A 72089-nucleotide genomic window follows, 5' to 3' on the forward strand; every position below is an offset into this window, starting at 1 on the left:
ACCAAGGGTTACCTTGAACACAGTAAAATAATTAACACTTACCTGTCCAGGGTTTTCTTCAGAAATTTGGGGTAGTTTGAAATTAGGACAACTTATCAATATAATTTATATGACTTTGACAGACTTAAAAGCAACCTCATAAGACCATTTTAGTAGATACCAGAGAAATTTAGAAAATGTATCATTTACTCATCCTAAGTAAGAGCTAAAAGAGGAGCTACTAAAAGCCTAGAGCAAATATAATTCTTAAAAGTGAAATTTTAGAAGCTTCCCTTTAGAGTCAGGGACATGGAAAGTTGCCTACTATCAGCCCACTGCACTGTCCAACAGAAAGCAGTAAAACAAGAAAAAAAAAGTGATCTGATGGTCAGAAAAGAAGAAAGATGTACAGTGACTTACACATATGGTTGTTTATATTTAAAATCCTGAAAAAAAATCTACACATAAATTATTAGACTCCATAGAAGTTCAACATTTGTGTTGATAGAAGATAACCATAATAGAACACATTTAAGAAGTTTCCCACAGCGGAGATCAATTGGAAAATATGGCATATAAAAGATCCCAGTCACAATAGCAATAAAACCCATATAACATTTGGAAGTAAAGCTAATGGAAATGTGAAACACTTTTATATTTAAAAAATTTAAGTATTATTAAAGGATATAAAAATGAATAAATTGGTAGCTACATTATACCCATCAATTGACCCAATATTGTAATGGTGCTATGCTCAGTCCCTTAGTCCCTCAGTCCCTCAGTCATGTCTGAGTCTTTGCAACCCCACTGTAGCCCACCAGTCTCTTCTGTCCATGGAATTCTCCAGGCAAGAATACTGGAGTGGGGTCTATTTCCTAACCCAGAAGATCTTCCTGACCCAGGGATTGAATGCAAGTCTCCCGTGTCTCCTGCACTGCAGGCAGATTCTTTAGCACTAGCACCACCTGGAAAACCCAAGATGGTACTGCTGCTGCTGCTGCTAAGTCGCTTCAGTCGTGTCCGACTCTGTGCGACCCCATAGACGGCAGCTCCCCAAATTACTGTATACGTTTCATTAAATGTGTTCAAACCCTATGAACAAAATAATTCTTCTAGGAATATAACCTATAGAAAGTTCCTTCTTATAACTTTTTGAATGAATTAGGAAACACTTTTTATTTCACTTTAATTTTGGAAGATATTTATATCATAAAAAGGAACATTTTTAACACACAGTTTAAATTTTTTCAGGTTTCCACTTCACATTGTTAGCTAACTGGCAACCAGAAAGCAGATTAAAGTAGGAAGAGACATGTGCAAGGAAATTTTTGCAGTGTAGTTTGTAATTGGGAAAAAAAAATAGAAGGAATCCAAACGTCCACCGGTTGGGAAATGCATACCTATATGAAGAAACAGTACGCTTCCGTTAAAAAGAATGAATTAGATATGTATGCACTCTGCTCTGCAACAAATACAAGTGTCTGGATGCAAATTAGACCATATTTGATTGGTAACTAAAAGAACAGTGTTAGAATAATATAAATCTAAATCCACTCATACACCACCTTCCTTAACAGGCTAATGTAGTGAAACAATAAAGATCACACTTTCTCATAAATAAAGAAAATCCTTAATAACATACAGAGATCTTAATGAAAAGGCTGAAAGTTCTGCCTAAATGCCATTAGTGCGTGTAGTATTTTTAGTGGCTTCAAAAACTGCTAAACATTTCATAGCATCCAACTATATTGTGGTGCTTATGAAGAAGCTGTCAAGATATAGCTCTTGTTTCCTTTGAAAAACATTTTCTGATAGTTAAAGCTACACTAGGGATCAGATTATAAGTTTTTATGAAACCAACATCTATTGGAGGTGATCATCCTCAAAGACATATATCTCAGAGGCAGTCATGAGTCTTGGGCTGTAGGTTCCTAAAGTGTGACTAATTTGTGAGACTGGTGAGGGTGTCTGAAAAGTCTTCACCATGCTAATAATTTGATTGGAATTGTTACTGTTCGTATTAGTGCTCTGATAGTGCGTAGGTTCTGAGTGGTCTGCTCCTAATTATCTATGGGTCTAATTATCCCACAAGACCTGCTATTTTTAGTGCACAATTAAGCAGAACATGAAGATTTTCAGAAATGCACATATCACATTATAGCAAAAAAAAAAAATGCTTGCATTTCAAAAGGGCTAAATCTTAAAGCTGAATAAAAAGGCAGCTTATAAGAGCTATTTAAATGTTATCTCTTACTCAACTTTTAGAATTCAAAATAATATTATAAATGTACATAAGTATGTACGTATCTATTGTGTTTATATTTTTAAATAAATAACTCCCTAAAAACCCACAACTCCAGTCTAATAAGAAAAGAAACATCAGATAACCTCAAACTGAGGGACTTTCTACAAAATTCCTGACCAGTACTCCTCAAAACTGTCAAGGTGGTGAAACATAAGGGAAGACCCAGAAATTGTTACAGACCAGTGAGATTCAGGAGACGTGATGACTAAAGGTAATGTGGTTTCCTTGATGGAATCCTTGAACAGAAAAAGGAAATTAGTATAGAAACCAGGGAAATCTGAATGAAAACTGAAGTTCAGAGGAGCCTGGTGAGCTGCAGTCCATGGGGTCGCAAAGAGTTGGACACGACTGAGCAACTGAGCACACACACACCCAAGTCTCAACACACAAACACACACACACAGACATGGAGGAGAGAAAAAGCACTGACATAGATATGTTTAGTTCCTTATCCCAAAGTCATAATAGGACAAGTCATTCCTTCCAGGGTAGATGACCTATATACTACTGGCAAACCAGTGACCTGGAACAAAAAACCCTGGTTTGCAGTGTTTGCTGGTTTCCATGCTTTAAATACTCCCACTGGGGCTGATTTCAAACTGCCAATATGATGTCACTGAATGCAGACTTGAGAAGAAGAGTAGAGCCTGTATTAGCTAGCTGCAGGACATGACTGACTTCTCCCCTGGAGATGCGATGAGAATAAGGAAGGTAAGGCCAGGGACAATTCTCTAATGCTACTTCCACCTCTATTTTTTGTTCTTTTAATCTATATGGCTCAACTAAAACACCTGTGACCAACTAGAGCTGTAACTATCCCCAATGCTCCTTTATAAATTCTCCTATGACTGCTGGCAATCAATGTATATTTTGCTCCAGAATAATAGATTAATTAAATTACTATGAGGCCATGCTACAATCAAGTCTAAAATTAACTGCATACTGTTTCCAATTCAAATTATTTATAGTCATCTCAAAGTTCTGCAATGACTTTCTTCACTCTGTATGAAAATCTCTAGGTCCATTCTAGGAAGGAAACCCAAAAAGGAGAGGATATATGCATACACCTGATGTGAAGAACCGACTCATTAGAAAATACTCTGATGCTAGGAAAGATTGAAGGCAGGAGGAGAAGGGGATGACAGAGGATAAGATGGTTGGATTGCATCACTGACTCAATGGAGATGAGTTTGAGCAAGCTCCGGGAGACGGTGTAGGATAGGGAAGTCTGGCATGCTGCAGTCCATGGGGTCGCAAAGAGTTAGACACAACTGAGCGACTGAACAACAAAAATAGCTGATTCACTTTGCTATACAGCAGAAACTAAACTAACACAACATTGTAAAGTAACTATATTTCAATTTTTAAAAGTTCTGCTATGAAATTCAATGACAATATTAAGGTATTTAAGTAATAAATGCCCACAACACATAATGTGTTCGTGCCAAGTCACTTCAGTCCTGTGATCAGTCTTTGCAACCCTGTGGACCATAGGCTGCCAGGTTCATCTGTCCATGGGATTCTCCAGGCAAGAATACTGCCCCAAATCTAAATTCAAAATCTCTTCATTATTAAATTTCCAGGGAGAGGTTAAAATCCCAAAATTAAATTTCCCCATAAGTAAAGTCTAAAGTCAAATTGCCTCACCCTTTTGAGTTAAAAATCCAAAGAAATTAGACTCTAAATTTATTCTGCCCAACTTCTCATTCTGGTTTGTCTCAGCCAGAGTCACACTGCACAGTCAGGGCAGAGTCACACTTCCTCAGTATCTGCAGCCTGGGCTGCTTTCACCAAGAGACTGTGGCTCCTACAAGCCCTGCAAAGTGAAATGAGCTCATCCTCTAAGGAGTTCAAAGGGTTTATCAGGGCACACAAGATGACCACAGCTTTGAATCCCACCTGCAAAATGTAGAAAACAAGCTCCTACCACAGATCCTAAATCAGATATCCAAGACAAAGTTATTTTCTCCAAACTCAGGACTCAGTGTTACCAAAGGCAATGATAAAAACTCTGTAATGGTTGAAAGAATAAAAATAGTTGGAAAAAATTTTGATTGGGGCTTCACAAAACACCAGTGAAGTGATGTCAATTGTCCTGAGTCCATAACCTGTAAGCTCATCTGGGAGCAATTCCTTGAGAGATTAATGTGAAGCCCATGGATTCACCCCTGCTGGGAGAGAATTCCACCTCTGCTCACCCTGAGAGTGGCAGTGAGTATTGGCACCCTCGTGAATAGTTTAGTAATATGGGATGTTGGCAAAGCCCATCACCATGTCTTATTTGATACATCTTCCTTTTCCCTTCTGCATAATCAGATTCTCTTGATCCCCTCCATCCCTTTGCGCCTTCTATTTTTGACATCTCCTGTTTCTGAATCCCCTGGGGGCTCCTATGTAGTGACCTAGCCTCTGAAATACATTCAGGGCGGGAATGTTTGATTCTTGGCCCCAGAGGTGGCTGCCACCGCCTCTTCCTGAAGAATTGTTCAGGCTGATAAAGGCCACTTGGGGAAGGTCTCTCTCCTGGCCTCGCATTTATTGGTAATCACCCTGAGCAGATCTCCAAACTGAAGTGGCTGTTGATGCTTCTGAATCTCAGCCCATGGGGCCAAATACACTACTTAAGAAATAACTTCATCAGCTTTCAATGCTCTGGGCCATCTCTGAACAGCATTCTTTCTGCCACATCATTTTCTTAGGTAATTAGCAAAGCCAGAGCCAACTTGGGAAGGGGTGATGTGACTTAAGTGAAAAAGAAATGATAAAATATACTTGTTAGTCAAATGTAGGACCCCTTTTCAACCAGACTTCCACTACTAAGTCCCCTTGAATACAGAAATTCCAGCACCATCACCACTGGTCATTAGTACACTTCAGCTACAGCTCTCATTTTGTGACAAGAACTATTAATAATGCAGGTGTAATTGACGTGTAAGGGGATGATATCAATGTAATATAGATGTTGCATCATTGTTTTTTCCCAGTCAGTTACTATTTTCCACCACCAAGTAACAGCAACTATCACAAGAACACCAAAACAAGGGAATACAGGTAACTGAAAGGATGCAGAACCAGATATTCTTCCTCAATCCATCTGGCCATGTGCTCTGTCTTAGAAGTACTTACCGTGCTATCTTTTCTCATCTTGGTGCATTTTGCCTTTATCTCCACTACTCAACATTTACTTATACACCTTTCCATCAAGTTAGATTTATCTTCTTTTAAGGTTAAGTCCAATATTTGGTTATTGTAACTTAAGATATGCGTGATAGTAGTTTTACTGGAATAGTCATTGTTTTTGACATTGAGCCAATTACATCATTGCATAAGTCAACATTCAAAAAAAACTAGGATCGTGGCATCCATTCCCATCACTTCATGGCAAATCAAAGGAGAAAAAAAGAAGCAGTGACAGATGGGCTTCCCTGATACCTCAGTTAGTAAAGAATCCACCTGCAATGCAGGAGAGTCCGGTTTGATTCCTGGGTTAGGATGATCTTCTGGAGAAGACATAGGCTATCCACTCCAATATTCTTGGGCTTCCCTTGTGGCTCAGCTGGTAAAGAATCCACCTGCAATGCAGGAGACCTGGGTTGGATCCCTGGGTTGGGAAGATCCCCTGGAGAACAGAAAGGCTACCCACTTCAGCACTCTGGCCTGGAGAGTTCCATGGACTGTATAGTCCATGGGGTTGCAAAGAGTCAGACATGACTGAATGACTTTCACTTTCAGTGACAGATTTTATTTTCTTGAACTCCAAAATCACTGCAGATGGTGACTGCAGCCATAAAATCAAAAGATGCTTACTCGTTGGAAGGAGAGTTATGACAAACTTAGTACATTAAAGAGCAAAGACTTTACCTACAAAGGTCTGTATAATCACATCTGTGGTCTTTCCAGTAGTCATGTATGGATGTGAGAGTTGGACCATAAAGAAAGCTAAGCACTGAAGAATTGATGCTTTTGCACTGTGGTGTTGGAGAAGACTCTTGAGAGTCCCTTGGACTGCAAGGAGATCAAACCAGTCCATCCTAAAGGAAATCAGTCCTGAATATTCATTGGAAGGACTGATTCTGAAGCTGAAGCTCCAGTACTTTGACCACCTGATGCAAAGAACTGACTCACTAGAAAAGACCCTGATGCTGGGAAAGATTGAAGGCAGGAGGAGAAGGGGACAACAGAGGATGAGATGCTTGGATGGCATCACTGACTCAATGGACATGAGTTTGAGCAAGCTCTGGGAGTTGGTGATGGACAAGGAAGCCTGGCGTGCTGCAGTCCATGGAGTCACAAAGAGTTGGACATGACTGAGTGACTGAACTGAACTGAGGCAGCCTACAAATTAACAAACCCCTTAGGTGATGATACATTGAAGAGGGAGGGAAAGCAGTCACAACAGAGCTGAGGCAAGATTCCAATACATGCAACAAACAAATACTGAAGAGCCTGACACACAGGGAGAGACAGGTTTAATCTCCGAGGTTTGCCCTTCAGGACCTGCACACTAAGAGGAGCACAATGGACCTCGGAGCCATACCTGGGGCTTGGTGAAGATTTCACGTGCACCTCCAATTTCCCTGGTGGTTCAGATGGTAAAGAATCGACCTGCAAAGCAGGAGACCCAGGTTCGATCCCCAGGTTGGGAAGATTCCCTGGAGAAGGGAATGGCTCCCCACTCCAGTATTCTTGCCTGGAGAATTCTATGGACAGAGGAGCCTGGCTGGGCTACAGTCCATGGGGTCGAAAAGAGTAATGACTGAGTAACAACTGAGTAACTAACACTTTTCATGCTCGCGTGCACCTCAGATATTGGTGTCCTCCAAGGTCAAAAGGTTAGGACCAAAAGTCCCACCATGACAAACCCATAACCCCAACTGGTGACAACACAGTCCCACAAGTTCACATCTCCAATGTCCCCCACCAAAGACTGATTCTTATCAAAGTTATCACCAAACGACTCCTGCTCCTGCCCAAGACAATGCTGGCTTCTGTCCTCATAGAGAATCCCTTCTTCCTCCAGACTCCTCCTCGCTGGGGGGTTCCCATCCACCCATAGCACTGCAGTGCCTAGGGCAGACTCGTGGCCCACACAGAGGTGCTTTGGACCAGGAGAGCTCTATAGAATCTTGAAAAACATATCAGAACCACCCACAAGCCCACTACACATTTCAATCTTTCCTTTAAAGAGAAGGACCTCATTTTCTTGCTCCAGGATGTTATATGCCTTAGACTATATCATGGGTGAGGCTAGTACAGACTCTGACACACACCATGCACCAGGCCATGAGTGGCTCCTCTAAATCCACCGCCAGTGCAGCAAAGGAATCATGTGACTCAACGGGGAACACAAAGGCTTCCCTTCCCATGTCTATGAGGGAGAAAAGGAGATAGAGGAAAGAAGTCAGACAATGTGGAACACAAAGATCTCTTCTCTCACTTCTCCATAAAATTAGGTGACCACATACCCTGCTCTCTCCCCTGTCCCTCCCCCATGCTAAGAGTTCCCTGGACCTGCTTTGAGCAACCTCAGGTCCCTCAGTCCAGACCACGGGCACAGTCTTGGCCAAATTCTAGCTCTTTTGGCAAAGAAACCTGAAGGTTAATGAGCAACATGGTAATAGCTTCACCATGTCTGCTTACCGTGCCACATGCAATCGGGTCTTGAGGGTAAGTCCGTGAAGAGGATGTGGGAAACTGATGTCCAGGGCCTCGGTAATTCAAATGCCACTCTCTCAAGACCTACTCCGTTCTGAGTTTATACCCACAGCACAGGGGCTTCCCAGGTGGCGATGGTGGTAAAGAACCCTCTACCAATGCAGGAGATGTAAAAGACACAGGTTCAATCCCTGGGTCAGGAAGATCTCCTGGAGGAAATCATGGCAACCCACTTCAGTATTCTTGCTAATCCCATGAACAGAGAAGCCTGGATGGCTACAGTCCAGAGGGTTGACAAGAGTCGGACACAATTGAAACGATTTAGCACACTCTCAGGCACATCTCCAACATAGAGGTGTCAGTTCTGGTGTATGAATGATTTCCCAGACTCACTCCTTTGGGGCCAGGAGTCAAGGTTCCAGGGCTGAAGGTAGCAGAATCATTCTAGAAAATGGACATTGATTGGGGCTGCATTGCTGGAATCCCAGCTCTGGGAGAAAATGATAGAAAACCTGGATAAGCAGGGGAAGCCAGTTGTGTCTCCCCCAGAGAAGGCAATGGCACCCCACTCCAGTGTTCTTGCCTGGAGAATCCCAGGGACGGGGGAGCCTGGTGGGCTGCCGTCTGTGCGGTCACACAGAGTCGGATACGACTGAAGCGACTTAGCAGCAGCAGCAGCAGTTGTGTCTTCCCAGGCTCTGCTACACGCTGCCCACATGGCCCCTCTTGGAGGTCTAGGGAGGTAAAAGCTGAGCCAAAAGCAATAAAGCCTTCACTTGCATTTTATGGAATAGGCATGCCTCCCTTCACCAAGGGTTGTGGCTGGGGTCCCTGGATACACACCCTGCATAGGCATGGAAGGAAACGATCACTGTGCAAAGAAAGTTTTAAAATGGCACACAGATTCAAAGCTTTATCAGAAAAAGGAAGGAAATCAACAGGAAGTCTGTGTGGGTTATGTATTAGAGATTCCTGTGACTACAGAGTTCCTGTTCCAGGAGGTACAGATTCAAAGTCAAGGGAGATAAAATGTATTGGGACAAGACCAAAGGATGTCTATGTCTCCATACTATGGTCTGAATTCCCATCCTGCTCCCCATTTCTCCACTCCTGGGTCTCCAGGGAACAACCTGAGCAGAGAGCTCATGCCTCAGGGGAAAACACAATTGAACATCAGAGACAGAAAAGACGTTAGAGGTTATCTAGCCTCGACACCTCGGAGATGTCAGATGACTTGTCTGAAACCACACAGCCTGGTGTTCCTCACTGTCCCAGTGCTACTGCTCTTCCTTATCCTACTGGGAGGACCTGGAAGGGCAGGGCATGTACCCTATCCACATTCAGGCGATGACAGGGCTTCCTTCGGAATTGTTCACTGATGAATAGCAGCCTTAAAAGTACCCTTATTGGGCAACCACCTTGCCCAATGCTCTTTTATAATTGAGGACCCTAAGGCCCCAACAGTTCTTACATCCTAATCACAGACCCTATGGATTCAACCTGTTTCATCTGTTCTTTGTTGTCTTAAATCAGAAATAAAACTCAGAAGAGAGTCAGGGTTGTCTTAAAGCAAAAGACAAGGTTTATTGTTTGTGAGGTTGTGCAAGGTTTGCAAACTGGAGATACATACTGAAAATACATCCCTGGAGGGTGAAGGGGATGAGGAATTTTTTAGAAGCAAAAGCTGCAGAAGTCACAGTTGGGGGAACTGCAAAGAGGATTGTGTGGCTCTTGCAGCCTGACCATAAGTCTTAACAGTCTAACCGCAAGTTTTCAATGATTGGCTATCACTGGAGCTTCTCATTGGAGGCTTTTTCAGGTACAAGCCTTAGGAGAAGCAGAAGTCCTTTATAGTTGTTTGTGGTTTTTCTAAGAACACAGAATACATGACTGAACCCCAGATCTGTCATGACTGTCTGATTCCATTTTATTTTGGGTCCCTGATAGCCATACAACGTCCATTTCCTTTGTTTTCCACAGGAGGTTCCTCTTCTTTCCACTTTTCCTTAGGGGATTATTTTATTTCATTTTTACATCTTCAAAGACCTACTTGGTCTCTTGGGCTTCTCACTTGATTTGTCGCAGAGTCAATGTCCCTCAGCAGTTCCATCCCATTTATTTGCTTTTCCGCCTCCAGGTATTACAGACGTTGGCTCTAGGTTTTGCTTTTGTTTGCTACAATAAACAGTAATGAAACAGACATAAGGAAAGAAAAAATAACCAACATGAGATGTTGCATGAAATCTGATACAGTACTCATAGAAAAAGTTGTCTAGATTCTTTCCAGGTTATTCTTTCACAAACATCATTCTTTAGAGTTTTATGAGTTAATCTGGCCCTCACCAAGAGAGTCACTTCATCTCCGGCTACAGGACTCAAGGATCATCTTACCTCCCTTCATAGGGATAGGACAACATCTCTATGGGTCAGCTACTCCAGTTTCCAGGAGATATCTAGACCACAATGTTAACTATCAGATACACACACACACACACACACACACACACACACACGGGCTTCCCCAATGACTCAAGCAGTAAAGTGCAAGAGACTCAGTTTCAATCCTTGGGTTGGGAAGATCCCCTGGAGGAGGAAATGGCACTCACTCCAATATTCTTGCCTGGAAAATCCCACAGACAGAGGAGCCTTGCGGGCTACAGTCCATGAGGTCACAAAGAGTTGGACACAACTGAGCGACTGAGTACAGCATTTCTCTCTCTCTCTCTCTCTCTCTCTCTCTCACACACACACACACACACTTAGTGTAAAGTCTGTTCAGCATGAAGTGCAAGGCAACAGTGTTGGTAATTTCTACTGAAGGCCACAGTGGTAAATTTTGTAAACTAATTTGGTTCACTCAAGACCCACATCCTAACTTGCCTTCCTAACCTATCCTACTTGGAAATCTAAAAGCTACATCTCCGAGATTTCATGTTGCTAAGGTTCCACATGTGACATAAGCTTTGCCAAGCAATAACACTCACAGATATTTGGATGTGCAAAGACTTTCTAGCGAATAGATTTGGAAACCCTCAACTTCCACGTGAGTCTTTCCTGGTACTGAGCCCTCTGAGCACACATTTGTTCCTGAGGCGTCTCCTAGGCTGTGCTTTCCTACCTCCTGCTTCGTGTTAAAAATAAAAGGCACAGCCTCACCACAGCTTTCAGACTGATTAGCTTCTAAAGAACACACCTTTCTCTTTCTTCACATGTATGAAGTTACAATATCTGATCAAGTTAATGGAATGATTTCTGATACTAATACATGATTCTGATTTACTTCTGAAAGTCAAATCCCAGAATTTGATATATGTGTTCACACATATTTGCAGAAGAAATATCATGCCATTTATGGCATTGTTTCATAACATTTTAGCTTCACATTACATTGGATTATTACAAAGTAAGTATGAGAATTAGCACAATTGATATGTTACCTTTTTATCATTTATTATATGTAATTTATTATAAAAATGAATAATCATTTTCACTTTACATCACTTTAATCTAGACCTTAATGATTTGAGTAATCTCTATCACAAGAGACTTTACATAATTTATTTCTTTATATAGATTTTGGAAATATAAATCTATGTAGTTAAATGTATTCCTTGAAAATATAAACTTAATTATTCACAAATAAAATGTACATTGTTTTTAACATATACAATTATAATCTGGTTGTATGGTTGTAATGGAAAATCTTGAGATGAAATTTTTCTAATACCTCAGTAATATTAAAACTCGGTGGTAAAATTTCACCTTTCGATATAAAAAACATTTAACTAAATGTTATGATGGGTTGAATTGTGTCCCACTAAAAGATAAATATTGAAATCCTAACACCCTAGTGCTCCCTTGGTGGTAAAGAATCCACCCGCAATGCAGGAGATGCAAGCGTGCAGGAGAAGTGGGTTAGATTCCTGGGTAGAGAAGATCCCCTGGAGAAGGAAATGGCAATGCACTCCAGTATTCTCCTGGAAATCCCATGGACAGAGGAGTCTGGTGGGCTACAGTCCATGGAGTCTCAAGAGTAGGGCATGACTTAGCAATTAAACCACTACCACTTCAGCACCTCGGAATGTAATTTTATTTGGATATAGGGCTTTAGCTACATTAAGATGAGGTCATACTGAAGTAGAATGGGCCCACACTAATTACTACTGGTGTTCTTGTGGGAAGACAGACACACAGGGAGGATGCCCCATAACAAAGGCAGAGACTAGAGGTATGCAACTGCAAACTAAGGAAAACCAAGGACTGCTGGCAAATCACCAAAAGCTGGGGAGAGGAAAGGATTCCCCTGCAGGTTTCAGAGGTAACATGGCCCTGCTGACACCTTGATTTCAGATTTCTAGCCTCTGAAACTGTGAGACAGTCAATTTCTGTTGTTTTAAGCCCTCCAAGTTGTGTACTTTGTTACAGCAGCCGCAGGAAACTCATACAGATGTGTTTTATACAAATGTGAGTTCTGTTTGAATTGTACTGTCACTTTAGAGTAAAAGAAGTCAGCATTTCATATATATATACCATATAAAATATTTTTAAATTGCCTGTCTGTAGCTAAGAAAGAATCAGATATTAAAGAAAGCAGACTGAGGATTCCCCTGGACACAGGAAACCAATAGTTTGGGCACTTCTATAAGAGACCAAAGTTCTAACAAAAACACGACAGTTTTTCAATCAACATTCCAAGAACTACCAAAAAAGCAAAACGGCAAAACTAAACAATAAATTTTACACAGAACGTGTTCTTCTTTCTAATTACAATTCTGCTTTGTGATCATCATCATAAAAATTGTCAAACAATAGTATGAAAAATCTCTCTAATGCAATGTGCAATAATTATTTACAAAATGTAAATCAATTAATTCTTTGTAAGGAAAGCTAAGGGCACTGGTAAAATTATTACTAAGGTTAACATTAAAAAGTTATTAGAGTTGGCTTGGAGAGCATCATAAGAATTAACATTGCTCATTAGGTCACTGTTTTTCTAGTGAAAAATAGAAAATATTACATAAATATGGAAAAGGTTATAATACCAGGTACACCTTTGATAGGTAAAAAGATTTTATATACCAAGTCTGTCATTGCCATTAAATCAATTCCTATTCTAACACTACTGTAACTTGAATAGTTAATGAAATTATTGAATAATAATAATAGAAAACAGCTCTGTTCTACTACAGCTACCATAGTACTACATGCCATACACTGTTCTAAGTGCATTCCCATATTAACCCAATTAGTCCTTACAAGTCAAGGTAGGTACATAATCCCCATCTTACAGATGAGGAAACTGAGGCACTGAGAAACTGTTCACCAGATTATGATAAAGGTTGTGATAGATTTCCTATGCCTTTCAGATAAGGAAAATACACAGGTGTTTTCAGTTAATAAATTGTGTCCACTTTTATGGAGAAGAAAATGCATGCACAGGTGGCTCAGTGATATTATTTTTTAAATTTGGAACTTTTATTCACATTGATTCAGCTTATCTTAGGAATGGGCATAACAGTCTTTATAAACAAAACTGCTATTCAGGCCAGCTTGCTGGGTCTGTGACCTGCCCTTAGAAGAGCCCCACCTTTTAAAAGTTAGTGCTGGCTTTCAGGATCTGATGCTCCCATCCTGAAATACTTAATTTTTGAACAAAGGGCCCCACATTTCCACTTTGCACTGAGCCCTTCAAATTATGCAACTGGTCTTGATTGTTTCAGTGACTACACAGAAATTGGTTTGTTGTTTTTTTTTAATCCATGCTTTAAACTTGCTTTAGCTTGGGAACATGATTTTATTGATAAACAAGCTTTAGCTGCAAAAAAAAAAAAAAAAGAGTTCTGACTTGTAGGGAGTATTGAATGGTGCTATTTAAATTGTAAATATTATAACATCAAGGGAGTTAAGACTGTATCTTTTTAAATTGATGTGTGAGGAAATAGGTTCATCTTATCCCCAGCTAGTTGCTGAATTTAGAAGTGAGCTGGTTGTCATGGGGACACATAATAGCATGTTTATTTGGATTGAATATGAAGTCAGATTTTTTCTGACAGAAAAGAAGTTGATTTGGCTGAATGGTATGACAATGGATGGTGGCTCTGTTCATTAGATAACATAAACATATGTCTCAGTTTGCCTAAGGCGGCTGTTTAAGCCTGTTGTCCTAGCATGAGAGTAGCCTACCACCATCAGGTTTTATGGTGGATAATTTCCATAAATTGACTGAGCTAAATTTCCAGAACCCATATTTTTTACCCCAAAAAAAGTACATCTTGAATGTATGTTATCAAAATGTTATAGAATTAATATTCAAAATGTTCTAAACTTTTCTAAGTAAAACAGATACTTTTAAAAGGCTATAAAATTAAGTGACATTGATAAGTCTTAATAAGCCTCTCCTGTGTAATTCAGAGAAATTGAAAATTAAGAAGGAAGTCCTTTTGCAAGGTAGGTTTTTTAAATGTTTTTTGTTATCAACAAAAGGAAAAAGTTAATCTAATCAGCTGATAGAGCATTACATGTGATTTTATGACAGAGAATTTGTGATCTGCATATAGCTTGGAAGGAGTTCAAAGGATTAGCCAACGTGCAAGTATAACACTTGTTTTGAACTCATCTACTTATTTATGTGAACAAAGTTTCTCAGAAAGTACATTTTTAAATTTGGGGGGTGGGAAGATAGAACTGATGTTGAAGCCAACTCATCATTGCTGTAAGTAATATTGATATCAGATCAGATCAGTCGCTCAGTCGTGTCCGACTCTTTGTGACCCCATGAATCGCAGCACGCCAGGCCTCCCTGTCCATCACCAACTCCCAGAGTTCACTGAGACTCACATCCATCGAGTCAGTGATGCCATCCAGCCATCTCATCCTCTGTCGTGCCCTTCCCCTCCTGCCCCCAATCCCTCCCAGCATCAGAGTCTTTTGCAATGAGTCAACTCTTCACATGAGGTGGCCAAAGTACTGGAGTTTCAGCTTTAGCATCAGTCCTTCCAAAGAAATCCCAGGGCTGATCTCCTTCAGAATGGACTGGTTGGATCTCCTTGCAGTCCAAGGGACTCTCAAGAGTCTTCTCCAACATCACAGTTCAAAAGCATCAATTCTTCGGTGCTCAGCCTGCTTCACAGTCCAACTCTCACATCCATACATGACCACAGGAAAAACCATAGCCTTGACTAGACGAACCTTTGTTGGCAAAGTAATGTCTCTGCTTTTGAATATGCTATCTAGGTTGGTCATAACTTTCCTTCCAAGGAGTAAGCGTCTTTTAATTTCATGGCTGCAGTCACCATCTGTAGTGATTTTGGAGCCCAGAAAAATAAAGTCTGACACTGTGTCCACTGTTTCCCCATCTTTTTCCCATAAAGTGGTGGGACCGGATGCCATGATCTTCGTTTTTTGAATGTTGAGCTTTAAGCCAACTTTTTCACTCTCCTCTTTCACTTTCATCAAGAGGCTTTTGAGTTCCTCTTCACTTTCTGCCATAAGGGTGGTGTCATCTGCATATCTGAGGTTATTGATATTTCTCCTGGCAATCTTGATTCCAGCTTGTGTTTCTTCCAGTCCTGCGTTTCTCATGATGTACTCTGCATATAAGTTAAATAAACAGGGTGACAATATACAGCCTTGACGAACTCCTTTTCCTATTTGGAACCAGTCTGTTGTTCCATGTCCAGTTCTAACTGTTGCTTCCTGACCTGCATACAAATTTCTCAAGAGGCAGATCAGGTGGTCTGGTATTCCCATCTCTTTCAGAATTTTCCACAGTTTATTGTGATCCACACAGTCAAAGGCTTTGGCAGACATATAAACTTTTGGGAAAAAAAGAATAAAACTAGTCATTGGAAGTTGAATTAGGGAAAAAAATTTTATAAAGTCTGAAACTCTAATATTTTGGCCACCTCATGCAAAGAGCTGACTCACTGGAAAAGACCCTGATGCTGGGAAAGATTGAGGGCAGGAGGAGAAGGGGATGACAGAGGATGAGATGGTTGGATGGCATCACCGACTCGATGGACATGGGCTTGGGTGCACTCTGGGAGTTGGTGATGGACAGGGAGGCCTGGCGTGCTGCAGTTCATGGGATCTCAAACAGTCAGACACAACTGAGCAATTGAACTGAACTGAAAGTGACTTTTCCCCCAAATACTTACTAAGACTGTAAGTAACTTTCTAGAGGAGAAACCTAGTCAACATCATGATTGTTAAGTGATCAAACTTAGCAGCACTAGTAATGAGACAAATTCAAATTGCATACTCATGGCTACATTCAGGGAGTGAAAAAATATCTGTCCCATGATAGTATTGTCAAAAACAACTGAATTCTATTCATGAGGAAACAACTAACAAAGCCCAATAGAGGGATATTCTATGATTTTATTAGCTTGAGAGTTGGACTATAAAGCTGAGCACAGAAGAATTGATGCTTCTGAACTGTGGTGTTGGAGAAGACTCTTGAGAGTCCCTTGGACTGCAAGGAGATCCAATCAGTCAATCCTAAAGAAGATCAGTCCTGGGTGTTCATTGGAAGGACTGATGTTGAAGCTGAAACTCCAATACGTTGGCCACGTGATGCAAAGAGCTGACTCATTTGAAAAGACCCTGATGCTGGGAAAGATTGAGGGCAGGAGGAGAAGGGGATGACAGAGGATGAGATGGTTGGATGGCATCACCTACTCAATGGAGATGGGTTTGGGTGAACTCTGGGAGTTGGTGATGGACAGGGAGGCGTGGCATGTTCATGGGGTCACAAAGAGTCAGACACAACTGAGCAATTGAACTGAACTGAAAGTGACTTTTCCCCCAAATACTTACTAAGACTGTAAGTAACTGAGCGACTGAACTGAAACTGAACTGAACTAATCGGCAAAAGTGCCAGTGTCGTAAAAGTAAAGTAAGTGCAAGGACTTCTTTCAGACTGAAGGAGACTAAAGAGACATGACAACTAAAAGAGATGTGAGATCTAGACTAGACCCTTTGGCTACAAAAAGGACATATTTGGAACAACTGGTGAAATTTGAAGAGAGACTGAGAATAGAATGTTAGTACAGTATCAATGGCAGTTTCTTGGTTTTGACAGTTGTATGGTTGTATAGTTACAGATGATTGGATAGTCCTTGTTTGTAGGAATTATACATTAAAGAATTGGGGGATAATAGGTTTTCATATTGGTAGCTTGTTCTCAAATGGTTCAAAAAACAAAAAGTTCTTTGTATTAATTTGTGGGGGGGGAAATCTACCTTCAATGGATCCTGCGTTAACTCAGAGAAAATCAAAGTTCTTCAAATGACCAGTAAGTCCATCCACGATCTACCCTCTCTCCTCCACTTGAACATCATCTCTCACAAATTCCCTGCTTATGCACTTCACGCCAGCCATACAAGTCTTTTTGTTTTTCCTCAAACCCATCAGTCACACTCTCACCCTAAGGCCTTTGCCTTGGTTGTTCCCTCTGGGAACAACCTGGGAAATGCACTTCCCCCAGAATTCTACCTGGCCACCATACCTTCAAGACTGATTCAAATGTCATCTTTCCAGTGGGGCCTACCAGAACCACTTTACTGCAAAAGACAAGCCGCTGCTCTGCGACAACCTGGAGGGCAGGAGTGGGGAGGCAGGAAGGAGGGGGTTCAGGATGGAGGGGGCACATATACACCCACGGCCGATTCATACTGATGTATGGCAAAAACCACCTCAATGTTGTAAAGTAACTATTCTCCAATTAAAATAAATTAAAAAAAATTTTTTAAGTCCAACTTTCTACACTCTTGATTCCCAAGCCCTGCTCTAGTTGTGTTCGGTCTTGTTCTTTGTTTTGTTTCAGAGGATTATCTGTTTCTACATATCAGGCAATATCATCACAAATTATGTTTATTACACATTGTCTGCATCTCCCACCAGAATATAAGCTCCAAGTGGAGAAGGACTTCTGTTTTCTTCACTGATTTATCGCAAGTTCTTGGGACAGTGTCTCGCACATAAATATTCATGGAATAAATTAAAGAATTTCCATTTCTAGGTGAAGGTTAAGATAGATTTGAAATAATAACTTGTAGCTTTTAACTGTTTTAATTCCTTGAAATAAAATTTTAAAAAGAGGAAGTAAAGAGTAGGACTCCCATTTCTGTCAACATAACAGACTTTAAAAGTTTTAAATATAAAAGATTTAGAAATTCTGGGTGAAATATAACAAACATGCTTTAAAATGCATAGCTGAACTACAAAAAAAGGCAAAGAAAGTCTCGAGAGACAAGATAAAAAGAAGAGGAAATGCTAGAGTGCAAAATAATAAGGACATGTGGTGATCTCAGTTGCCCAAGTCCAGGCTTCAGGGACAGGAGACAGCGCGGTCTTCACACAGCTATGGAGCAGGAATGGAGACTATCCCCTCACCCCCAGCTACAAACCACACACAGCGCCTGTCGTGCCAAGACCAACTTGGTCCTACATCCTCACTGAAATGGTTACAGAAACAGGACAGCATTTTAAAGGAATTAGCACCGGTTAGAAAACAAAGACCGAAGGCGAAGGCTGGAAGACTCATTTAACCATTGCTAATGAAGAATCTTTTAAAGGGAGACATGGCAGAGTAAGGTATTGACCTCAGTAGTTTAAGAAGTCATGTAAAACCAGCCATCACATTTCATCAGATTAGGAAAAGGAGAGTAAATCTTTATGTATATACTGTTAAAAAAATGTAATCTCCCCTTTCAAAACTTGTAAATGGATTAAGTTTCTATTCCTTAAAAACCAATGGAGCCCAGAAACTAAGGAAATGCTCAAAATAAATAAATAATGACCCACAATGATAGAGGACACAGAAGCCAACAGAAAGCTGGAACAATTTGGCCAACAAAATAAAGTTGTTTTGGATTATAGACCAACATGTAAAATAAATACCTATGTGTCCACATTGAGATATATGATTGAGTAAATAAATACATGGGAAGAAAAAACAAAGATCTCACACAGAAGAATTTCAAATCATTTTATATGCATATTCCACCCTCAGCTTCCCAGGTGGCTCTGTGGTAAAGATCTGCCTGCCAGTGCAGGAGCTACAAGATGTGGGTTCAGTCCCTAGGACAGGAAGATTCCCTGGAGGAGGAAATGACAACCCATTCCAGTATTATTGCCTGGAAAATTCTATAGACAGCAGAGCCTGGCAGGCTACAGTCCATGGGGTGGCAAAGAGTTGGACACGACTGAGTGACTAAGCGCACAGCATCCTCAAGGAGGAGAGGAAGCAAGGAGGAGAAGTATACCATCCCACCCCTTAAGTGTGGGCTACAAGGAATGTGGCAGTGTGGAGGCTGGAGGGGAGAGTAAGTTTACAGTGGAGAAACCTGACAACCACTATCATTTCATGGTAAATAGATGGGGGAAGGTGGAAACAGTGACAGACTTTATTGTCTTGGGCTTCAAAACCACTGCAGATGGTGACTGCAGCCACAAAATTAAAAGACACTTGCCCCTTGGAAGAAAAGCTATGACAAGACTAGACAGTTTTAAAGAGCAGAGATATCACTTTGCCAACAAAGGTCCATATAGTCAAAGCTATGGTTTCCCCAGTAGACATATACAGATGTGAGAGCTGGACCATAAAGAAGCATGAGTGCCAAAGAATTGATGCTTTCAAAGACTCTTTGAGAGTCTGGTGGACTGCCAGGAGATCAAACCAGTCAACCCTAAAGGAACTCAACCCTGAATATTCACTGGAATGACTGATGCTAAAGCTGAAGCTCCAATATTTTCGCCACCTGATGCAAAGAGCTGACTCACTGGAAAAGACTTTGATGCTGGGAAAGATCGAGGGCAGGAAGAGAAGCAGGTGACAGAGGATGAGATGGTTGGATGGCATTATCGACTCAATGGACATGAGTTTGAGCAAACTCTGGGAGATAGTGAAGGACAGGGAAGTCTGGTGTGCTGCAGTCTATGGGATTGCAAAGAGTCGGACACACTTAGTTACTGAACAACTGTAACCTCTGCCCAGTAGTCAAAGTCAGCATTACAGCCATAAATCATGTGCATTGTTTGTACTCTTGATATAATATGGTGAAAATGGCACTTTACCTCTGTGATAGTCCTCCCCAAAACCCATAAGCACAGTCTAATCCTGAGAAAAACATCAGACTATTTCCAATAGATGAGGATTCTATAATATACCTGACCAGTACTCTTTAAAACTGCCAAGGTCATCAAAAACCAGAAAGGTTTAAGAACCTGTCATAGTCAGTTCAGTTCAGTCTCTCAGTCATGTCCAACTCCGCAACCCCATGAATCGCAGCACACCAAGCCTCCCTGTCCATCACCAACTCCCGGAGTTCACTCAAACTCATGTGCATTGAGTCGGTGATGCCATCCAGCCATCTCATCCTCTGTCGTCCCCTTCACCTCCTGCCCCCAATCCCTCCCAGCATCAGGGTCTTTTCCAATGAGTCAACTCTTCGCATGAGGTGGCCAAAGTATTGGAGTTTCAGCCTCAGCATCAATCCTTCCAATGAACACCCAGGACTGATCTCCTTTAGGATGGACTGGTTGTATCTCCTTGTAGTCCAAGGGACTCTCATGAGTCTTCTCCAACACCACAGTTCAAAAGCAACAATTCTTCGGTGCTCAGCTTTCATCACAGACCAACTCTCACATCCATACATGACCACTGAAAAACCATAGCCTTGACTAGATGGATCTTCGTTGGCAAAGTAATGTCTCTGCTTTTCAATATGCTATCTAAGTTGTTCATAACTTTCCTTCCAAGGAGTAAGCGTCTTTTAATTTCACAGCTGCAATCACCATCTGCAGTGATTTTGGAGTCCCAAAAATAAAGTCTGACACTGTTTCCCCTGTTTCCCCATCTATTTCCCATGAAGTGATAGAATCAGATGCCGTGATCTTCGTTTTCTGAATGTTGAGCTCTAGGCCAACTTTTTCACTCTCCTCTTTCACTTTCATCAAGAAGCTTTTTAGTTCCTCTTCACTTTCTGCCATAAGGGTGGTGTCATCTGCATATCTGAGGTTATTGATATTTCTCCCGGCAATCTTGATTCCAGCTTGTGCTTCTTACAGCCCCGCGTTTCTCATGAGGTACTCTGCATAGAACTTAAATAAGCAGGGTGACAATATACAGCCTTGACATACTCCTTTTCCTATTTGGAACCAGTCTGTTGTTCCATGTCCAGTTCTAACTGTTGCTTCCTGACCTGCATATAGGTTTCTCAAGAGGCAAATCAGGTGGTCTGGTATTCCCATCTTTTAGGGCGCCTAAACAGACTTGACAACAAAATGCAATGAGCATTTGTTGGGAGCAATCTTGGAACAGAGAAAGGACGTTAGGTAAAAACTTTAAAAATCTGTGTAAACCAAGAACTTAATTAATTAAATGTGTTGATGTTTGTTCATTAATTATAACCAACACATCATATTAAAGTAAAAGGTTCATAAGAGGGGAGATCATTGGGAGGGGGAGTATATTGGGAATTCTTTGAACTATCTTCCCAATTTTTCTATAAATCTAAAGCTGTCCTCAAATGTAAAGTCTATGATATAGACTTAGAGAATGAACTTATTGTAACCAAGGGGAAGGATGGGGGGAAGGGATATTTAGGGAGTTTGGGATGGACAGGTACATACTACTGCACTTGAAATGGACAACCAACAGGGACCTATTGTATAGCACAGGGAATTCTACTCAATGTTATGTGGCAGCCTGGATGAAAGGAGAGTTTGGGGGAGAGTGGATACTTGTATATGTATGGCTGAATCCCTTTATTGTGCACCTGGAACTATCCCAACATTCTTAATCCACTATACTATGATACAAAATAAAGAGTTTAAAAAAAAGTACCAAAAAGGAAAGTCTATGAAAAAATAGTGGTAATAAAAATAAATGGAGCTTAACAATTAGAATATCTATCATTATTTTATCATCATTATTAAACTGAGAAATTTCTACCTTTATGTCCAACAATAATTTACAGGAAATACCACATACAGAGGAACATATTAAACTATGCCATGAGAAATTCAATCAGCAAAATGATCTAGTACCTTCAGTAAATAAATTGCAAAAGAAAAAGTGACAAATGAGAACCCTAAAGAAGCAGAGATTTAGGAGACATATAAACCAATCAAATGTGAGGACCTTATTTGCATCTTATTTAAACAAGCAAACTTCCTTGTTCTATTTTTCCATTGTATCATTTGTGTTTCCTCAGTCAGCTCTGCCAAATGAACCATCTGCACCCAACCCCACATCTCAGGGTCTTCTTTGGGGAACTCCAAACAAGGACACCCATCATTAAGAGACTGGTTAAAGAATATAAAAAAGAATGTATTGAGATATATATGTATAACTGAATCATTTTGCAGTATAGCAGAAATTAACACAACATTGGAAATCAACTATCCTTCAATAATTCCTTTCCTTCCCTTCTCTGGATTGGGACGATCCCCTGGAGGAAGGCATGGCAACCCACTCCAGTATTCTTGCCTGTAGAATCCCATGGACAGAGGAGCCTGGTGGGCTACAGTCCATAGGGTTGCAAAGAGTCAGATATGACTGAAGCAACTGAGCACAAGCATACATCCTTTAATACAGAAAAGAAAAGAGGTTGACTAAGTAAACTAAGGTACAGCCAGGTAATAGCTTATTATAATTTAAAATAGTGAGTTGTTAGATCTGTATGTGTTATATGAAAAATCTCAAGAAATTTTCAAAAACTATTATTCTCTTTTTAAAATTTATTTTCGTATTCTTACTTTATTTCTTAGTCATGCCTCGTGGCATGTGGGATCTTAGTTTCCATGTCCCCTGCATTTGAAGTGCAGAGTCTTCATGGACCACTAGGGAAGTCCCTTATTCTCTTTCTATAAATGAATTAAAATAATAACATGCACATGTATCCGAGTACAAATAATCATTTTTTTTTTGATGTTTTACATAAGAAAATTAACAATGATTATTTCTGGACAGTGGAACTTCTCATGTGGCAAAGATATTGTTGTGCCAGAAAAAAAGGCTCTCTGATTAAAAAAAAAAAAAAAATAGGTCCTAATTTATAGTATTTGCTCATCTCCGTGCTATAAGTATTCCCATCATGACTGATTTCAAGCTGTCAGTGACTTCACAACAGGCTCACAATAATTTCTGAATAACAATCCATTCTCATGAGCTAGTAGAATCAGCTCTAACACATCAGTGGGTGAGAACATGCATTCTTTATAACTTCCATGATAAGTGAATTCACTGTATGGACTGAATCCCGTGGACAAAGGAGCCTGGCATGCTACTGTCCATAGGTTCCCAAAGAATTGGACGTGACCGAAGTGACTTAGCATGCATGTGGCTATGAAGAGATAATACTAACTATGTGTCCTGTGATGCTAGCATAGCTGAGCATTTCGGGTGTCCCAGGTGGCTCAGTGGGAAAAGAATCCACCTGCAATGCAGGAGATATAGGAGACATGGGTTCAGTCCCTGGGTTGGGAAGATCCCCTGGAGGAGGGCATGACAACCCACTCCAGTATTCTTGCCTGGAGAATTCCTTGGTCAGAGGAGACCAGTGGGCTATAGCCCATAGGGTTGCAAAGAGTCAGATATGACTGAAGCAACTGAGTACATGAGCACGACAGTGTCTTAAAACTAACTGAGCTATTTTCTCTCAGAGTGGCTACTACAGCCAGATAATAGATAATTCTTGAATCTGCCCTAACTCTCCTACTGTCACTTATCAAAAGAATGTCTCCTTCCTGAATATAAAAGATTCAGTAGAAAAGAGCATTTATTTAGAAATCAAGAAACCTGCATTATCATCCTAACACAGATACTGTTGTGCGATAAAATCTTGAACAAATCATCTAATCTCTCTGGGCCTCCATGTCCTCATGGGTTTCTGAGGCCCTCTTTGGTTTTAAAAATCCTACAACTCTATTTTTTCTAGTGACCAAACCCTCTTAAAGAAGCTCATTGCTCTTGAGAATTCCTTAGACTCTCTGAAGTATTCCTGGGTCAGACAGAGAGAGGGAAGAGCCTCAGTGTAGACACCAGCAGGATAGCCCCAGACCCTGAGGCAGAAGTGGGAGGACCTGTCTCCAGCAGGCACAGGAAGGACCAGGCCCTCTGAGAGGTCCAGGGCTCAGGACCACAGCTGGGAACATCATCACATGTGTCCTACATCCGCACTGGTCAGTCCGGGAGGTCAGGGCTAAGGTCCCCACCACCGTGGACACTGTTAATCCTTTCAGGGACAAGAATAACTCCATCTTTGTATCTTCTTTGCTGTTGTTGTTGTTCAGTCACTAAGTCGTGTCCAACTATTTGCAACCCTATGGACTACAGCACACTAGGCCTCCCTGTCCCTCACCATTTCCCAGAATTCGCCCAAGTTTGTGTCCACTGAATTGGTGATGTGATCCAACACTTTATCTTCCTCCAGAGACTGTTCTTTTGAATTTTTTAAAATATGTTTTTATTTATTCGGCTATACCAGGTCTTAGTTGCAGCATGCAGGACCCAGTTCTCTGACCAGGGAGCTAACCTCGACCCCCTGCACTGGGAGTGCCGAGTCTTAGCCACTGGACCACCGGGGAAGTCCCCAAAGACTGGTTCTTAAGAAAGTTCCTCCAAAGAACACTCCTCCTACTCTAAAATCATCTTTGCCTCTATCTCTTCAAAACGTTCTTTCTTCAGGATCTTCCTCACTAGAGAGTTTGTATTTGTACAAAACTCAACAAAATATGAGCTTGGCTCTGAGTCACATAAAAATAAATAGGAACACAGGAGGGATCCTTGTGACTCTTAGCAGACACACACACACACACACACACACACATATACACATACATACACAGATACTATACCTAAAAGGGATGATATTATTACCATGGTCTCTAGAGGCAGAGCAGAGAGCTAACTCTAGCTTACAGAGAGATCAGAGAAGATTCAGACACTGGGGAAAGCCAACAGAAGCTTCATCAGCTGTAGTTTAAAATCTCATATTAGTTGACTCTTTCAAAAGCTTAAAAGCCATTCCCCTGAGGTTTGTGGGAGAAGCAAAACAGTGAAGGAAAGTAATTTTCTCTAAGAGCAAGGGCCTCACTCTGTCACTAGGATTGTTAGGGAGCATAAATCCCTAGCAATAATCACAAAACTCTTCATGTCACTTCTCAGAGCATAAAAGGCCTTTCAGCACATCATCTAATCTGATTTCCACAACAAGCTGGGAGTTATTGTTGTCATGGGAAAAGATGTGAGGAGGGGGCTCAGGAGGCCTGAGTGCAGGCCTGAACTCTGCCACTGGTTCCCTGCCATGGGCTTCCCTGGTGGCTCAGCTGGTAAAGAATCTGCCTGCAATGTGGGAGACCTGGGTTTGATCCCTGGGTTGGGAAGATCCCCTGGAGAAGGGAAAGGCTGCCCACTCCAGTATTCTGGCCTGGAGAACTTCATAGACTGTATAGTCCATGCGATCACAAAGAGTCAGACACAGACGGAGTGGCTTTCACTGGTTACCTTGTGTCTTTTTTTTATTTTCATTGGAATAGAGTTGATGAACAATGTTGTGTTGATTTCAGGTGTACGCCAAACTGATACAGTTATACATATATATGTATCTATTCTTTTTCAAATTCCTTTCCCATTTAGATTATTACAGAATATTGAGTTCTCTGTGCTATACAGTAGGTCCTTATTGTTTATCTATTTTAAATATAGAAGTGTGTATATGTCAATCCCAAGTAAGTTAGTTATCCTCAGGGCATGTTTGGGCCTTCATTTTACAAATGACAAAACAGAAACTCACATGTGATAAGTGACCTGTCCCTACCAATGGGTAGCAACAGGGACAGACTGGAAGGAATGAAGGCCTGAAGCAACACCTTCTTTGTTATGTGTGATTAACATGAAAATAATATCCAGAGGCCGAGATGGGTAGGGTGGGAAGAAGGGACCCCTGAGGCGAAGAACATAGGAAATCCATTATCAAATAATTAACATGAGTTATTTTTCTAAGAAATGACTGTGTAAATGCTAGTCCCAATGGAATCTATAAAGAGCAAAATGAGCAGATGACCATGACTCAGACATGTGACTACCCTTGAATTCCAAATCTGGGAGACAACTTTGAAGTTTCCAAAGAGTCATAGACCCTCCCCCGCCTGCCAGTCACAGCCACTCATCAAGAGTCTCATGAAAGGGCTCACGTAGGTGCATCCTCCAGTCGTTCTGGGCGCTCGACTAGTTGAGAACAATGGCCTAGACACGTAGAGACCAGACAATAACTCCTTGTTTAAAGCAAACTCTTTTCACTTTTATCCTAAATATACTGCTTTTAAAGTTTCTAGTCATGCTTTCTAGTCCTGATGGAACAAGAAAAGGTGATTTTTATGCCAAGGTAATCACTTCCAGTAGTCATGTATGGATGTGAGAGTTGGACCATAAACAAGACTGAACGCCAAAGAATTGATGCTTTTGAACTGTGGTGCTGGAGAAGACTCTTGAGAGTCCCTTGGACTGCAAGGAGATCCAACCTGTCAATCCTAAAGGAAATCAACCCTGAATATTCATTGGAAGGAATGATGCTGAAATTGAAGCTCCTATACTTTGGCCACCTGATGTAAAGAGCCGACTCATTAGAAAAGATCCTAATGCTGGGAAAGATGGAGGGCAGGAAGAGAAGGGGGTTACAGAGGATGAGATGGTTGCATGACATCACCGACTCAATAAACATGTGTTTGAGCAAACTCTGGGCGATAGTGAAGGACAGGAAAGCCTGGCCAGCTGCAGTCCATGGGACTGCAGAGTCAGACATGACTTAGCAACTGAACAAAAACAACCACTCTTCCTATCAAGAGATGTCAGTCACACCCTCCTCAGTCTTACTCTTTACAGCCTGAAGAGTCCTTAGCAGAAAAGTCATTCATCTGAACACTTGTCCTCTCAGGAGACCCGTTCCCCTGCTCCAACGTGCTGAAGCCTGGAGACAGGGCATTTGCGAAAAGAATAAGGAGGAAGGGAACCAGAGCAGTTTCACCCAGCCAGTCCCCAAGGAATCTGATAGCAGCTGAGATGGTAGAGGTGGGAATGAGCTGGGGCCGCTGCTGCACCCCTCCAGGGGGCACCATTCACATGACACCCCTTTATGGGGTGGGTGGTGCTGGTAAGCCTGTCTTTTTCCTTCCTGCTTTCCAGCTGCCATCTCCCTACCTTTGTTTTGTTTTTAATATTTATTTCTTTATTTATCTGGCAGTGTCAGGTCTTGGTTGCAGCACGCAGCATCTTCCATTGTGGGGCACAGACTCTCTAGTGGTGGCCCTCAAGGGCACCATCCTACCCTCTATGACAGCAGAGGTAGCACTAAGATATGATTTGGTGCTGGCTCAGGGGAGGAGAAACTGTTGATCTCAAGTCTCTCTGCGCTACCTTCCTATTGGTTTCTGTGTACAACCGTGTTGTACTGGTTTAGCTTGTCTCCATTAACATGTAAAGAATGGTTTTTATGTACCTCAGAGATTCTGGTCCAATGTGGTTTATGCACTGGGATAAGTAAAAAGGAAAATGCAGAGACTCATCTAGGCATTAAAAGAAAAGATGATTGTTTCACTTATGCAACATCATGGTCAAGTGATAACATGCAGAGTACACACTGGCAAAGGGGGAAGGTAAGTACATGTGTAGTCAGTGTGAGCCCGAAAGAACGGGAAGGGGTTGTATCAGTAAGAACCGCCTTCAGTCATAGTAGCAGAGATCCAAATACAGTGACTTATGCAAAACTAAGGGTTCATTGTCTCACATAAAGAAATTAAAAGACAGAAGGCCCAGAAGTAATATTGTAGTTTCACAAAGTCATCAAGGACCAAGGTCTCCTCTAACTTATGAACCAACCATTCTTATTAGGTGACTTCTATTCTCAACGTCACAAGACCACAGATGAGATCTGACCACCATAATATGTTTTCAAAACTGAGGGGGAGGTGGAAAATACAAAAACTAAGAGCAAAAGAGCCCAGCATTCTGTCTCATTTCAAGAAACCTTCTCAGGAGTCCCACCCAACAAGTTTTGTTTAGGGCTCATTGGCCAGACTTAGTTACATAACCAAATGTAACTTCAAGGGAGGCTGAGAAACATGGTCACTTAGCTGCATGTACAGCACAACCTTGAATACATGGGAAAATAGGTATTACAGAAAGCAAGAGCTTTCCCATCAGTAGATAATCCATGTGAAGTCAGTAAGACAGTTTGGGTGATCTCATCAGACTGCAGAACATCAGTTCAGTTCAGTTCGGTTGCTCAGTCACGTCCGACTCTTTGCGACCCCACGAATTGCAGCATGCCAGGCCTCCCTGTCCATCACCAACTCCCAGAGTTCACTCAGACTCACGTCCATCGAGTCAGTGATGCCATCCAGCCATCTCATCCTCTGTTGTCCCCTTCTCCTCCTGCCCCCAATCCCTCCCAGCATCAGAGTCTTTTCCAATGACTCAACTCTTTGCATGAGGTGGCCAAAGTACTGGAGTTTCAGCTTTAGCACCATTCCTTCCAAAGAACACCCAGGACTGATCTCCTTCAGAATGGACTGGTTGGATCTCCTTGCAGTCCAAGGGACTCTCAAGAGTCTTCTCCAACACCACAGTTCAAAAGCATCAATTCTTCGGTGCTCAGCTTTCTTCACAGTCCAACTCTCACATCCATACATGACTACTGGAAAAACCACCTTGACTAGACGGACCTTTGTTGGCAAAGTAATGTCTCTGCTTTTGAATATGCTATCTAGGTTGGTCTGGCAGATGTCAAATCCCTGAAACGGTGAAGAGAGAGTTTTAGTTAGTGTGAGCTTGGCAGGTCAGTGAGAAATGCACAGAGGTGTGAGATTAACAATGGGGTAGGTGTTATACAGTCTGTGTGGGCTCAGTGAGAGGGTGAGGGCCGTGCTCATCTGGTGTGAGTTCAGATAGTTATAGTTAATGTCTGTTTGGCCTACACTGAGGAACCTTCACTAAAGCCTTCATTCCCATTTTGCAGCTGTTTGAGAGCATTGCTGCTGGTGCTGCTGCTAAGTCGCATCAGTTGTGTCCGACTCTGTGAGATCCCATAGACGGCAGCCCACCAGGCTCCTCCGTCCCTGGGATTCTCCAGGCAAGAACACTGAGTGGGTTGCCATTTCCTTCTCCAATGCGTGAAAGTGAAGTCGCTCAGTCGTGTCTGACTCTTAGCGACCCCATGGACTGCAGCCTTCCAGGCTCCTCTATCCATGGAATTTTCCAGACAAGAGTACTGGAGTAGGGTGCCATTGCCTTCTCCGGTTTGAGAGCATTAGTCCATAACAATTCCTCAGCAAGATCAGAGAAAGGCGGGAAATACACTACGGTCCTATTGGAGGCCACACTTCCCCTTCGTCTGTGTCATGTTTTATAATCAGGGTCTGCCTTCCCTGGAACAGATGGTACATTGCCAGGTTCAGGTGGCCCTCTTGTCAGTTCCAAGCAGGCTCCCCTTTGCTATTGTCCTTCTACAGCCAAGTCTCCTCAGGTTAGCAGGCTTCATACATCATAGCGGGCAGGTTTACACACCTCGACCCAAAGCCAGGACTGCTAACAAATTACCTTGACATGTTGATTGCTTGCCTTATCTCACCCCGGAGGCCTCCAGAGCCCTGCTTCACATTGTCAGAAACACTTCCAATTACTGCACTGGTTTATCAGGGGCTGTTTCTTGGTGTTCCTATTCCGCTCCCTATGACCTTGGTTGTCTGAGTGATGGATCCGTTGAGTTGTGGCTTCATCCCTCTTAGAATGGCCTCTACTTATCTCTGCCTCTGTTCCTTTAGAGTGTGTTTTATTGCCACACGGACTTGGCTTGTGGCCTCTGTTGCATCATCCAGCGCTAACTGTCATTCAGGCAACTCTAGAATGTGCATAGGTGGCCTCTGTAAAGAGAGAGTTCCAGAAACAGAACCGAACATAATACTTTATCAAACTTCTCGAGTTACACAATAGGAGGAAATCTCTGCTTGGAATTTCAAAGGACAGCAGAGAATTTCAACATAAACCGGGAATAGTGCTATTTTTGATCCAGTCAATGCCAGTTAGATGACGGGAAAGGACAATTCCATGTGTCATGGAATTGCCAAGCACTATCTCAAATCCTTCCTGAGGTCAGAATTCCTGACCCCACCAACCCCTATGGCTCAGAAAGCAGCTACAAGTACGGGGTAAAGGATGACACTGTGGAAAACTAAGAGCCATGCCTAAAATTGCTTGATTTTGGCTAGAAATGTGGTTGATAACATGCCCTTAAAACTATAATGAGCTTTTTAAGAGATGATGTTGACTCATCAACTTATCTGTCATGGTCAGTTATAATTTCAGAAACAAGTTTACTGTGAGTTCTTAAGAACAATGGTCTAAAAGAATTGATATTTGAGAGCCCATCCTACCCTTCACTTGCAAAAGCTTCTATATATTTCCAGAAAATGGAGAGAAATTAATCTTGGGTTTGTTTGCCCAAGAAATTACCCAAGGTTATGTGTACTTATATGGGGTCGCACAGAGTCGGACACGACTGAAGCGACTTAGCAGTAGCAGCAGCAGCACGTATACTTTAAACAAACCTGTAAGACAAAATGCCAGAGCTTTGTGGGGATCAGATAGTAAGTTCTGTTTCCCAACCAAGGACCTTGACTTGGGTTAGTTATTTTGGATGGTAAATTGTCCTTCCTTTAATAGTAGCCTATTGAGGTAAATTGGGATTTTACACAGTAAAGTTATTTCAAAAATCTAGGCTCTGTGCAGAGCCTGAATTTTGTTCACTTTTAGAATGAGGAAGGAGCCATAGAAATTATCACCCATGAACTCTATCAAATATTCTGCAACACAGGAACATGTCTGGTCTTCTTTGGAGAGGTGGTCTGACCCCAATTTCAGGACACTGCAGGAATGCAATAAAACTTGAAATACTATGTTACAATTTATAGAGGCATAGCTAACTCAACAACTGGAAAGAATAACAACTATTGCCCCCTTGATTATAAAAGATTTCTTCTGTTTAAGCGTCCTTTGAACCCTTATAACATGTAAAAGCAACTCCATGATCAGAAAGACCTTGAGATCTGTGCCAGGTGCTAAATGATGATGTAAGGCTGTCAACTCGTTCCACAGTCCTTGTGTTTACCTGGCTGCTCAATGGGACTGAATCTCCCTATTGAGTCAGGACTGGTGCTGATGAGAATCATTGGATCCCAGATCTAGGGTGGGAAGCCAGGGAGAAAACCAATCTAAGAATCACAGGTAGGGGCTGGGGAGGGGACAAGTCAAAAGGGCTCAAGCCAAATGAACAGTCAGCAATCAGATATATATCAGGAGTCAAGATTAAGTATGAAGGTTAAAAACCAAGCCAGCAGTCAGGAATCAGGAAACCCCCAGGCACTGGAGTCAGGCAATACAAGTCAAAGGACCAGAAACCAAGTTAAATGTGTGACAGCGGACTAAGAGGCATCATCACAATGACGTTGAAGCTGCAGTACCAGCTGTTTTGGGGAAGACTCTTCTCCCAGTTTTGTGAGAGCAATCTAAGATGCGACCATTCTCAGTTGTAGAGATGGAAGCAGAGGGTCCATGTGAAAAGGAATGGAGTCAGATGACAGAAGTATAGTGTTTGGAGTCAGACTTCAAGACACATCATGACACCTCTGTGCACTGCCTGATGAAGGTCAGAACTTGAAGCCAGTAATTAGCCACCTATGTTGTATCAGGATTTGGCAGCGCACTGGCCAGCAATAGCCATTAGGGGTCGGGGGGAAAATGGAAATTGAGGAATTTCACATTGATACTTTCCCAGCTCCCTGTCAGTTCTATTTTCCCATTTTCTGGCAACCTTCCCTGCTGGTTTTAAGTAACAAGCAATTCCAAGCTCCCCATCTGTGTTCCAAACCCTTCCTTGGATGGATGGTACTTAAATTTCTCCATTTCCTCAAAGCTTTCCAAGTTTAAAAAAAATGCTCTTTTAAGGTATAGATGATCTTATTTGCAAAACAGAAATAGAGACACAGACATAGAGAATAAATGTAAAGACACCAAGAGGGGAAGGGGAGATAGGATGAATTGGGAGATTGTGATTGGCATATATACATTATTGAAAATACGCATAAAATTGATAACTGCTGTGTAGCTCAGGAAACCCAACTCAGTATTCCGTGATGACCTAAATGGGAAGGAAATCCAACAAGGAGGGGATATATAGATATATATGTATGTCTGATTCATTTGCTGTACAGCAGAAACTAATACAACATTGTAAAGCAACTACACTCCAACAAAAAATTATTAAAAAAAAAACACATGGTGAGATTTCACCTCACATTTGTCAGGAGGGCTACCATAAAAGCAAAACAAAAGCAGACAGGGGCTGGGATGGGCAAGGAGAAGCTGGAATCTTTATACAATGTGGTAGTAATAAAAAACTGCCTGCCTGCTATGAAAAACAGCATGGTGGTTTCTCAGAAAATTAAAAATATCATTTAAAATGCTCTTTTAAAACAAAATTTGGAAGGCATATCACAGATGCTAAGAGGAAAGCAGGTGTGTCAAAGTACTCCAACTGAAATATAAATGATGAATTTGCTCAGTGCTCCTAAAGGTAAGATACTTTGAGGGAAGAATAATTAATACAAAAGAACCTCTAGAGCTCTGTCCCTAGCACTCTAGATGAATAGGGGTTTTGAAAAAATCCTGTCTCTCTTCTCAAGAAATTACTTAAGCATATGACTTGAATTACAGTCTTTTTTAAATGTTGGATTTGCTTCACAATAAAAAAAATCCTTATTAATCGAGACTTCTAAGAAGTGTTTGAAAGTGATAACTAATTCATCTCCCTTATCTCACTTTTTCATCAGATACATCCTAGGAATAAACACAGATAATTTTAATGATTTTCCAAAAATGATACTTGACCATTTAAAAAAAAAAGTTCAGACATTTCTGTTTTCTAGGACAAGACAGAAATTCTTACAGAGGCTGCACTCCACAGTGTAAAAAGTATAAACTCAGTATTGCCTTGGCAAATCCCTCCTGAACCCTGGCCTCCATCTCCTTACAGAGATGATAATACATACTTTGCAGAATTGTTGTGAAGATTCAAAATAATGCATGTGAAGGATCTGGCAGAGAACCTGCATATCACAGGTGTTGCAGAAATAGTAGTGATTGTTAATATTAGCTCACTTATCTAAGAGTGCCCAATTATCTTTCATTGTAAACACATTTCTACCTGGTGAAAAGGAGAGAGCATGTAGCAGGAAGTGCATTTGGGTGTAGTAGCAGAAATTCCAGTAAAATACAGAAAACTAGATAACAATCCCAGCTTTGTCATCAGTTACCTGTGTAAATCTTTGCAAGACATTGAACTTATCTGGGCCTCAGATTCCACATCTGAAAAATGAAGGATTTGAACTCCATCATAGCTGTGGTCCCTTCCAGATCTGAGGGGCCTCTGTCCATAACTGATTACCTTCCCAGGCAGAGAGAAGGCTGGCAAAAAGATATCCCCAGATGATCAAATGTTGGCCCAAGGGACCTCTGCATCCACTTCCCAACCTTGCCTCTCATCCTCAGACCTTGCTCAAACACACAAATGGACTTAGATTCCAAAGACCAGATGTAAATCTTTTCCACTGATACATGTTCACCCCAAGATTTAGGATAATTTGCTTAAATTCTCTGGGTCTCAGTTTTCTCTTCTGCAAAAGTGAAAGAGTGATATAAACCTCATTGAGTTTGGGGGAGGATTACATGAGATACTATATATGAAAATGATTTCTAGGCTGTATGTGCATGCTAAGTCACTTCAGTTGTGTCCGACTCTTTGCAACCCTATGGACTGTAGCCTGCCAGGCTCCTCTGTCTATGGGATTCTCCAGGCAAGATTAACTGCAGTGGGTTGGTATGCCCTCCTCCAGGGGATCTTCCCGACTCAGGGATCAAACCTACATCTCTTACGTCTCTTACATTAGTAGATGGGTTCTTTACCACTAGCGCCACCTGGGAAGTCCTATAGGCTGGTAAAGTTTCATACAAAGTTAATACAGCAGCTGTGATTGTTGGTTGGCTTAGCACCTTTGGGAAAGCATCTCAAGAAGTTGGATTCTAAGTTAGAACTCTTATGAGTCATCCACCTATTCTGGTATCCTGTTGGGGTTTTACAGACCCAGAAGAATGCAACAGAATGGCAAATTAAATTTTGCTGTAATCTGATATTGACTTTGGTTTTCCCAATCAAGAAAGGAGGTTTGTTTAGACTTTCACTTACAGGCAAGTGGCAGGATCTTGTTTTAATTGTCTGGAAAGTTTTCAATCTATTAGTGATTTCCTACCCATGTGACCTGGGATTTCCCTATTTGCAGAGGCAATTGTGGAATTTCAGAAGAGCACCTATTACCAATTGTAACAAATTGAAATCTAGAAATAAGAAGTTCTGTCCCTGCAGAGTTGTACTCTCTAGCTTTGCTGGGTTTATTTCCATGGAATAACAGGCTCCTATGATCACAGGAGGCTGCAAGAAATGCAAGGCAGTCTAAGAAGAAGGTTGACCATGTTTTGGGGTTCCTCACAAGTGTCCTGAAATGCCCCTGCTTTCAGGGCTGAGCAGTGCTGTAGAATCTCTTCCAGTATTTTCTCTGCGATTCTGAAGTCTAAAAGCAATTTGTTGCTAAAAGGTTTTAAGGAGTTTACCTCAGAACACAGTCCCAAGTGTTGAGTTTTCTAAGCAATCAGCTACATGGAAACTTTAATCAGCATTTGTCTCTCTCCCTAGGTCAATCCCACCCACATGTGCAGGTCACACACCCCTGGACAAGGCTGATCCCCTAAACAGAAGAGTAAGCAAGTACTCACACAGCATAATTTGAGATGTGTCACAGCCCCCTTCCAAAAATATCTTCCCCACCAAATGCCACGGAGTCTAGAATTCCCAGCATTGAACTTACTGCTGCTAGTCTGCTCCATCATCCACCCCATCCTCGCTCCAGTGTCTGCACATGTGAATCCCATCTGTCCTTCGAGGACTGGCTCAGAATCACTCTTTCATGAAAACTTCCATTACCCTCCACTTGGAAGCAATCTCTCATTCCTCTGAAAGTTTAATTCTACTTTATTTATGATGTACAGTGGACCCTTGAACAACATGAGTTTGAACTGCATGTCCACTTGTACATGAATTTTTTTCAGTAGGAAATACTACATGATTCATGGTTGGTTAAATTCATGAATGCAGAACTGCAGATAGAAGGAACCATATACATGGAGGACCATGTATAAGGAACCATGTGTATAAATTGCAAGTGGATTTTTTGACTGTGCAGAATCAGCAACCCCACCCCCCTGTTGTTCAAGGGTCAACTATATATTGCTTTTTTTTTTTTTTTTTTTTTTGGTTGTACTGTATGACTTGAGGGATCTTAGTTCCCCAATCGGGGTCAAACCTGTGCCCCCTGAAGTGAAAGTGTGGAGTCCTAACCACTGGAAATCTCCAACTGTATACTCCTTTATGTTTAAAGACATGCATCAGCCCCACCAGGCACAATCTTGAGAGTCAATCCCTCGGCAAGATCTTACTTATCTTTTACCACCATCCCACCCCCAGTGTAAAGAACAAACCTCTGACCAATGGGTGCCATGTGGGTGAATAGATGGTATGACACAGCTTCAACTGGGGTAAGATTTTGCTACTCACTAGCTCTGTATCTCTCAGTAGTTATTTTACTTCTCAGGGCCTATTTCCTTCCTATAAGATAAGGCCATTTGAGAGTCACAAAATTCCAGCATTCTACCAGCCATCATTATCAATCTACTGGATGATCTGTAGCTCTCACGTTGATTCAGCAAAGGCCCAACATTACTTTCACTCAGTTTTTGAAGAGGTTGGATAAGAGGCTGCATTGGGGGGGGTTAAAAAGAAAACTTGGTAAAGGGAATAATAGGGTGAGGCTAAAGGAAAAATACAATCCTTTTTTATTACAAAAAGTGGGTCATGAATTCAACTTTGAGCTTCCTAACAACCAAAGCAAAAAGTAAGAGATTGTAGTTGTTCAAGAAAGTACAGCTCTCCCTGATACTAAGATCTATGAGAAACTAATGTCATAGGCTTTGTCCTCAAAACAACCCAACAATGAATACACAAGGGAGTTTAATAGAACTGCTTTCTGCTGCATCATTGCCTACGAGACTGTTCCAGTTATCACTGAGCAACAACCTTAAAACGATAGTGATCATTTATTACAGACTCACTGGGGACTGACTGGAGTCAGCTAAGCAGTTCTCTAAGCTGGGGCTGGAACAGCTGGTCCTCTTCAGATATCTGTAGGTGGTCTCTCCACGTGACTTCAGGATGGCAGTGTGAGAGCAGCCAGAGTCCTTATGTGGGAGCTCAGGCTGAGACAGAGAGAGCCAGGCAGGCTGTCTTTCATAAACTAGCCTCAGAAGTCACGCAGCATCACTTCCTCCACATTCTATTCGCCAGAAGCAAGTCACTAAAGCAGGCCCACATTCAAAGGAAGGGTAATTTGTCTCTACACTTTGATGGACGAGTGTCCAAGAATATGAAAACATGTTTTAAAGCCACCTATATAAATGATAAAATAGAAATTTGCAATTCAACAACGCTATTCTATTGAAAGCAAAAGGACAGTCAGATTTGATCCAGGGATAAAATCTAGGATATCTAAGATACCTGCCCAAGATGTTAGTCTCTAGCCTACGAGGCTATTTAAATTTATTTGCTTATTTCAGTAGGCCACTAAGTTTACTTTGAATTTTTTATTTTTCTCAAAATATATATATATGAAAGTTGAAATAGAAAGCAAAAGCTAAGAAACAATGCATCTAAGAAGTGTTAAATCATTTCTGAAACCAGTTACCCAAGACATTTGGTGTAATTTTACTCTTGTCAATTTCAGCTGTGATTAATGAGAAACAAATTATTTGTAAATGCTGATTGTAGTACTTCCTTCAGAGGATTATTATGAGGATTAGTTGAGATAGAGCAGAGCCTGGCACATAATAAATTTTTTTGTTTCCCTCAGTTTTAATTTTTTGTTGTTCCTCTTAGGGTATTTTTTTAAATTGAAGTATAGTTGATTTTAACTTTTATTCGGCCATGCCACATGGCTTGTGGGATCTTAGTTCCCCAAGAAGAGATTGAACCTGCACCCTCGGTGGCAGTAATCCAACCACTGGACCACCAGAGAATTCCTGAAGTATAGCTGATTTTAAATTTAAATTAATTGGACTTAAACTTAAAGTTGTAAATGCCTTTCTTCAGTCTTGACAATCATATTTTAAATGTTTAATAGCCACACAAGGCTAGTGACTATTATATTGTACAACACAATTATAGAACTTTTCCATAATTGCAGAAAGTTCTATTGGACAGTATCAATCTAGAATAATGAAAGAAATGTGCATTCTTTAGGTGTCAATCAGAATTGCTCACCTATCTTATTAAGCTCTTGGTAGGCACTAGGCAGCAGAAATGTCCAAATTTTAACATTTGACAAGAGTATGTGCTGCATGAAATCTGTAATGGTAATAAAGGAGAGTTCCATACACCTTAACAATCCACGGGGCAGGAGATCAACTCAAGGAAGTCTCTCTTCCTTTACAGTAAATGAAGGCTCCTAACCGAGATCCAAGGGCTTGCCAAGTGACTCAGTGGTACAGAATCTGCCTGCCAATGCAGGAGCCACAGGGGACTCAGGTTTGATCCCTGGGTCAGGAAGATCTCTGGAGGAGAAAATGGCAACCCACTGCAGTATTCTTGCCAGGATAATCCCATGGACAGGGGAGCCTGGCTGACTACAGTCCATGGGATATAAAGAGTTGGACATGACAGAGTGACTGAACATACACGCACGCAATCAAGACCCAAATAGCCAGCCACCCCAACCTCCATGTGGGGATTTTCAGTGGAGGATCTATCACTGAATTTTAGCAAGACTAAAATTTCCTTCAAGATGGTTTGCAAAAACTGTTTTCTAAAAACAGCTGAAGGAAAGAAAGACAAAAATCAAAGTTACAAAGTAAATCCCCTCACTCTTTCATCCAACCAAAATATATTGAACAGGAATGCATGTTACACTTTGTACCTGAAAACATTTTCAAAATAGATTTTACCAATCTCCTGGGCCTCAGAAACAAATATCAATAATGCACCCAAAAAATATCTGCTTTTAAGTAGCATAATTTTCTAGTGAAACCACCAGAGGAAAATGGTTGCGAGATGTCCCCTAAGTAGCTGAAAAAGTTGGCTGGCTATATATAAGCATTAGATATAAGGCAATTAGATTGAATATATTACCTGCCAAAAACGATGATTTGGGATTTAGAGAAGTTGAAATCAAGCCACTCTGTTTTCCAGTAAGACAGAGAGGCCATTTCTGGTTAGCAACAATAAAATTATATCACCAGCATAGAGAATAGTTATTTTTATACTTTTCATAATAGGGGTATATGCAGTTAGATCATGCACAAATTGTTTCAAATCGTTAAGAAACAAATTAAAAAGAAGGACTGGAGGAAGCAGAGGCAGAACACATTCCCATTTCTTGAAGACTGAAATTATTATCTGATCTATTAGACCGTTCTCATGAATGTTTGCTGTGGTCGAAAGCTCAGGTTGAACATAAACATTTGTTATCCGATCTTGCATCCCAGCTGTGTTGAATGTCTTCCATTTGGCCTTCTCCATCTCCCCTCCACACTTCTTCCCCACTGCTTTGTGCCCTCAGAAGACTGAACTGTCTGAGCTGCATCAATAAGCTCCCTTTCCCTCTGACTTCTGGAGGAGTTCAGCCAATGGGAGGCATTAGCAGGAGAAGAGAGGATGAGAAGATAGAAAGGTTAGACTATCTGTCCCCCATTCCCTCCCTGCCTGGCCACTGGGGGTTGATTCCATTCTCTAAACAAAGGCTGTCTATGTCAGGCAGCCTTCTCTATATAGCTGTACTCTTAGAATTTCAGTAAACCCTCACTTTCTTTGATCATTCAGGCTTGTGAGTTGCAATGTACCCATGGTACTACAGCAACCCTTGTAGATTTTTCCTTAACCTCGCCCATACCTTTGTATATAGTTCCTTTCTTACCTTCCCTTTTGTTATTTAGTTTGTATGGACTATCTCTTTATAAGCACTGGTTGATATACTAGTCCATTACTAGATTTTATGCACAAACACCGAATCAAGGTCAGTTATATTTATAAGCAATGTTAAAGCTATTCTTGACAGATTTTTTCCAACACATAATAGCAAGGTTAGTGATGGAATATTTTACCCAAGCCCAACCTTGTTCCTCATAGAAAATATTAGTCAGGGGGGGGAAAAAACAGAACTATAATTTATGAAAGACAAAACCAGCACAACATTTATATGAAAAGTCTACCAAAATAATGTCTTTATGACTTGATAGAGCAATACTGTCCTTTTCTAAGACGCAGGGGAAGGAAGGCTTCAACCAGGTAAAATTAATGAGAGTAAGCCATTTAGCTCCCAGAGCAGAATTTGAGCAGTTCTGGTAGTGGTAGGTCTTCAGAAAGCACTTTGTAATCAAAGCACTACATGAGGAAGTAAAACCAGAATCTAACTGGAGATGAGACTCGTTCTCCCAAAGATTCGTGTAATTGTTCTTGAGTTGAAGGCCTTGCAGCTGCCCTACCTACCACCATGCTGCAGGGAATGAACAAAAGCACAGTCAAGCAAACTTGCTTTCAAATCTTTCTAAGTCAAATCGTTTATAAAGTGGAAAACATCTCCAAAGTAGAGTAGTTGTGAGGGTCAAACGGAAAAACAGATATTAAAATACCTAGCACAGGGATGTCCCTTGTGGATCAGTGGTTAAGAATCCACCTTCCAATGCAGGGGACACAAGTTTGATCCCTGGTGGGGGAACTAGCATCCCACATGCTGTGGGGCGACTAAGCCCACAGGCCCCAACTAGAGAAGCCAGTGCACCGCAAGGAAAGATCCTGCATGCCACAGTGAAGATCCTGAGTGCCACAACTAAGAGCCCACGCAGCCAGATAAACAAATGAATACTTTAATTAATTAATAAAATACCTAGCACAGCCTCTGATGCATTAAAAGTTGCTTAACAAATGGAAATTCAAAAACAAAATCAACAAAAGGAAACCAAAGACTTATAACTCAAGACCAGCCTGAAAATCAGCAAGTGGGTCAGCGGGAAAATAAAAGGTTGTTGATAAAGTATCCACTCTCCCCCTCCCAAGTCTCCCATGTGTCATGAACATTATTTTGAGGAACTTTGTAATGGATGAATTTCCTTCTCAAAGGGACTTAAGAATTATTCTCATTCCCTGCGCTGGAAGAGCTTCTACTTTTTTTCTTCCACCATTTTGTGTTTTGACGGTAATTAACTTTTTTTTCCCCAGTGCACCATAGTGATCATTTCTTGCTATCACAAACTACCCCAAAGGCCAACAGAGTTCAAGTAGGTACTAGACTCAAGTAGGCAACTCATTGGTAGCCATGGTGCCCTCCCAACTGGCCAAGAATTCCCCTGGTACCTTGTTTTAGAATTGTCCTAAATGGGGGACTTCCCTGGCAGTCCAGTGGTTAAGACACTGCGTTTCCAATGCAGGGGACATAGGTTTGATCCCTGGTCAGGGAACTAAGATCCTACATGTGGTATGACAAAAAATGATAGGTAGATAGATAGATAGAAATGTCCTAAATGTAGTGCCCAGCTGCGTCCTCTTCTACATTTTTTGAGACCATACCATCTGAGTAATTAAACATTGCCTTTGTCTGGGTTGATAACATTGACAATCCAGAAGATCATCATTTTCTCACAAAAGGGGTATCTTCTTTTGTGTGTCCTGGGTTGTGTCAGAGACAGCTTACTGACTCTACATCTGAGTGGCATTCATATTTCAAGAACAGTTGTAAGACAAAGAGGTACTTCAGCAGAACCTGAAGGAAATGGGACTAAGAACAGGTTATTTTGACAAGTGGGAGAGGAAGAGTATTCCAAAGACTCAGCTGGTACACAATGTGCTGCTAAAAAAAATCAATGAAAGCACATACAAAAGACCCCTGAAGACAAATCAGCTCAGAAAGCCTGCCCTATCCCTGGAGTTGGCTTATAGCTCCCTATCCCTGCTATCATGGACCCAGTTTCCCCAGCTTTCCTAATCCTGAAATTGTTGCTCCACTATCCCATGGCCAAGGTCCAAGTGGATTCCTCAGTGAAATGTTACATAGTGAAGAGAGCCAACTCAACTCCAGAAGAACACGGGCCATGTGCCAGGCATTGCACAGCATATTTTTATACGTATTATCTCTGTTAACCCTTATGGTAATCACATAAAATATACAATGTAACTCTTATTTCACAGGTACAGAAACAAATATTTTGAGATGCTAAATAACTTGCCCAAAGTTAAGTTTTAGAATTATAATTGCACCAGATCTCCCTGTTCCCATTCTCATTCCTCCATTCTGCCACACGTTCATCAAGGACTTCATCTATTATTCAGCATCTTTATATACAGCTGTGGAGATAATGTGTCACATACCTATAATACATTATCTTCTCTCCATCATTAGTTCTTCAACTTGTACACAAAGGTATGGAGATAGTATCAATGACTTTCAGAAATCCATGTAACCCAAGGTACTGCATCCTCCTTTGCTATAATTTACTAGAAATAGCTGGAATCTTAGAAATAAACACCTATATTTGTCATCTACTGCTACATAATAAGCCATCCCAAAATTAATGGCTTAAAACAATTATTTACTATATCTCATGATTCTGTGAGTATTAGGGCCATTCTTTATTGGCCTGGGCTCACTCATGAAGCCACATTTAGCTGATGGGTTGGTTGGGTTCAGGGTTAAACTGGGACAGTTTTAGGTGACTGGGCTAATCTCTCCACATGGTCCTTTACTAGATTTCTTCACAGCATGGTGATCTCAGGGCAGCTTCCAAGAAGACAAAGACCAGTGTAAAAGCACTTTTAAGCCTCTACTTGCATCACATGTGATGATGTTCCACTAATCAAAGTAAGTCTTATGGCTGAGTATAAAGTCATTGTGTACCCAGGGGCATGGATACCATAGGGCACAATTTATTGGGGCCTATTACTATAATGAGGAACCACAGCCTTCCCCTTGGCCCTACCGATTCACATTTCTCTTATTTGAAAAATTGACTACTCCTCCCTCAACTATCAAGATCTCCTCCAATCATGTCATCAAACCATAGGTCCTGGATCTCCTGATCTGGCTCAGGTCTAGATGTGCTTAAGGCTTCTCAGGTGCAGTCCCTCGTGAAGCTTCTCAGGTGTGGCTTCACATCATTCAGAGACCCAAGGACTGAAAAAATAACTCATCTTCTCCACACATACCCAGCATGCAACTGAGAATGGAACACCCAATAGGCACTCCCATTCACAAGGGGGAGGACCAGGGAGCCACACAGCAGTCACTGGTCCATTCAGTTCAGTTCAGTCACTCAGTCGTGTCCGACTCTTAACGACCCCATGGACCGCAGCACACCAGGCCTCCCTGTCTATCACCAACTCCCAGAATCCACCCAAAACCACGTCCATTGTGTCGGTGATGCCATCCAACCATCTCATCCTCTGTCATCCCCTTCTCCTCCTGCCCTCAATCTTTCCCAGCATCAGAGTCTTTTCAAATGAGTCAGCTCTCCACATCAGGTGGCCAAAGTATTGGAGTTTCAGCTTCAACATCAGTCCCTCCAATGAATATCTAGGACTAATCTCCTTTAGGATGGACTGGTTGGATCTCCTTGCAGCCCAAAGGACTCTTAAGAGTCTTCTCCAACACCACAGTTCAAAAGCATCAATTCTTCAGCACTCAGCTTTCTTCACAGTCCAACTCTCACATCCATACATGACCACTGGAAAAAGCATAGCCTTGACTAGATGGACCTTTGTTGACAAAGTAATGTCTCTGCTTTTTAATATGCTGTCTAGGTTGGTCATAAGTTTCCTTTCAAGGAGCAAGCGTCTTTTAATTTCATGGCTGCAATCACCATCCGCAGTGATTTTGGAGCCCCCAAAAATAAAGTCTGACACTGTTTTGACTATTTCCCCATCTATTTGCCATGAAGTGATGGGACCAGATGCCATGATCTTCGTTTTCTGAATGTTGAGCTTTAAGCCAACTTTTTCACTCTCCTCTTTCACTTTCATCAAGAGGCTTTTGAGTTCCTCTTCACTTTCTGCCATAAGGGTGATGTCGTCTGCATATCTGAGGTTATTGATATGTCTCCCAGCAACCTTGATTCCAGCTTGTGCTTCTTCCAGTCCAGCATTTCTCATGATGTACTCTGCATATAAGTTAAATAAGCAGGGTGACAATCTACAGCCTTGACGTACTCCTTTTCCTATTTGGAACCAGTCTGTTGTTCCATGTCCAGTTCTAACTGTTGCTTCCTGACCTGCATACAGGTTTCTCAAGAGGCAGGTCAGGTGGTCTGGTATTCCCATCTCTTTCAGAATTTTCCACAGTTTATTGTGATCCACACAGTCAAAGGCTTTGGCATAGTCAATAAAGCAGAAATAGATGTTTTTCTGGAACTCTCTTGCTTTTTCAATGATCCAGTGGATGTTGGCAATTTGAAGACTGGTTCCTCTGCCTTTTCTAAAACCAGCTTGAACATCTGGAAGTTCACGGTTCACGTATTGCTGAAGCCTGGCTTGGAGAATTTTGAGCATTATTTACTAGCTTGTGAGATGAGTACAATTGTGCGGTAGTTTGAGCATTCTTTGGCATTGCCTTTCTTTGGGATTGGAATGAAAACTAACCTTTTCCAGTCCTGTGGCCACTGCTGAGTTTTCCAAATTTGCTGGCATATTGAGTGCAGCACTTTCACAGCATCATCTTTCAGGATTGAAATAGCTCAACTGGAATTCCATCACCTCCACTAGCTTTGTTCGTAGTGATGCTTCCTAAGGCCCACTTGACTTCACATTCCAGGATGTCTGGCTCTAGGTGAGTGATCACACCATTGTGATTATCTGGCTCGTGAAGATCTTTTTTGTACAGTTCTTCTGTGTATTCTTGCCACCTCTTCTTAATATCTTCTGCTTCTGTTAGGTCCATACCATTTCTGTTCTTTACTGAGCCCATCTTTGCATGAAATGTTCCCTCGGTATCTCTAATTTCCTTGAAGAGATCTCTAGTCTTTCCCATTCTATTGTTTTCCTCTATTTCTTTGCACTGATCGCTGAGGAAGGCTTTCTTATCTCTCCTTGCTATTCTTTGGAACTCTGCATTCAAATGGGTATATCTTTCCTTTTCTCCTTTGCTTTTTGCTTCTCTTCTTTTCACAGCTATTTGTAAGGCCTCCTCAGACAGCCATTTTGCTTTTTTGCATTTCTTTTTCTTGGGGATGGTCTTGCTCCCTGTCTCCTGTACAATGTCATGAACCTCCATCCATAGTTCATCAGGCACTCTATCTATCAGATCTAGTCCCTTAAATCTATTTCTCACTTCCACTGTATAGTCATAAGGGATTTGATTTAGGTCATACCTGAATGGTCTAGTGGTTTTCCCCACTTTCTTCAATTTAACTGAATTTGGCAATAAGGAATTCATGATCTGAGCCACAATCCATTCCTGGTCTTGTTTTTGATGACTGTATAGAGCTTCTCCATCTTTGGCTGCAAAGGATATAATCAATCTGATTTCAGTGTTGACCATCTGGTGATGTACATGTGTAGAGTCTTCTCCTGTGTTGTTGGAAGAGGCTGTTTGCTATGACCTGGTCCATAGCAATTCTGAAATCCAGGCAGGCAAATGTTGTAGAGCCTCCTACTCTGATTATGGGAAATGGTTCTTTGCTAGAGCCTAGTTCTATTCCCTGAAAGTAGTTAGCTCTGCCCTCTGAAATGGTGTTCCTTTTCAATAAGAAATAGCATTGTTTGCAGCTGAGTAATTTTCTCAGGTTCCTTCCTGCACCATTTAGTCTGCTGCTGCTGCTAAGTCACTTTAGTCGTGTCCAACTCTGTGTGACCCCATGGACGGCAGCCCACCAGGCTCCCCTGTTCCTGGGATTCTCCAGGCAAGAACACTGGAGTGGGTTGCCATTTCCTTCTCCAATGCATGAAAGTGAAAAGTGAAAGGGAAGTCACTCAGTCATGTCTGACTCCCAGCGACCCCATGGACTGCAGCCTACCAAGCTCCTCCATCCATGGGATTTTCCAGGCAAGAGTACTGGAGTGGGGTGCCATTGCCTTCTCCGACCATTTAGTCTAAACTGGTCCAATTCCTTGAAAAACTTCATGGGCTTCCCATGTACAAGGTTACAGTCCATTTCATTACAGAAAATCTATACTAACAATTATTTTTAAGACTCGGCTCTACTTTGGCCAGCATGTCAAGGTCCTATGGGGAAAATGCCCTTAAGATTCTTAGAAGTCCTTTTATCTGTCTAAGAGAGTAGAGTAGGCAACATTTAAAATCTTACTGTGGTCTTCACAAAGTGTTACAGCCACATTCTTGATTTGATCTGTATCCTCTGGTCATTTCTTACTTTGAGAATTTTTGGCCAGTTGAAAACACTAGAAATGTGAAATTTTGAAACTTCATTTCCCAGCTCAGTGTATCATGGGGCCCTCTATATGTGCTATAAATTCTGCTTATAATTATAGCAGTTCTTTATTTAGCTCATCCCTCTCTTCTCATATCCCGTTATATATAACATTTTAAAAATCTAATTGACCCCCCCCCTCAACATTATAAATGGAAATCTTAAGTCAAATCCACAACTTCATGAAGTACGTTTTCTATCCTCCAGATTATCGGTGGTGACAGTATTGTCAGTTGGGTCACTACTAAGTACTAAGGGTGTCCTTTATCAACTGCCAGCAGCAGCTTCCTCTCAGGTCTTCCAGACTCCACCAGCATTCTGCTTGCGGTCACCATAACCTCCGACCAGACACTCAGTCCCAAGGCCAATGCTACATAATTTAGGCTTTTATTACAGCAATGTGCAAATTCTGGATATCAATTTTTATATCAGCTTTCCATCTCTGTAGCAAATGTATCCAAAATGTAGTAACCTCATGATTATTATTATTCCATCAGTTAACTGGATTCTTCTTCTGCAGGTCATGCCTTTGCTCACTGATGCAACTGAATTCAGCTAACGGAGGTTGCCCTCGGGGACTGGATTCAAGTAGCCTCTCCTATCATACAGTATTTAATTCCAAGCTTCTTCACTGCATGGTGATCTCAGGGTTCTAGGAGGACAAGCCTCAATGTGCAAGTACTTAATCAAATCTCTGCTTCCATCACAATTGTTTATATTCATTTGCCAAAGTAAGTCACGTGGATGAGGCCAATGTCAATGTAATAGAAGAATATATAAAGGTGTGGGTACTGGTAGGTATAAATCACTGGGGTCACGGCTACGATAATTGTCTATAGCAGTAAAATGTAAGTTTTGTGGGGTTTTTTTCTGTATCTTTATTCAAGTGTATAGCCCAATATATTTCATTTACCTAGGCATATCTAGTATATATTTGCTTAATTGAATTGAAGAAGCACAGAGTTCTGGAAACAAAAGGATCAAAAAGGATAAGAGTACTATATCCTTGAAGATCCAAAATACTATAAAACAAAGCCAACCAGTAAAAAACCTTTCTTCCCACCATCTTTCCACATTCTTATGAATCAGCTATATTTCTGGCCAAACATGGTCTTTAGAGTATCATGAATTTCATATGAATAATTCATTAATCCTATTTCTGTTATGGTTATAATTAATCTTAGAAATAAATTCCATATGAATATGAAATTTTTCTGATCCTAAATAACTGTTTGAACATCAGAATAATAATATAATGTATATCATATTTGTATAAGAGGAAGAGAATTGAATGGAATTATTGGTATTTCAAACCCAGTATTTGAATTTTTGCTAAGATCAGACATGAAATTTGATCTGTCTTTCTCATCTGGGGATATAGGTATATTTAGTTTTTCACTAAAATAAAGAGAATTAGGAATGTGTTTTAATGGCCTCTAAGGTCTTTCCATCAATCATTTTCTCCAGAAGAGGTTGGGATTTTTCATCAACAGTAGTGGGTAATGACGAACACATTTTGAGACTGGTTCTTGATTAATGATTTCTTGCCTTCAAGGACTGAGAGACTATAAAATCTGTACTGAAAGGCATATTCTTCCCTTGCTACCAATTGTGATTCTAAGAATCCAGACATGTTTGCACTGTTTTTCCCCCATGAAGCAGAATATCCTATCAAAGTATAACAAGAGGATTCACTGAGGCTTTTATTTGCATGTGGTAGTTTTCTGTTCTGTTTGTTTGCTTACTTGCTTGTTATACTATTAACCTTCTGCCTAAGTTTCCAGTCCTAGCACTGCAAGTAACCTTCCTAACCCAATCTATGGGGCCACAGAAAGAATTCGTGAGCCTATTCTTTGGGACCAGATGGGGTCACTAAAGAACTCCAAGCCGAGGGCAGAGAGGAAAAGGTATCCCTGTTGGTCTCTGATTGAAAGACCTAGGACCAATTAATCCTGAAGTATGTAGAACCTACTGCGATGATGATCATGAGAGCCAGTGTTTATTGATCTTGCTATGCCCTGCGTGGTTCAAAGCACTTTACGTGGATTAACTCATTTAATCCTCACAAGCCTATGAGGTAGGTGTTATGATTATCTAGACTTTACAAAGGAGGGTACTGAGGTGTAAAGCAATTTCTTCAGGGTTAGACAGCTTTAAATGGCAGAATCCGATTTGAACCCACCACCAGCACTATCGCTTCAAAGACAACGGCCTCATGCCAAAATCAAAATTCCTTCCTGCATCCATGACCTTAATATTGTACCTTCAGCACCAAGTCACTTGCATTTATACACGTATGATGTAGGTTGATCTACTTGTCTGATGATTTACCAAGTTGTTAACAGAAAGGCCATTACAGAAGCCTCTGGCAAGTCATATAAGGCCAATGAATCTTAGCCTAGGTTCTTTTATCCTTGATTGACTGGGCATCTACACTCTCCTGGAACTTGAATGGGATTGGTACCCAGACCCTTACCTCCCAAAACACCTCTCAGCCTCCAATCCTACAGAGACAGAGCTGGAACTCTCATGAGCCATGCACCCTCCTCAGCCACCAACGCTATGTCCTGCCCAACATGCAGTTGGTTAAAATCTGTTTCCTGAAGATGTCAGGACCTGTGGTAGACATCGAATATATAGACCTGCATACAGGAAGCTTTCAGCCCCACGTCCCTGCCTTCCAGTTTGAGAAACAGGATTAATTTGGGGGAAATACAAACCTGGAAGTAATTAGAGGGGATGTTTTAGAAAAATTCTAACTAAACCACCTTTCTAGTCCCTTCCAATCCCATTCCCATCCTCTTAATTTCTCTCTAAGGAGAGCATTTATTAGTTTGATTTCAAAACACACACTTGTACCTGTAATTACTATATAATGTCTGTTTACTTTTTTAAACGAAAATGAATTTAAATTAATCTTGTTTTGTGAATTTCAAGGCACCCCCTGAGATAAATGAAGACACTCCAGGGTGTCATCAAACCAGTGCTGGGAATCCTTGCTCTAAAAAGTAGAGAAACAAGCTCATTAAACCTTCAAGAAGCCAGAGGGGAGAAATGTATATAGATATAAAGATAGAGACTGCACGTTAAAGAGAGATTTTATATGTGTATTATTCACTTATATACACATACACGCACGCACACACAAATACATATCAAAAGTGGTGCAACAAAGTGCGGTTATCTTTAGGTGAACTGTCTGTTGCAAACTTAGCATCAATGCCTCTCAGTATTAAGACCATTCTACCACAGAGGAGATGCTGGGAACAGTCTTTCCGAAAGAGAGAAGAGGCCATTCTTTTCCAGAGACAGGCAGATGGGAAAGCAGATAAGAAGTTCAGAACAGCAAACAGGTGAATCTCTTGAGTTTCCCCACATTAGTGCCACAGACTGAGATAACTGGTGGGAATTTTCCAGAAGTTCTTGAGCTTTATAGTGGAGTGGCTTCCAGGCGAGGTGTCTGAGAGCCTCTCACTTAGATGTCACAGGCTAGGATCTCTAGGGACCTTTCCTAGGACACCCCCTCTGACAGGTGTGTAAACCTCTAATTTCTTGTATCACTTCCCTTCATACTTGGAAAATATAGTGTGTCTTCTCTTTGAACACTAATATAAATAGGTAATAAGTAATCATTTTTTTCCTTTTTGTGTGTGTATATGTTAATGCTTTTTTTAGTATTCAACTTTTTGTTTTATATATTTTCTTGGCCACACCACAAGGTACAAGGTATGTGGGGTCTTTGTTCCCCAACCAGGGATTGAACTAGCACTCACTATATTGGAAACACAGAGTCTTAACCACTGGACCACCAGGGAAGTCCCTATATGTTAGTGCTTTTAAAATAAAGATATGGTACTTATATAATAAGGGCTTTCCAGGTGGTCCTAGTGATAAAAGAACCCGCCGGCCAATGCAGGAGACCTAAGACACACGGGTTTGATCCCTGGGTCGGGAAGATACTCTGGAGGAAGGCATGGCAACCCACTCCAGTATTCTTGCCTGGTGAGTCCCATGGACAGAGGGGCCTGGAGGGCTACAGTCCAAAAGGTCGCAGAGTCAGACACAACGGAGACAACTTAGCACAGCACTGCTGCTGCCGCCGCTAAGTCACTTCAGTCGTGTCTGACTCTGTGTGACCCCATAGACGTCAGCCCACCAGGCTCTCCTGCCCCTGGGATTCTCCAGGCAGGAACAGTGGAGTGGGTTGCCATTTCCTTCTCCAATGCATGAAAGTGAAAAAGTGAAAGTGAAGCCGCTCGGTCGTGTCCGACTCTTAGCAACCCCATGGACTGCAGCCCACCAGGCTTCTCCACCCCTGGGATTTTCCAGGCAAGAGTACTGGAGAGGGGTGCCATTGCCTTCTCCTAGCACAGCACAGCACACATTTATATTATAAAGCTATAAATGCTTTCAAATATTTTTGATATGTGATGTAATAAATGTTTTCATAGAGATGCTAAAGAAGAAGGATACAAAACATAATTGTAAGGGCACAGGGAAGGCTTCCTAGAGAGAGTGGTGTGGTCCAAACTGAATCTTGAGGGAGGAGAGGAGTTGATGCAGGGTCCAGGTAAGAACAGGACAGGTGAAGGGAACAGCGTGTGCAGAGGTACAAGAGAGGGCTCTGCTCTGCACCGCGTGTTGGAGACTCGCATTGACTCCAAGAAATGAGGTAAGATGAGGCTAAAGAGAGAAGCAAAGGCCTCATTCCAGAGGGATTTTTATGGCAGTCTACAAATGTCGGGATTTTTTTTTTTTTCTTCTTCTTGAAGGCAATAGGAGTTACTCAAGAGCTGGGAATGTCAGGGCTGTGTTCTGCAGAGAAGCACCCTAGCTTCATAGAGGGAAAGTGTGAACAGGCAGAAATAGTGGAGGCCATGGGGGTGATGGTTCCTAAGGGGATTCCTGAAGGATGGGATGTGGATGGGAGGAAGTCCCACTGGAGGGATAAGGGGATGTTGAGGTGGTCCAATGGGTTCTTCTCCTCTTCCCCAAATGGCAAGGAGGCTGGGACACTTAAGGATGATAAATCAGGCAATTTCAGTCCTGCTTGGAACATACTTTAAAGGCGGAAACAGTAGAAAGTGATGTTTCAAGAATTTCTCCAGAAAGGAAATCAAGGAGCCAAGCCCTTCCTGGAACAAAAACAGGAAATTCACAATACACATCTAAACATATTTTTTTGGATAGCTCCCTAACCAGTGGAGAAAGCAATAGATTGTTCCAACCGGGGACACTAAGTGTCTGGAACTGACCTCAGGCATTTATCCAGGCCAGTCATGTCTCTTGAGGCCTTTTTCCCTGTGCTAATTGTGGGCTCCTGTGCCCACTGCCCTGCTCATCCAAAGACACCTGGAGATGTCAGGAACCACCTCTTATGACCAGGCTGTTTTAGGCGCTACTGATAACTGTCCCACAGAAGGGAAGACAGAGCTGTGGGATGAAAGGTCTCTCAACAGGGCTTCCTTCTCAGGCAGAGGTGTGCATATAAGCCACCTGGGATCCCACAGGTCTGGGAGGGGGCCTGAGATCCTGCATTTTTCACAAGCTCCCAGGCCATGTGATACTGCTCAGCTGTGCACAACACTTTGAGAAGCGCTAGTCTACAAGTGGTCAGAGGATGAGCCAGGAAGGTGGGGAGGTGCCTAGTGGGAATGAGACAATGATAATTCCTATGCTCCACTGATTCATTGTATTTGTCACATCTGCCCTGGAAAATGGACCCACGTGATCTAGAGTTTTAAAGACTGGGAGACTTAAAGGGGAAAAGAGACAAGAAATAAGACCACACTTTAGAAATCTCAAAAGTCTAGTATTGCAACCAGCATATTAAAAATAAAAAAATAAAACAAGTAAATAAGGCACCTGTATTAGTTTTCTATTACTGTATGATCAATTGCCGCAAGCTTAGTAGCTAAAAAAAATACCCATTTGTTAACTCACAGTTCTGAGATCAGAAGTCCAACTACAGGTTAGCCGGATCCTCCGCTCAGGGTCTCATCAGGCTGAAATGAAGAAGACAGCCAGGCTGTACCTCACAATGGAGGCCCGAGTCCTCTAAGCTCATCCGTTTGGCAGAATTCACTTCCTTGAAGTTGTAAGATGGAAGCCTCTGCTTTCTTAGTAGCTGTCAACGGGGAATCAGCTCCCAGAGCCACCTTGCTGAGTGGCCCCCTTTTGCCATGTTTTGTGACATAATCATAGGAGTGATATCCCCTCATCAAAGTGTATAGTTCATTTGGGGCCATCTTAGAATTCCACTAACCACAGCATCCTATGACCACACTTCACATTAGAGACATTAGAGATACTCCCATCGGTCTCTAAATCATGTTATGATGATGGTGATGGCAGCAGCAACTTCCACTTGTGAACACCAATTGTGTGCCAGCATTTTGCCAGGTTTTAACATATTTCTACCTTATTTGACCCTATCAATAATCCTTAATAATCTATATCATTATAGACATCTGAAATGGAGACTTAGAAATTTAAAGTAATTTGGGCCAGGTCACATAGTTTAGTGACCCAGTGATGTTTATGAGGATTTCATATATATTTATTTATATTCACCTGTGTGTGTGTGCATGTCAGTCTCTCAGTCATGTGACTCTTTGTGACCCCATAGGCTATAGTTCACCAGGCTCCTCTGCCCATGGGATTTTCCAGGCAAGGATACTGGAATGGGTTGCCATTTCCTTCTCTAGGGGATCTTCCTGACCCAGAGAACAAACACAGGTTTCCTGCATTGCAGGCAGATTCTTTGCTGTCTGAGCCACCAGGGAAGCCCATATACATATATATATATATAAATATATATATATATATATATATAAAACTAAAATATATATATGAAATATACATATATCTGCATCATTTGCTGTATATCTGAAACGCTGTAAATCAACTGTATTTCATTTTTTAAAAAGAAAAAAAGATAATGATTCCATCACTGCTGAAAATTTTCTCATTCCCTTTCTAGCTTATTGTCCTTCCCACACAGAGGCAACCATTATTCTGATTTCTATCACCACAGATTTACTTTGCCAGGCCTTAAACTTCACACACAGAAGATCATACCTACGTTCTTGTTGTGTCTGACTCCTTTTGCTCAGCTTAATGCTTTTGAGATTCATCCAGTGTTACTTTTATCTTGTTACTTGTTACTTTTATCAGTAGTTATTTCCTTTTACTGCTAAATAATATTCTATTTTATGGATGTGTATCACAGTTTGTTTATGGATGCTTTCCTGTTGGTGAATATTGGTTTTCCTGACATTTTTTGATTATTATGAATAAAGCTTCTAAGAACATTCTTCTACAAGTGTATTAGTAGACAAATGATTTTGTTCTCTTGAGTAATTCTTAGGAACAGAATTACTGGATCACAGGGAGGTGTATATTTAACTTTATAAGCAACTGTAGAAAACTTTTCCAAAATAGTTGTACAATTTTACACTCCTACCACCAGTGTATGAGAGCTCCAACAGTCCCTTTTCTTTGCCAATATTTGGCATTATCAGTCATTTTAATTTTAGCCATGCTGAAACTCCAATACTTTGGCCGCCTGATGAGAAGAGCTGATTCATTGGAAAAGACCCTGCTGCAGGGAAACATTGAGGGCAGGAGGAGAAGGGGACGACAGAGGATGAGATGGTTGGATGGCATCACTGACTCAATGAACATGGGTTTGAGTGGACTCCGGGAGTTGGTGATGGACAGGGAGGCCTGGCGTGCTGTGATTCATGGGGTCGCAAAGAGTCGGACACGACTGAGCGACTGAACTGACCTGAACTGAGTGGGTATATTACTGTGGTTATGATTTGCACTTCTCTGATGACTACTGATGTAGGGACCCTTTTCAGGTAAGTATTGGCCTTTTCTATATAGTCTTTTAAGAAGTGTCCAAGTCCCCTGCCCAGTTTTTATTGGGTTAGTTTCTACTTCTTAGTTACAGGGGATTGAGTCCTAGTCTGGACCAACTGAATGACTCAATGAGCTGAGTTTCCTCACCTAGAAATAGTGAGGTTAAACCAGAAGATCTCTGAGGTTCTTTCTGATTTTTACACTTACACTGTGAAAAGTACAATGCCAAGATTTTCAGTAATTTCTTCCCTCTGGATCCAAGGGAAAGCAGTTTATAGAGCATGAATCCTGGAAGTAAGATAGTTTACCAAAACTATTCTCATCTCAAAGGTGTCTCTTACTGAGCACTCCCTCTTCTCTGATTCTGCTCTCACTTGAGAGTACTGAACAGCTTTGCAAAAACTAAAGCCCAGTCCCCAATTCCCTCTTTATCTCTAACCCCACCTAATCATAGCTTCCGGTATAAGACCTCCCCCTAATATCCCAACATGGTCTCAAGTGTGCTCCTGGAATGGTCTAAAAGAAAAACAGAATTTTAAGTGCCATGAAGGTGATAGAATTGTCAGAAAGTATATGAAATCAACTAGTAAGTTGTGAGCTATCTGTCACGGTATGTTCTGTAACAGTATAAAAATCAAAATACAAAAAAGACAGAGGAAGAAGGAGTGGGAGAGAGAGAGAGAGAAACAGGGAAAAGCTATCAGTGCCATCTTGTGGAAAGACCTATATTAAAATGTCCAAGGTAATCTGGCCACACCCCAGATCACGTCAGAGCCTGTACACTCAATACCAATGTGTACCCAGTAGACGGCAGGATAGCATCACCATTCATTTATAGCACCGGTGATGGTTGATAGGGAGTCCATTCCAATTCCTTGCTTCCTGTGCCAGGGCCAGTTATTAAATTATTTGTATATCATCCATAATTATATGAACACCACATAAAACCCACATACCTCCAATACCATATTTACAAACTCACACCCAAACTATTCTGTTTGGTTCCTACATACAGTATGGTTCTCCAAATGTAGAAAATGTGCATGGACCTATCACAACAATCCATCCCCCAAAACACACACACACACACACACACACACACACACACACACACTTAGACCGCAGTTGTTTAGAGTATAACTCTTTCTTTGAAAAATAAACTTGATTTTATTTCACTTCTTAAGATTATTAGCAATTATTTCTCAGGACTTCCTTGATGATCCAGTGGTTAAAATTCTGTGCTTCTACTGCTGGGGGAGGGGATGGTGGAGAGGGCATGGGTTAGATCCCTGGTCTGGGAACTAAGATCCCACATGCTATTATGCATAGTAGAAAAGAAAAATTATTTCTCTTCTTTCCTTTTATTTGAATATTCCCATCTGTACTGGTTTCCTATTGCCACATAAGAAATTATCCCAAAATTTGATGGCTTAAAATATTAAGTATTTATTATCTCAGAGTTTCTATGCATGAGAAATTCAAGGGAGGCTTAACTGGGTGATTCTGGCTCAGGGATCCATGAGGCTATTATCAAGATGTTGGGCAGGTAGTCTAAGGTCTTGATGGAGCCAGAAGATCCACTTCCAAAATAGCCAGTCCCCTTCCACGAGGTTGATACAAAGCCTCCCGCATGGATCTCCCATGAGACTCCTCACAACACAGCAGCTGGCTTCTCCCACAAAAGAGCAAGTTAAAAACCATAATGTCCTTTATGACTTTACCTAAGAAGTCACATAGATAGGTAAAGTCATAAAGGGCTTCCCTGGTGGCTCTGACAGTAAAGATCTGCCTGCAGTGCAGGAGACACGGGTTCCATCCCTGGGTAGCGAAGATACCCTCAAGAAAGGAATGGCTACCCACTGTAGTATTCTTGCCTGGAGAATTCCACTGACAGAAGAGACTGGAGGGCTACAGTCCATAGGGTCACAAAGAGTCAGTCACGACTGATCGATTTGCAGTCACTGCAAATGTCCACTTAGGTTTGCCTTCTCTCTTCCATTCAGGAAGTCACATACCATCATTTCCACAAAATCCTGTTGATGACACAAACCAGCCCTAACAATGTGGGAAAGGATTACACAAGACATGAAGTGGTTCCCTAGGGGGGAGTATCTTTAAGGCTGGCTACCACACCATCCCTTCTTAAACTCAGTTTCCACATCATAGGGTCCCACGTCTGAACTGTGTTAAGACAAAAGATCAGAACACTTAAGACACTGGGAGCTCTGGCTGCAGTCTAAGGGCCACAGGAACACAAATCCAAGCAACCCTCTGCCTTGGTAAGACACAGGGACTCACTTGGAGGAAGGAATTCTCTGACTCTGGCTTCAGCTCCAATTGCCGCTGGAATCAAGCCATCAGGGAACTGAGGCTTCGCCATCAAAGAGGACAAAGTCAAAACATTCTTATCAGCTGGGGAAGTGGGAGGTAGAGAGCCCTAAAACCATTATATTGGACTTTCAAAGAATGCTATTTCCAGCTTTTCACAACAGACAGTGAACAAAACGGAAGGAAGACCCTGTCCTCCTAAGTCTGTGCTGGTGCTTCCAATCCAAGCTTACCTTTCCCCTACTGACTTCTTTTGTGCTTGTTGTTGCGACCCCATGGACTACAGTCCACCAGGCTCCTCTGTCCATGGAATTTCCCAGGCAAAAATACAGGAGTAGGTTGCCATTTCCTTCTCCAGGGGATCATCCCAACCCAGGGATTGAACTCACGTCTCCTGCACTGCAGATTCTTTAATGCTGAGCCACTGGGGAAGCCCTTGTCATAGTCTGCTTGTCTCAAATTGCAACTCTTTACTATTCCTGAATAAACTCATTTTGCTGGTGAAAAAAAAAAGATACAAACATCCATTGTCACATAGCCCTGGAGACTTGCCTACACTCCCAGAAATGTACTTTCACAGTCTTGCATATACATATTTTTTCATTCATTTAACATTTTTCAGCACCGTGTATGAGGCTCTATATTAGATGTATGAAATTCAAAGATGGAATGACACAAACCGATAACCCTAATTCAATAAACTAACTGCTCTACCAGGAGTACATATTTATATAAAATGAGATGGGGATAGAGATTAAATTTTCCTGAAGGTCAGGTAACACTTTACAGAAGAGTAAAGAAAAGAAGCTCAGTATTGCCTGGGGCTGGAGCCTACGTGTAGGAAGCGGACATTGTTTTAGTTGCAAGAATCCTAGCCAAGAAACCACCATAAAGGAGTTTTTCTTTCAGTGTGAGGCCCCGGGCCCAAGACAGAAAATTAAACAGTATTCTTGACAAGGGGACATAGACCAAGGCAGAGACTCAAGCAGGGTCTGTTAAAAGCGAGAGGCAGAGCAATAGAGACGGAGGAGGAATTTCTACAAAGGAAGCCCAAAAGGGGTTAATGGATGCACTTCAACCCCTGCAGAGACCCCATAGGAATCTCTGTCTCCCCTAGAAATGTCTTCTCTCTGGAAAAGATGGGCTTTGCCCTGGCTCTCAAGGAGGCAAGGAATGGGCATAAGGAGGTGGGGAGAGATGTGGAAAATTTTCTCTAATGAGTGAGGGAGAGAAGAAAGGACAGCAAGGAAAAGGAACTAAGAAAAGTTCAATCTGATAGGAGCAAGTGCCTCTTGTCACTGAGGGAGTGCAATCACAAATGCTGAGCTAGGGGTTGACTGAAGTTGCTGGGAGGAGAGACGGGGTAACGTGGCCGAGAGGCATAGTGGGAACACACTGGGATGGGCTAGAAAGAGCCGTGGCGAGTTGTGCAGGAAATGGGAGTGCAGACAGGAAGGACTTAATTAGGGCTGTGATTGTTCAGAAGAAAGGGAAAGGGTAGATCTGGAAGCTCCTGGAACCTGAGGAGAGTAGGTGGAGGCAATGCTTCAGTTGCCAGGATAAATGGTTAAGTGCGCTTTCCACAGGGTCAGAGCAGGCTTTGATCTTTGGAGGAAGAAAATTTCCTTTTCATTTTGCTGGAACCAAGTGTGTGGGTGAGAGGTAGATAGGGACAGGGAGGGGTGTATGTCTTCATGGTTCCCTGGGCTTGGAATGAGACAGATCTTGGCTCAACCAGCCCAGCTACTTACTAGCTGTGTGTGCTTAGGTAAGTTAACCAACTTCTTTAAGCCTCATGTGCAGAAGGGATATAAAATTACCTTCCTCGTGCGGCTCTTCCAGAAAGCACCTGGCCCGGGGCCTGGTTTGTAGGCAAATTCAATAACAGTTAACTATTTTATAATTACAATTAGTCTGATTACTAGAAGCACATTGTTCAAAGGAGGATATGAAACATTGAGATCACAGTTAAGACACTGTGTTCAAATCTACTTCCCCACCTTCTATGAATGACACATATAAACTCTAGCCTCTCCAGGGAAGGGTGACTCACAGAACCTGGGACTTAGGAAACATGAAGAGAAATTAAGAAATCCTGCAACTGTTGAAAATAAATAAATAAATTAAATAAAATAAAGAAATCCTGCAACTGTTTAACCCAGCTGAGGGGCATGAGGATGGTTATGTAAAGAAGCAGTAACCTTCTGTTGAACTTTAGAATACAATACTGTTTTGTTAAAGATTCCGGAGCTGAAGTGCTAGGCTTCAAATCCCCTTCCATCAGTTACCTCTTGGTCAAGTTCCTGAACCTCTCCAGAGCTTTAGTGTTCTCATCTGTAAAACAGAGTTAATTAGATTACCTACCACATAAGATTATTGTGGCAATTATATCAGTTAATACATGTAAAGTACTTAGGATAATACCTGACACATAGTAAATGTTCAATTTGTTAATCCTTTTAAGTTGTTGTCTTTGTTGTTGTTGTTATATAATTACTACCCCGGGTAAGATTTCAGGGCACCAGATGGCGGCAACACGGTTGTGTGTTTGTTTTTAATAATTCCAGCAGCGGAAAAATGAGAAGAGTCCCCTGTACAACAGTGATTCTCCCTTACTGGACAAGTTCTAAAAGTCACTGATAATGACTTGTCAGAGTCACTGTAGAGGGAATTCCTTCCTTAAGGATGATGTAGATTTACCATCTCTTAAACTCTTGGGCATCCACTGTGACGAAAATTATGAGAGCCAGGCTCTTGGGGGCAGGGGCAGATGGCCAGTGGTGCAATAACTCCCAAAGACCGCCAGGGAGCAGCAGAGCTCGACCCGGGGTTGCTTCATCCACAGAAAACAATTACTGAATTCCTTCTAGGTTTTCCTTCTTAGCTGTTTCTGCGGCCCACCAATCTCCGTGCGCACCGCTGCAGTAATCCCGCCCATTACTGACAATCCAACCAATCAACGAGTGTCCTGCTTGGGGCCGTATAGCTCCTCGCGGTCACTCAGAGCCAGGAGTTCGGCATTCTAGCCCCGCCCCCCAGGCGGCTTGGCCAATCCCCCGCGGCGGCGCAGGACGTCGCCCAGGATCTGTCCCAGAGACCACGTGGTCCCAGGAGGCGCCACTGCCTGGTAGGTGGAGGGTTACCCGGCCTGAAGGCGGGTGGGCGGAGCGGGACCGACCGGCTTCACCGCCGTTGACTTGCTGTCCTGTGCCCTCTTTCAGCCATGGGCGTGCAGCCCCCCAACTTCTCGTGGGTGCTGCCCCGCCGGCTGGCGGGGCTGGCGCTGCCCCGGCTCCCCGCCCACTACCAGTTCCTGCTGGACCAAGGTGTACGGCATCTGGTGTCACTGACGGAGCGCGGGCCCCGCACAGCGACAGCTGCCCCGGCCTCACCCTGCACCGACTGCGCATCCCAGACTTCTGCCCGCCGGGCCCAGAGCAGATCGACCGCTTCGTGAAGATCGTCGACGAGGCCAACGCCAGGGGAGAGGTCAGCGGGCGGGGTCAGTGCGGGGAGGGAGGGGCTTGGGAGGAGTCAGCGGGGACACTAGGAGCTGCGGACGTCAGGGCCAGTTTTAATTTAACTGGGTTCCAGGAGAAAGATTGGAGGAAGATGGTGAGGCCAGAAGACCATTGTAACCATTACACCAGTACAGAAAGCCAAAGCTGTAAGAGGGAGGAGTAAAAAGAGGGCCCAGCGGGAGAATTGGGTTTGAGGAGAGGCAACAAAGAACCAGCTAAGTTCTTCTGAGTTGAGAAGGAGAAAGGGTGGACAGACTTTCTCTGGAAAGAAAGGGAGAGATTGGGGTTGAAGTCAAGGGCTATTGAGCAGACTCCAGAGCAAGGTTCTGTCCAAATGTGATGGAGCCTCTTTTAAAAAGGTAAACAGAAGCAGGAGAAATTCGTCTTGATAGTATAATTTAACCCAGTAAGTCCAAAATATTCTTTCAATATATAAGCAATATAAAATAAATTCTTAACCAGATATTTTCACTCTTCAATGCCCTACATCTTTAAAACTTGGTTGTATTTCACAAATGAGGGGCGGGAGAGTGTTGGGAATGTGTCGAGCTCCACCCCACCCAGCTCCCCCCGCAGGCGGTGGCAGTGCACTGTGCCCTGGGCTTTGGCCGCACTGGCACCATGCTGGCCTGTTACCTGGTGAAGGAGCGGGGCCTGGCTGCCGGAGACGCCATCGCTGAGATCCGGCGCCTTCGACCCGGCTCCATCGAGACCTATGAGCAAGAGAAGGCGGTCTTCCAGTTCTACCAGCGAACGAAATAAGGGGCCTCCGTACCCTTCTGCCGGGCCCCGCGGCCCTGATCTGTGCGTTAGATGGGGCCAGAGACGCAGAAGTGGGCTAAGAGTGCTAAGCTCTCCAGTACCCAGCTGGCTCAAGAGACTGAAGGAGCCCTTCCCTGCAGGCAGGACCTGGTAGGAGGAATGGCTGGAGCTGCACTGATGTGGGGGGTCCCTCTGCTGCTGCCTTGAATAAATAACTTAAAGAACAGCTCGCATTGCATAGCACTTTACAGTTTACAGAGTGCTCCCACACATCAACTTTTTTGAGCTTCTCAGTTGCTGCTGCTGCTGCTAAGTCTCTTCAGTCATGTCGGACTCTGTGCGACCCCATAGTCGGAAGCCCACCAGGCTCCCCCGTCCCTGAGATTCTCCAGGCAATAACACTGGAGTGGGTTGAGCTTCTCAGTAGCCTTGTAATAAACAAACAGCTGGCTTCCCGGGTAGCTCAGCCGGTAAAGAATCTGCCTGCAGTGTGGGAGACCTGGGTTCAGTACCTGGTTTGGGAAGATCCCCTCCGGAGGGCATGGCAACCTACTCTGGTATTCTTGCCTGGAGAATCCCCATGGACAGAAGAGCCTGGGGGGCTACAGTCCACGGGGTCGCAAAGAGTCGGATACGACTGAGCGAGTAAGCACAGCACAGCACAAAGGAAAAGCAGAAACCATCCCTGTTCTTTGGATGAGGTGGCCAAAGCTCAGAAAGCTCCAAGGTCACACTTCTGGAAAGTAGAAGTGTGGGCCAGGACTATAGCAGGCATTTTCAGCCTTTTAAAGATGCTGAAACTCTTATATATCTGCCCTCTGAAAATATTTGATGTGTCTTCTGGGGAACTGGTCGGTGAAAAGGAAACCAGTCTCTGGCAAGCCAGGGTCTCTGATGCTGGCAGGCCAGGAGGGCACCTGTGGACACAGCCCTTCAGTCCTGCCCACATGCCCCATGTGTGTCAGCCCTTGAGCCCTGTTGAGACAGTGAAGGCCTGCATGCTGTGTTCACAGAGAATCACCATCTCCGTCTCCCTGGGTCTGGGCGCCTCTCCCCAGCCTTAGGCTGCTCGGCTCACCTGTGACCTCCAATCCATTATGCTGCCCCACAGTCTGAGGCTGAGGAGTGCCGGAACCCAGCCTCTCTGGACAGAGGACATTAGATGGTTAAATGAAGACATTCAGGGCTATGAACCTTGGCCATGTTTCTGAGATGTTACCTTCACTTCCTGCATTGAATCCCACCCTGCCAGCACCACCACCACCACCACCACGCCTGCAGCTTCAAGAGACAGGATGAGTGGGATGGACTAGGCAGGTGAACATTTTTTGCTTTAACTCCAGTCTGAGTTCCTGTCTTCTCTTCTGGGATGTGCAGACCAGGCTGACCAAGCTAGATCAGGTAAGGATTCATCATGAAATGTGTACTCCGTGCCTGTGGGCCAGGCTTTGTTAGAAGCTGGGACTCTCCAGCTGTAGAACATGTAATTCACAGCCTCGAGGAGGTGGGTTCAACAGAGTCCAACCACAGAGAACAGGTATTATGACAGACACACATTCCATCCAGTGGGACATAGAAGAGGAGAGGGTTCCTCCATAGAGCCCATTCTTTGTAGCCTAGCCACCACTAGCCCCAAGCCACCCACTCCTCACTGCATCTTCCTTCCACTGCTGCCCCCTCAACTCTGCCCTCCTCCAACTCTTAGACAAAAGGAATATTCGCCAGTTCAGTTCAGTTGCTCAGTCATGTCTAACTCTTTGTGACCCCATGGACTGCAGCATGCCAGGCCTCCCTGTCCATCACCAACTCCCGGAGCTTACTCAAATTCATGTCCATTGAGCTGGTGATCCCATCCAACCATCTCATACTCTGTCGTCCCCTTCTCCTCCTGCCTTCACTCTTTCCCAGCATCAGGGTCTTTTCTAATGAGTCAGTTCTTCACATCAGGTGGCCAAAATATTGGAGTTTCAACTTCAGCATCAGTACTTCCAATGAATATTCAGGACTGATTTCCTTTAGGATTGACTGGTTTGATCTCCTTGCTGTCCAAGGGACTCTCAAGAGTCTTCTCCAACCCACAGTTCAAAAACATCAATCCAACTCTTAGACAAAAGGAATATTTGCCAGAGTCTTGCCAATCTCACTCCTAAGTGAGAGAAAAGCTGTAAAGTGCCCTAGCCATCCCCCTCACCCCCCACTTTTTCCTCTGTGTGTCAAATCTAGGTAATCAGTTTCTTCATTCTGTTCCCTTGGCCCCCACCCAGCTTACTCAGGTGAGGGCATCTCTCAAAGAGAAGAAACCACAATTCCAAGCATTCAGGCCAAAACAGAAGAGTGAAAAATAGATGACAAGAAGCACTGAAGCCCTTACCCTCCTCCCATCAAAGTCTCCTCTTCCCTGCCCTCCCCCAACAGCATGGCCCATTCTATTTCCTGATGCAAACCAGGGCCTCCTTCCAAAGGGGTGTATTGAGTGTGTGTGTGCATGAAGGCAGTGGGAAAGGAATGGTGTGAACAGCCCACTTCCTGGATCTGTTCCCTCCGATTACCGGGATTGGAGGAAAGCAGGGAGGCTTGAAGCTGCACTCTGGAGTTCCAGCCTATGGAGGTCACACAACCACTGTTCATTCTTTCTGCCCCTCCATTCCTATCTTACCCCATCCCCCCAGATCCTCTGCACTGCAAGCAAAGAACCTGCCCCTCCCTTCCTCCCAAGCCTCCTTCAAAGGAGAGAAAATTTTTCTAACGCCATTAAAGCCCTGTGTGCAGCCTCCATCCCCATAATTTAAGCGGGTCTCCTCTGCCTCAAGAGTTCCACAGGGAAATAAACATATAATTATGTGCTTAAGGAAATCAGTTTTTAAATAACTAAGGGTTGACTTGAGATGAAAAACTCTGCCCTTCTCCTTCTGTCTACCTTGGGAGGTGAGCCTGAGTCTCCCTTTGGGCTCATTCCCACCCCCCAGTTTTTTGCCTTCCCACCACCCCCTCTTCTGTGTATGGCCACCAGTGAGGGATCGCAGGCTAGCCGTGACCCTTCCCCATCCTCCCCCACAGTGTGATAACAGGTGAGACGAACAAGCAACCTCCTTTGACAGAATCTCCATGTCAGTCAGACCAGGCTTGCTCAACTCCAGCACTGCTGACACTCAGGGCTGGGCAGCTCTTTGCTGTGCTCTGTGAGAAAATTAGCAAGACCCCTGACATTTACCTGGGCCTCCCTGGTGGCTCAGATGGTAAAGCGTCTGCCTGCAATATGGGAGACCCAGGTTTGATCCCTGGGTCGGGAAGATCCTCTGAAGATGGAAATGGCAACCCACTCCAGTACCCTTGCCTGGAAGATCCCATGGATGAAGGAGCCTCGTATGCTACAGTCCATGGGGTTGCAAAGAGTTGGACACGACTGAGCGACTTCACTTTCCTTTCCTGACATTTACCTATTAGATGCCGGAAGCATCCCCACCCACCCCCCCTCCACAAAAAATGTGACAACAGAAAGTGTCCTCAGACATTATCAAATGCCCCCTGGGAGGACAGAGTTGGCGCAGTTGAGAACCACTGCATCAGACTGACAAGCAGCAGGCACAGGCTTTCACTTCCTATGGGAGGTGAGGTGGGGACATGCACGGGGGTTTCTCCTGTAGATTCACACATCTTGATGGAGAGTGGGCCAATCAGATGCCACCACACACCATTACTTCTTCAAGCAATGTTTGGTACCCGGCCCCAGTCCCTCTCGTCTTCCCAGGCTAGGTTTCCAAGAGGGTGATAGACACTATTAACTTGCTACACTCAGGAGGGCTTTATTCTCAATGAGTTGCTGGTGGGCGTCGCTTTAATGTCGGCTTCCACCCTCATGTTTTTTAAGTTTCACTCGTATTTATTCTCTGGCAGATCTGAGTTCCCTGCTGAATGGAGGCTTTTCCATGTGGAAAACTTGCCCCCATATCACTTGGGTTCCTCTTCGCCTCTTGGGTTCCTCTTCGCCTCTTGGGTTCCTCTCCCAGGAAATTGTTCTGAAGCAGAAGTAGCTGGAGTCAGGACAGGAGCCCTTCTCTGAGACCTTTCCTCCCCAGCCTGGTTCTCCCACCTCTACTTCACCTGAGCACACCTGGACTGGGGTCTGCTTGCTCTCTGGGCTGCAGTTTCCATTACCTCCCACTGCAGAGACAGGCTTACATCCTGTGTACTCACTGCAGCTACCCTCGCTTCCCTTGGAGCTGTGCTTCGTCATCACCCTTACAGACATTCATAACATCCCATGGGACAGCTAGGAAATCTGGTCCTCATGCACACCCTCTCCGCCTGCCCCTCATGATCCCCTAGATCAGGTTTTCCCAGGGCAGGGATTTGATCCAAACCATAAGCCATTTCCCAGAATGAACTGCCAATCTTCACATCAAACCTGTTGTCTGTATCTTGCCATTCTTTCTAAAAAAGAAAATAATCTGGTCTCACAGGATCGCTTTGTCACAAAACAGTATCAGTTACCACTAATGCATTTCACGCTTTGCTGTGACTATGCTTGCTTGTATCATCATTTATGAAGCACTTACCATATAGAAGGTATTTTACCCTCCACCGTTACCAGTTTATCCTTATAGTCACTCTGCAAGCCAGGTATTTTCCCCTTTGAACAGATGTAGAAACTGAGATGTAGAGACCACTAACTTGCCCAACACATCATACTTGCATTAAAGAAGCTTCGCACACTTGTAGAAAAGGAGCTGGGATCAAACCCAAGTAGTAACTCCAGACTCACGCTCCTTCCACCACACAGCACACCTGCCAAGACCTCCCCCTGGCTCCAGTCACACAGGGATCTATCTCGATCATCAGAATTTGACCTTGGGGCCATCTTAGCACAGCCTCTTCATCCTCTTAGGAAGCCAAAGAACAACCTTGTATCTGACACTGAAGCCAATAGCACCTGAGTTACAGGCTGCTGTTTAAAATGCAGCCAAAGCATCAAAGGCCAAAATAGTAAAGCTGATTCCTTAGGGCTCTTCTGTTGCATCCACTGTTGTCTAACTCAGAGCATGGGGATGTCCTCACTCATCATGACAATCTTGAGGCATATGTGACTGGCATTGAGCCCTCAAAAATGTCTTATGTCTGAGGATTTATTAAAAACCTTAACATCCTTTCTGGTTGTGTTGTTATTTGAGCTCTTGATGCATGCCAGGAGCTGTGAAAATTACTTTATAGGCTTCATCTCATCCAGTCTTCAAAACAACCGTATGAACAAGGTTTTCTTATAAATGACCAGTGCACAGATGAGTAAATTGAGGCCCAGGAGTTTAAGTAACACACCCAAAGCCACATAGCCAGAACAAGGCTCAAACTTGGGTTTGTCTAATATAAACTGCCTTCCCTGTCAGGAACAGAAAGAAGAGACTATGCTGTGATTACGAATTACATAACAGCATCCTATGTTCCCCAGAACCGAGGCACTTGGCTCACGGGGCTGTCAGTGGGGCTCTGAGATCACGTGCCCCCCCAGCCCATTGCTGCCCCAGGCCTTAGCAGCATGGTTCTGACTTGGGAGTGTTGGGCCGCCAGCACAGTCATCACCTCTAACAGGCTTCTGCCTCAAGCCTCCTGCACCATCAAAAATATAGTCCCTCGTTGATTTAGAAATGCGTTACATAAGCACTTCATCCATTACTTTAACATTTTTCTCTGGCTATTATGGATTCCAGGCATACTCTTGAGAAGGCAGCATGCTTGTCCAAGCAAGCAGAAATTTAAGAAACACTTTGGTGCACGTCCACGCCTGAAGTTGATGACTTACTTGCAACCTTGATAACTGAGTCCTTTGTGCCAACAAATTGCTTAAATCGCTTCAACCACTCCCTGACCCTATTTTCTCCCTTTACTTATTCTGTCACCATGGATATGTGATCATGAAACAGATTGGTGATGTCACCTCTGAGTTTTCATTATGTGGGATTCAGTACAGAAAACAGTTCTGGGATTCCCCCCCACCCAAGCTTTTTAATAAACATACCACTATTTCTTCTTTACCAATATATACTGAGCAGCGACTCTGCCTCAAACCCAGGGCAGGCCGTATGAGAAATAGTGGGTGCGGCCATCTGGACAGGCGACACTGCTTGTCTCCAATAGGTTTTATGTGCCCTTGGGGCCCCCCAACCCCACGCCTTGCAAATTCACTGATTGACGTGTTTTCTGTAGGTACATTTGGTGATATCTAGGGCTGGATGCAACCTAGGGCCATGGAACAGAAATAAAGTAACCACACTGGAATCAATCCCACAGGCAAAACTATGTCATTCTTGACCTTGAGCTTGACCGAGAAGGCTCTGAAAAACCCAGTCCCTTTCTCCATCTCCTTCCTCACCTCTATCACTCCCCTCCCCTATAGCCCTTGTTCTCTCTGTTCTACCTGTATTGGGGGTGGGGGGGATGTCCTAAGACCACTCTTGGGCTTCCTTGGTGTGAAGAACCCACCTGCCAATGCAGGAGACATAAGAGACTCTGGTTTGGTCCCTGGGTGGGGAAGATCCCCTGCAGGAGGGCATGGTAACCCACTCCACTATTCTTGCCTGGAGAATCCCATCAACAGAGCAGCCTGGTGGGCTACAGCCCATGGGGTCACAAAGAGTCAGACATGACTGAAGCAATTTAGTGCACGCACAGGCAGGACCACTCTGATGATTTGCTAGAGGGACTCACAGAAAAGCTGTCATCCTCTCCACTGTGGTTTACTGCAGTGAAAGGACACACATCACAGCCTGCAAAGAATACAGGCACACGGGACAGAGTCCAGGAGGAGCCAGGCAGGGGCTCCAGTGATGCCCTCTGAGTGGAGTACTGCATTCTCCCAGCAGCAATGTGCGGCAACACATAAATACTGCCAACCAGGGCGGTTCAACCAGGCCATGGTATCCAGGGTGTTTGTTGGGGGTCATTTGAGTATCATATAGGCAGCATTTGCATAACTGACTTTAGCCGCTCAAATCGATATGGAAGGCCCCCAAAATCCTCAGGGTCTAAAAATAGGCACTCACCGTGTCACTTTGTTAGCATAGACTCTCTGGCCCGGCCCAAGGTCTCACGTGTACAGAGGTACTCTTTTCAGGCAGGATATTCCAAGAGTTCAGAGGTCATTTTACAAGCGCTGATCCAGAGGCAGTCCTGAAGACCTTTGGAATGTATAAGGTTGGGGCAACCCACGCCAGCTGAATTAACCTTTTTCTGCATGTTACCAGATGCTTTATGCTCTCTGCATGACAGTCTGGGCACATGCTATTCCCTTTGCCTGAGATGATTCGTTCCCCAGCTCTGCCTAGCTCCCAACTTCTACCCCCACTGTGGGCCTCAGTTTAACACCATTTCCTGGGAAATGGCATCCAACCACCCCCACATATACTCACACGTATTCCCAGAGCATCTGTTCTACTTTGTGGCCCTTTGCTTACCTATAATGATTCACTCAGTTGTTCGATTTCTCTCTTTCCTACAAGAGTCTCAGGACCATGCCCAAACCCTGTACCATTCAGCATAATGCCTGGCACCTGGGTGCTCAGTAAGCATGTGGTGAGTGGTTAATTGACATGCCCCCACCCGCCTGGGTATCTGCACACAGAGGCAGGAATGGGAAGAATATAATAAATTTAGGGAAATGTATAATCTACTGGGGAGAAGGCAATGGCTCCCCACTCCAGGACTCTTGCCTGGAAAATCCCATGGATGCAGGAGCCTGGTGGGCTGCAGTCCATGGGGTCGAGAAGAGTTGGACACGACTGAGCAACTTCCCTTTCACTTTTCACTTTCATGAATTGGAGAAGGAAATGGCAACCCACTCCAGTGTTCTTGCCTGGAGAATTCCAGGGACGAGGAGCCTGGTGGGCTGCCGTCTATGGGGTTGCACAGAGTCGGACACGACTGAAGTGACTTAGCAGCAGCAGCATAATCTACTGGGGGATACATGACAGGTACACCCCTAAGTGTGCCTGCAAAGATGATTACCTGTAATTAGAAAATATGCAATGTATAAACACTTAGTGATTAAAGAGATAAGAGGAATGTGTTTGGCAAAATTCACGAAGTTGAACCTTCAGTGAGATGTGGAGGGTGTGGTCAGATAGCGTAGAGGGATATGCAAATGTTGGATGTTATTAAAAATTCAAATGTTATGTATCAGGTAATGAGTCCACACATGGGGCTTAGAGAGAGAGACGGTCAAGATGAATGGGTGACAGTGAGGGAGAGGGAAAGGTGTAGGGTCACTTGGCAGAGATGAGGCGAAACCTCCTCCGGTAGCAGGAAACACGTGGTTAGACTCAGTAAAAGTGAAAGGGCAGCAGAACCTCCCAGCAAAGGGGAAGGATCATACCTGGTCCACAGTGCGGAGTCACCACGGCTTCTGAGCAGAGGACACGCCACTGGGTTCAGTTCTTCTTAGGTTACACAGTGACAGAATGGCCCCAGCACTTGGCAGCTGTACGGTGCTCTATGGTTTCACACCGCCAATGACAGACAAGGTCTCACAGCAGCTGATTTTTAAGACTCTTCGGAAGAGAACAGTTAAGTAAGAACCTTTCCCTGCCTGCTGGAAGTTAATGACTTTAATGCTTTGCAAAAGAAAGTAGAAGGGCTGTTAAGTCAGAGTGCTCACCCTCTGGGCTTAGCAGGTTGTGCTTTTTTAGTGCTTTCCAAATGGGAAAGGATCTCAGGGAAGTGTCATCCTACATGCTATAAAAGTGGGCCTTCCCAATGGCAGCGGGTACTGGCTCCTGCACACCCACTGCTCTGGCGGATCACTGGAGTCTCATTTCGCATCTTGAGCTGTTGACTCAATTCACAGGCCCACGGGGGAGGGCACCCCTGGGGCTGCATTGACCCGATTCACAGGCCCACGGGGGAGGGCACCCCTGGGGCTGCATTCAGCCCAGCACCCGGCATTTCCCTCCCTGCCGTCCCAAAGCCAAGGGGTGCCCTGTAAGTTCATCCTTCCGCCTCAGTTTCACCCTGCTCCCCAGCCCTCTCTCCCATTACACCCATCAGCTTAACTTTGAACTTGTCTTCTCTTCTCCCAATAGTGGTCAGTTTGTCAAATACAGAGGAGCCAAACAGACCAGATGGCACATTCTCCTGTAAGTAAAGGGCATGCTGTGTGCCAAGGAGTGGCAGTGCCAGGGACACCAAAGACAGCTCCCACCACAGGAACATGCAGGATCCTCAGACTCATGGAGACGGCTACAAACGCCAAACCACCCTGGGTCCCAGGGCTGTCCTGGCTGGCAGTCGCCAGCTGGAAACCCAAAGAATAGTAAACCTTGGAGAGTGACAGGCCGAGTTCACCTGAAAATCCAGCCTCTTCACTTTTATATGTATATTCTAGGCAAAGTCTGCATGTGGATCGCCTAGAAACATGTGTGAGGCTATTCATTTATTCATTAACTCAGTGCAAATTTATCAAGCAACTTCCATGTGCCAGGCACACTTGTAGGGGCTCAAAAGTAAACATGAACAAACCATAAACATCTTCACCCTCCTGAAGTGTGCATACAGCATTGTTTAAATACACAAACGCTGAAAACAATATAAAAAATACATTGTTAGGAGAATAGATAAATACTGAATGAGCTAGATATATCTTAGAAACAATGCGTGCATAGGAAATAAAACTGCAGGAGTATTAGGTACAGAATACCACTTGTATATATAAAAAAATAAATAATACTATACATTGTTTATGGATACATACATGTTATGCAAATTTATTGTTTGGATACTGGCCAAACTCAGGATCTTAACTGCCTCCGGAAGGCAGAGAGGTGAAAGAATAGGAGGAGAATTCCAAGTGTAACTGGAATGTTTTGTGTCTTAAAAAGAAAACATCTGAAGGAAACATATAGGTTAAAATGTTAGCATTGTATATTTGGATATTAAGCATACTGCTTCTGCTAAGTCGCTTCAGTCGTGTCCGACTCTGTGCGACCCCATAGACAGCAGCCCACCAGGCTCCCCCATCCCTGGGATTCTCCAGGCAAGAACACTGGAGTGGGTTGCCATTTCCTTCTCCAATGCGTGAAAGCGAAAAGTGAAAGTGAAGTCGCTCAGTTGTGTCCGACTCTTAGCGACCCCATGGACTGTAGCCCACCAGGCTCCTCCGTCCATGGGATTTTCCAGGCAAGAGTACTGGAGTAGGGTGCCATTGCCTTCTCTGATTAAGCATACAGATTTTTCTTTTGGGAACCTAGGCTCTTGTTTGGTTTTAGTTCAAGACGGAGAAGGTTTTGTTTTCTACTGCTTTCAAACTTTAGAAAAGATTTGGAAAACAGGAGGATTAAGACCACATCTCCCAGCGACCCAGAGGCTGGAGCTTGCCCTTAACGCATCTCTGGGATACCGTCTTCAGCAATGACTGCTGGCCCAGCGGACCACGAACATTTAATAGCAGCGACAAAAGCGGAGTCCAACAGCTGTGGCGTGGCCACCACGAATTACAGGGAGCTGCACGGCGCCCCCTGGAGCCCTGACCGAGCTCGGCAGCTCGGTAGTAAGAATAAGGAGCTCGGGAAACGTCCCGGCTGCAGTGGGAGTGGAAACTCTTCAACAGCTTTGAAGAGCAATCCGGCACAATCTAGTAAAGTTGCAGAGATTACTCAGAAATTCCGATTTTAAGGTTTTACCTTAGAGAAACTCTCAAGTATGTGTACAAGGAGATGTGTTCAGATGTTCTTTGAAGCCTTGTTTATAATGGCCAAAAATTGAAAATGGCACCATAATTGATCATTAGGAGAGTAAATCAAGTTAGACATTTGTTGCTGCTGCTAAGTCGCTTCAGTCGTGTCCGACTCTATGCGACCCCAGAGACGGCAGCCCACCAGGCTCCCCCGTCCCTGGGATTCTCCAGGCAAGAACACTGGAGTGGGTTGCCATTTCCTTCTCCAATGCAAGAAAGTGAAAAGTGAAAGTGAAGTCGCTCAGTCGTGTCCAACTCTTCGCAACCCCATGGACTGCAGCCTACCAGACTCCTCCGTCCATGGGATTTTCCAGGCAAGAGTACTGGAGTGGGGTGCCGTCGCCTTCCCCGTAGACATTTGTATCCAATGAAATACTATGCCTTCGTAGAAATGACAGCCAGAACCACCTGTTTCAGTATGGATCCCTCTCAGAAACCATGCTGAAGAACTGGGTGAGTTGCAGAATCTTCCCACAATAAAACCCTCCCACAATACCTGCAAACTAAATATTGTTGATGGATACAAACGCATGTAAGGAAAGTTAAAAAAAAAAAAAAGCGGGGTGGGGCGGGGATGATAAACAACAAATTCAGAAGTTACTTCTGGGAAAGGAGAGAGACTAGAATTAGGAAGGAGTCCAGGGGCGAGATGTCTTCAGCTAATTCCGTGCTACTTTATTCCTTTAAGAAAGACAAAAATCTGAAGCAAGTAAGACAGCACTTTAGATTAAATAGAGCTGGGTGGTGAGTACTCAGATGCTGCTTACCTTATCACTTTCCTTAATTTTATATCATTACACACTATGGAGAGGGGAAGAAGAGGTGGGGGCGGGGGCAGAGGCTCTGAGGCAAAAGGAGCAGCAGATGAAGGCTGTGAGGAGGGAGTCTCTGAGGTCGTTCACAGACCTGAAGGATGATCCACAGCAAAGGAAGAGAAGCAGCTAGCTTCACATGAGGCTAGAAAGAGACACTTTTGTAAAAGCCCTTCTGGGCTTTACAAAACAGGGTATGTTTCATTCTGGTGCAATGGAGAGACATTGGAAGTTTTAAGTCAGGGAGTGTTTACGATGGGTCTGTTTATATTGCCTGTTAAGTCAGGTCTTTCTTCTCTGTGAAATGCATGGGCGGGCAAGAGCAGAGGTGCAGAAAAGAATCAAGAGGCTTTCCCAGTGATGGAGGCAAAAGATATCAGGAACTCCATTATCAGTCAGTTCAGTCGCTCAATCGTGTCCGACTCTTTGCCACCCCATGATTTGCAGCACGCCAGGCCTCCCTGTCCATCACCAACTCCCAGATTTCACCCAAACTCGTCCATCTGGTTGGTGATGCCAT

General features: G+C 43.1%; 1 protein-coding gene and 2 long non-coding RNA genes across 3 annotated transcripts; 1 reads left to right on the forward strand and 2 right to left on the reverse strand.

Annotated features, from left to right (window-relative positions):
- Positions 1–9535: 9535 nt before the first annotated feature.
- LOC138986369 (uncharacterized) lies at positions 9536–58900 on the reverse strand. The gene is made up of 3 exons (XR_011463202.1): positions 58182–58900; positions 58046–58091; positions 9536–10114 (listed from the first exon to the last, which is right to left on the reverse strand). It is a non-coding gene; the product is annotated as an uncharacterized lncRNA (long non-coding RNA).
- On the forward strand, positions 58893–60266 carry DUSP23 (dual specificity phosphatase 23). Its single transcript, XM_005910444.3, is given in 3 exon segments — positions 58893–59116; positions 59119–59246; positions 59855–60266. Coding segments are annotated over 3 exon segments (450 nt in total). The 5' UTR covers positions 58893–58980; the 3' UTR covers positions 60041–60266.
- A 5475-nt stretch (positions 60267–65741) lies between these two features.
- LOC138986370 (uncharacterized) lies at positions 65742–69957 on the reverse strand. The gene is made up of 3 exons (XR_011463203.1): positions 68403–69957; positions 67075–67209; positions 65742–66271 (listed from the first exon to the last, which is right to left on the reverse strand). It is a non-coding gene; the product is annotated as an uncharacterized lncRNA (long non-coding RNA).
- Between the last annotated feature and the right edge of the window lie 2132 nt (positions 69958–72089).

The sequence above is a fragment of the Bos mutus genome, chromosome 3, assembly GCF_027580195.1.
Source record: "Bos mutus isolate GX-2022 chromosome 3, NWIPB_WYAK_1.1, whole genome shotgun sequence".
Taxonomy (NCBI): domain Eukaryota; kingdom Metazoa; phylum Chordata; class Mammalia; order Artiodactyla; family Bovidae; genus Bos; species Bos mutus.